The sequence below is a fragment of the Morus notabilis genome, unplaced genomic scaffold (assembly GCF_000414095.1).
Source record: "Morus notabilis unplaced genomic scaffold, ASM41409v2 Scaffold518, whole genome shotgun sequence".
In the NCBI taxonomy this organism is placed as follows: Eukaryota; Viridiplantae; Streptophyta; class Magnoliopsida; order Rosales; family Moraceae; genus Morus; species Morus notabilis.
Genome location: NW_010366577.1, coordinates 288914 through 360165, shown reverse-complemented (window position 1 = coordinate 360165; position 71252 = coordinate 288914). Strand labels below are relative to the sequence as shown.

General features: G+C 32.4%; 7 protein-coding genes across 7 annotated transcripts; 5 read left to right on the top strand and 2 right to left on the bottom strand.

The window, feature by feature from the left end:
* Positions 1–355: 355 nt before the first annotated feature.
* On the bottom strand, positions 356–3320 carry LOC21409710 (receptor protein kinase-like protein ZAR1). The gene is made up of 3 exons (XM_010110587.2): positions 3287–3320; positions 1699–3178; positions 356–1510 (listed from the first exon to the last, which is right to left on the bottom strand). The coding sequence occupies exons 2-3, from the start codon at positions 3161–3163 to the stop codon at positions 855–857; spliced, it is 2121 nt and encodes a 706-aa protein (XP_010108889.1). The 5' UTR covers positions 3164–3178; positions 3287–3320; the 3' UTR covers positions 356–854.
* Positions 3321–5320: 2000 nt separating this feature from the next.
* On the bottom strand, positions 5321–8030 carry LOC21409709 (protein PLASTID MOVEMENT IMPAIRED 2). The gene is made up of 3 exons (XM_010110586.2): positions 7972–8030; positions 7579–7710; positions 5321–7452 (listed from the first exon to the last, which is right to left on the bottom strand). The coding sequence occupies exons 2-3, from the start codon at positions 7702–7704 to the stop codon at positions 5677–5679; spliced, it is 1902 nt and encodes a 633-aa protein (XP_010108888.2). The 5' UTR covers positions 7705–7710; positions 7972–8030; the 3' UTR covers positions 5321–5676.
* Positions 8031–15921: 7891 nt separating this feature from the next.
* Positions 15922–29383, top strand: LOC21409707 (lisH domain and HEAT repeat-containing protein KIAA1468 homolog). Its single transcript, XM_024173812.1, has 20 exons — positions 15922–16128; positions 17250–17402; positions 17854–18032; positions 23272–23379; positions 24102–24272; positions 24352–24921; positions 25088–25162; positions 25277–25405; positions 25481–25555; positions 25653–25862; positions 26057–26209; positions 26304–26518; positions 26666–26783; positions 26926–27058; positions 27128–27329; positions 27407–27512; positions 27598–27738; positions 27833–27956; positions 28059–28175; positions 28839–29383. Exons 1-20 carry the CDS (start codon positions 15930–15932, stop codon positions 29216–29218), a joined length of 3558 nt encoding a protein of 1185 aa, XP_024029580.1. The 5' UTR covers positions 15922–15929; the 3' UTR covers positions 29219–29383.
* Positions 29384–31667: 2284 nt separating this feature from the next.
* On the top strand, positions 31668–33726 carry LOC21409706 (GDSL esterase/lipase 7). The gene is made up of 5 exons (XM_010110583.2): positions 31668–31851; positions 32410–32534; positions 32633–32875; positions 33001–33256; positions 33515–33726. Exons 1-5 carry the CDS (start codon positions 31668–31670, stop codon positions 33724–33726), a joined length of 1020 nt encoding a protein of 339 aa, XP_010108885.2.
* A 5712-nt stretch (positions 33727–39438) lies between these two features.
* LOC21409705 (L-Ala-D/L-amino acid epimerase) lies at positions 39439–45108 on the top strand. The gene is made up of 7 exons (XM_010110582.2): positions 39439–40072; positions 41737–41847; positions 41969–42185; positions 42309–42642; positions 42795–42856; positions 42964–43036; positions 44875–45108. Exons 1-7 carry the CDS (start codon positions 39557–39559, stop codon positions 44882–44884), a joined length of 1323 nt encoding a protein of 440 aa, XP_010108884.2. The 5' UTR covers positions 39439–39556; the 3' UTR covers positions 44885–45108.
* A 5588-nt stretch (positions 45109–50696) lies between these two features.
* On the top strand, positions 50697–51257 carry LOC21409704 (non-specific lipid-transfer protein 2). The gene has a single exon (XM_010110581.2). The coding sequence runs from the start codon at positions 50769–50771 to the stop codon at positions 51063–51065; it is 297 nt and encodes a 98-aa protein (XP_010108883.1). The 5' UTR covers positions 50697–50768; the 3' UTR covers positions 51066–51257.
* Positions 51258–67056: 15799 nt separating this feature from the next.
* Positions 67057–69090, top strand: LOC21409701 (putative glutamine amidotransferase GAT1_2.1). Its single transcript, XM_010110578.2, has 4 exons — positions 67057–67194; positions 67341–68080; positions 68251–68463; positions 68562–69090. The coding sequence occupies exons 1-4, from the start codon at positions 67104–67106 to the stop codon at positions 68814–68816; spliced, it is 1299 nt and encodes a 432-aa protein (XP_010108880.1). The 5' UTR covers positions 67057–67103; the 3' UTR covers positions 68817–69090.
* Positions 69091–71252: the final 2162 nt, after the last annotated feature.

Sequence of the window (71252 nt, the reverse complement as noted above, 5' to 3'; positions counted from 1 at the left end):
GCATCATTTAAATTTAAACAATTCAACGATGATCAAGCACCATATACATGGTTAGTTTTCATTCTTCTACGGCTTCATACCATTGGCGGTATTTTATCTCAAAGGTTGACTTACGATGCAAAATGTTCCAGGGTAGTATCGGTTGTGGTGATCTTTGGTTTTTCTTTATCCTATTTTACCTGCTTTGGTAGTAGGCAGCCACGTAGAACGCATCAGGCTAAATTCAACGCGTGGGACCGCTTGGCATTTGTCATTAAATTTCAGACAAATTTTGAAGCTTCAGTTTTGGCTCCTTTCCTCGTAACTTCTATATTAAGAATGAATTTTGGTCAACAGTTGTTGTTGGTCAGTTTTATTTCGTTGAAAAAATTATGATGACGAACAGGATGATGGTTACTTGTTTCAAGCGCCGGGAAGATGTGTATGCAATCAATGGTCTTAAAAACTGGTTTTGCTCATCTCCTGGTACAGGGCATAATGGCTCATCATTTTTTCAACAGCATTTCCTTATCCGTACGAAGAAAAACTTTGCAGTCTTTCGGGAAGGGGAAAAAAAAAAAAAGAAAAAACAAAACTTTATTTATTCCATCATAAGTGGACATTTATCCTACTGTGCCAGCTCTCTTATTTATTCAATTCACTAGGGAAAATGCAGTGATCAGCGGGAAAAAAAATAAATAAAAGAAAAGAAAAAGAACAGGGAATAGAAAAATTTCATGAGTACAAAAAACTAAGAAGTTGCCGAACTTGTGATGGAACTAAAAATCATTAGGTGCCTATTTGACACTTCCTTGTCTTCTTCAGTTCCTTGGAAGCATTTTCGCCTTATTGGAGTTGCCAATATGTGGATTAGATTAGCCCAGTCTGGCCAAAACCTCGCAAACGTACCTCATTGAAGGTCTCTTTTCAGGGCTTTTATGGACGCAGGCAAGAGCAACGTTAAGCACCGCAATTATTTCGTCTTGCATGTCCAAGTCATGAGCTAGGAAAGGGTCCAACACATCCAGTAGAGGCTTGCCTTCTTCAATGCTGAGATGGAACCATCGAACTATATCCATCTCCACGGAACCAACTTGTATCAGTGGAAACTTTCCGGAAATCATCTCCAGCATAATCACTCCAAACGAGTAAACATCCCATTTCTGTGATGGTTTTCTGGCACTCGACGCTTCCGGAGCTTTATAGTGAGATCCTACCGCTACCGCAGGCGAACTTACTGGCGTCGTCGCGAGTTCGTACGGCAGATTCTGCGGTGGTGTTTCGGATGTGTTTTGTTCAAAATGGAATAATGGGGATTCTCCAGATATGTTGGCGAGACGACATAGTCCCAAGTCGGAGATTTTTGGTTGCATGTTCTGTCCAAGCAGTATGTTGCTCGGCTTTAAGTTCCCGTGGACATATTTTTTCGGACTGCACTCGTGGAGGTGATTCAAACCGTTTGCTGTTCCTTTGATGATTCTCAGTCGAACAGGCCAAGAAAGTGGTGTGAAGAATACCATCCCAGCTTTCCCTAGTCATCAGTTTTTCCAACAAAAGGTTCAGTCCAATGGAAAATAGAAAACCAACCAATAAGAAACGTAAATTAGGAAGAATAGTTCTATTACTATCAGTACTTGAAAGAAATCAAAAGGTGAAACAAAACAAACTAACGTCTAAGAAAAGCAAATTAGATTGGCCGTGCAGGGATGTGAAAGTTACCATGAAGTGCTGTGGAAAGGTCACCATTAGCCAGATACTCATAAATGAGCAGTTTCTCTTCAACAGACCAACAATAAGCTCTAAGAGAAACAATATTTGGATGCTTGATCTTTCCAATGGCTTCCACTTCAGTTTGATAGTCCTTGAACCTTTGAGAACCTCCTTCACCCAATCTTCTCACTGCCAAGGTAAACCCATTTTCAAGAACAACTTTGTAGACAATTCCGAATCCACTTTTCCCGAGCAAAAAAGCCGATGCCGTTAGAAGTTGGTCGAGAGTGAAATCAATTTGCTGGTCCAACCTCACAAAGTTGTACTGCTCCATATTTTCTGAAGGAGTGTCCAACGCATCTTTTGCAAAGCAGAAAATGTCTTTCCTCACTATTGATGTCTGTTCAATGTTACATCCACCAATCATTTTACCTCCTTTTGAAGTATAAACCTTCTTGTAGGTATAGAAGAACAACCACCCAAAGAAGCAGGTTCCAAGAATGATCCCTGTGACTATAAGAACAACAAAACCCAAGTGGAAATGCTTCCTACCTTTAGCAGATTTTCGACCTACATTTATTGAGGGGTGATCAATCAAGGATTGAGAATTTATGTCGTCGGTGTTCGAAGAACACGGAAGTTTCAATGGTGGTCCACAAAGAAAAGGGTTGCCTATAAAAGCCGTTGGTCCTGCGCTAAGAAGATTATCTACTTGAGGAATTGGTCCACTGAGATTGTTGTAACTTAGATCAATGTAAACTGAGAGAGGAAGTTTTCCTAGGCTTTCGGGAATACGACCCGTAAACGAGTTGTGGGACATGTCGAGGGTCGCTTTTAAAGTTACCAAGTTGCCAAAGTCGAGAGGGATTGAACCAGTAAGTATGTTGGAGGAAAGATTGAGTTTCTGAAGAGTAGTCAGATTAGATCCTAAACCATTTGGAAGAGGACCAGAGAAGAAGTTTTTGTCAAGGGAAAGCGTTTTAAGTCTCTTACACTGAATTATAGAGGAAGGTATTGAACCATTGAATGAATTGTGAGAAAGATCCAAGTGCAACAGATGATTGAGCTTCCCTATTTGTGGTGGAAGAGGTCCAGATAAGGAATTCCCGGTGAGGTTCAAGCTTCTTAGCTCGGTTGCGTTGAAGAGATCCGATGGCAAGCTTCCAAAGAGAATGTTGCCTGGGAGATTCAAATGACGAATCGCGGAGAGCTTTCCGAGATCAGACGATAGAGTCCCGGAAAGTGCCCGGTTTGGAATGCTGAGGGAGGAAACTCTCTGTTGCTTGCATGCCACTCCAAGCCAAGAACACGGAGTTTCATCAGACGAGTTCCAGCTCGTAAAAAAGCTTTCTGGGAATTCTTTCAACGACCCTTTAAAGGAAAGTAACGCGAGCCCTTCTTCATTCAGAGAGTCCACAAAAGCAGGACAGTTCCAGAGAAGCAAAATCAAGCAGCAAAGTATTGAAAAAGCCATCCTTGAAAAGGTAGACTTAACGCAGAAAAAAAAAAAAAAAACAGAAAGAAGCAAAAGGGGATTTAAATAAAGTCTCCAAAAATAATTAAAGAGAAAACAAAGACAAACTAAAAAGAGACTCACCGAGCAAGTTTCTCTTTTGCAGGATCTTTACACGAAAAAAATAAAAAGAAAAAAATGCATGGATTTGTATTCTCTATTAAAATGCATGGATTTGTATGGTAATTAGTGGGCATATGTCTTTCTATCTATAACTCCAGAATGGACTCTTCTTTTTCATGATTTTGTGACCAGTCTGGTTTACAGAATTGGAGCAGCAGTAATAAGGATGTATGCCATGAGGTAATTCATTACAGTTGAATGGAAAGGTGGTCCTTCATATAAAATTATAGCGCGATTGGGGGCGATGTCTGGTATTGATTGGCGGTGAAAGAGCAAATGGAAAATTTTCTAACGACGGTTTGACTAATGTATTGTGTTGTGTGGTCCAACAATAATCATGTAAATGTGTTGCACTATAACTTGACTTGCTTTCTGATTATGTACGTAGGAGACGGGTGTCTAGACGTGTTGAATAATTTAGGCCCCGTTCGTTTCGCGGATTCGAGTTTTCAATTTGAGTTGAGATGTGACATTTTCTGAGAGTTTTTAACTGTAAAAACTTAAAATTGAAAACTCAAATCGGTGAAATGAACGAGATTAACTTTAAAATTAGCCCGAAAAATGATATGACACTAAATAATAATAATAATAATAATAAATAGAAAAAGCCCTTGTCACTTTGTTTTTTGGCTTTTGTCTAGTTATACAAAAATGCAAATTTAGGCGAGGAAAAGAAAGAGAGAGAGAAAAAGTTCCACAAAGACTCTTTAATGGTTGAAGCGATCAACATGACTCGTCATTAGTCTAAGGATTACTCGCTACAGCTATCTAGACGGTAATAATACGATTCCAACTTGCCATGTTTGCTACGGCCTCTGATAGTTTACCCTTGAGGAAGAAAATATTGATGATTACTCGTGATATATAATGCATACGTTTGGAAATGGTAACTGGAAAATTGATCTTTATATCTGCTTTTAGAAAGATGTATGAACAAAAAGGAGAATTTCGGGTAGGGTAAGACAAAAATCTATTGGTAGCTAGCCACGGTTTTAAACTGAACCATCATGTTTTCATGAAGTGCCGTTAAGCTATCATATATGATAATTTATATTAATTTGATATGATTTTGATGTGATCTATTATATATGATAATTTATATTAATTTAATATAATCCTGATGCGATCTAACGATTTAAATTGTATTTTTTTAATAATTTTGCTTTTAATTTTATACAGTGCCACAAAATTCTCCAAACAAAAAAGTGTAACTAGACAAACAAAACTTATAATTTTACATTCCTCTGCATCATCTTTTTGGAATTCAATATTTACGATTTACCACTAACATATTTTTAAAACGGGCAAGTGTGATCGGTTTCTTTATCATTGCTAAGCTTGATCACCTATTTTTCTATGTGACTGTGCATTCTTTATTACAAATTAACACAGCTTCTACCTTCGGTTATGGTGACACTAAGGGCTTGTTCTTTTAGAGTGTGACTTGAGTGTAGTTTTTGAGTTGAATTTGAGTTATAACTTAAGTTGAAGTTGTAACTTGAATAAAATTGAGTAAAGTTGAATAAAGTTGAAACTTAAAAGAACGTGAACTTAAATAAAACTGTAACTTAAATTTAAATTTTTTCTGAGTTTTGTTGTAAAAGAACAACTCCTAAATGTATTACGTAATTTATTGGCCATGTTTGTAGATAAAAAGCACTTGAGGAGAGTCAAGGGAGACAGTTTTTCTTTTTATGCATTTTCTTTCTCTTCCACGTTTCACTTTGTTGGCGATCACAAGATCTTTTAATAATCTTCTTTAACGAGTCAAATCATGCATACATCTTTTTTCTTTCAGGGGAAGTGCCAAGAAATAAGAAAGTTAACTTTTATCCATATATGCTTCGAAATGATTATTTCCAACCTCGTCTTTTTCCTGTTTCAAAACCATTGTCACATCTAAAAGGCAAAAGTGAAAAACAAGGTCCAACAAAGGAATCAAATTCCATGACTTCAGTTCATTGGTACTTTACAGATCAAGAGAAAAAGTACTAAAGTCTGTAATCTGTATAAACCTGATAGATAACACGTAGGAAAAATTCTTATAAACACTCACACACGCACACAAATGAAGTTGCATACTCTGAGTAGCTCAAAAGAACATATCACAAGTCACAACCAATGAGGCCTTTTTCATCAATAAGCAAAGCCAGAGGAGAATACTTTATCAAATGCTCAAAAATATTCAGCACACAATTATATACATCAATGTCTGACTCACCTCACAGCTTGTCAATCTGATTGAGGCCTGACTTATTCAACCTGTAGCTCTTTCAGCTCCCAACAATGGAAATATATAAGGGTTGGTTTGTTAACTTGGCCAAGGAGCAATGTAGAAGATGTACGGAAGCTCAAAAATTCTTGTCTGTCTTGCCCTTGAAGAACTTGGCAATCAAAGGCATTACCTGCGTTCTTTTCTTGACGGGGAAAGAATTCCGAGCCGCCGGTGAGGCAGACTTTCGGAACTTAGCTCGCCTAGATGGAGTTAAGTTTGCATTGCCATTGCCTCTTATGGACTTCTTATGCATTGCAAGTTGCAAGTTTTCTGGCGTCGCATTCTTTTCCCGTTTTGTTCTCCAACTTTGCAGCTCTCTCTCGACTGTCCTCTTCGCAGAAAATGACCTCTCCATTCTGTAGGCCTCTCTCTCTTCTTCCAACCTCATCTCTCTGATCTCTCTTTGAGCAAAGTCTATCTTCATCAAGATTTCCTTCTCATTGGCCTTAATAGCTTCAATCCATGCTTGAGCAGCTGCAACCTTTTTATCAGCAAGCTCTTCAGCTCCAACAGCGCGTCCTGTCAAGTACTCGTATTCGAAGTTCGAGATGGTAATTGAGGAACTATGCTTCAGCACAGAAGTTCTAGCTCCTACTGTATTCTCAATCCGAGATTTTAGATTTTTAAGAGCCAAAGCTTCTGATGACTTGGCTGCTTCAAGCTCTTGCATTGCAGCTTGCAATCTTTCCTCAGTTGAATCTATTTCTGACTCGGTTCTTCCAATTTCTTCCTTGATGGTTGCAGCCTCTTGACATACGAGCACCTTTTCTCTCCTTGCGGTTTTGGCTTCAGTCTTGAGCTGTTCAAGGGTGAGAGATAGATTGGACACTATTGATTTAGCCTTTTCCTCGGCAGCAGATACAGCTTCCAACTTGGCTTTTGCTCTAAGGAGCTTTGAATTTAGATTTTGTACAGCTAAATCTCCTTTCTTTTCTATTTCCTCCAATCGAGCTGTTTCCTTCTTCACATGTTTCCGCTCATTTCTTATGATATCCATTGAGGCCATGTACTGAAAACCTTCCGCTTTCAATGAAGCCAGTTCTTTCTTTGCTGCCTCTAATTCTTCAGTGACTGATTGCAAAGAAAGTGAAGAGTCCAATTCCTCACCTCCTCGAAAACTTGTTTCCAAGCGCTTCAAGTTGTCATTTCTCTGAATTCTCTTTTCCATTTCCTTAACCGATTGCAATTCATTCTGTAACATATCAACATCAGCAATTGTGATTGCCAACTTGGATTCAAGCTCTTTGGAGTGCTCAACCTCATCAACAATGTCATTAATTTTCCTCCTTGTTTGTTCAATTGCACTCGCAAATTGACTGGCTTCCTTTGCTCTCTCAGCTTCAATCTCTCCATACTCTTTCAATGCCTCAATCCGGGCCAACTCAACCAGCACTTGCTCCTCATTCACCTCCTCAGTCTCCTTCTTGACTGCCTCCAAAGAGCTCGAATGCGACCTGATTTTCGATCTCGATGCCTCAATTTGCTTCTCTGCCCGCGATTTCTCTTCCAAAACCGAAGCCATATCAAGTTTAAGCATACGCAATTCCTGCTTTACTGCTTCCAATTCCTTCATAACTTCTGAATACTTGTGAGTCTCCATATCCCCAAACGCCAATGCCCTTTTATCCTTCCTTGTTGATTTCCTCAAAGTAGTTTCAATCTCCTGCTTCTGTGCCTTAGCTTTGGAGTCAGATTCTCTGAGCAATGAAGAGAGATTTGTCACCGTCGTCTTCGCATCCAAGAGCTCAAATTCCGCTTGTGCTTTCAAAGAGTCGGCTTCCGCTCTTGTCTCTTTATATCTATCTATATCCCTCCTTGCCATATGTAGTTCTCTAGTTTTTGAATAAGACTTCTAATGAATTTTATCAAAAAAATACAGACAAAAAACAAAAATCAGAAGAAATTCAGATGGGTTTTCTCTTGCATAGTAAAAACAACAATGTTAAGAGGTTGGTAATTTAGTTGTCTAAAATCATACCTCAGAAACATCAATTTCTGGTTTCTTCAATGAAGACCTGCCGTTAAGAATCTTATCACCATACAGTCTAATGGCTGCTTTCACAGACCCAGTTCTTCTTCTGTCATCAAACTCTCCTCTATTCATTATGACCTGTTCAAGTTGAGACATACTTAACACAAACTTGTTCTCATTTTCTCCTTAAAGTTCCTAACTTTCTTTTAAGCTCAAATTGGAATCTGGGTTGTATTTAAAAAATAAAAAAAAAAAAAAATAAAAAAAACACTAAAAACTTCTTCAACCCAACAATTGCAAAGGAAAAAAAAAAAAAAAAAAAAAAAAAAAAAAAAAAAAAAAAACTAGTCTATGAATAACTAGGAAAATTTCACAGAATGGGATAAAGAGAGAACATACTCACAAATGTTTGTCCAAAAAGTACTGTGCTATAAGATAAAGAACATGAGATAAAAATGTGTTCTTCTATCCAAGTTAGAGATTTTGGTTAGTTTTAGAGGTTTGGTTGAGTGTAAAGGGAATATAGATAAAACGGCAAAGGGAGAGTACGTCCTGAATGATGATGATTGGCTGATATATTGGGAAAATCGCCAGCCATTTGATTTATGTATTTTTTGGCTCTTCACAGCCTTTAGATATTATTATTGTTTTCAAATGCTCCTTGGACCTTTCTCAACCCAAAAGCTCCGGTGCAAAATTTTCAATCACAACAAATTCACGTCATACCTATGCTGTTTATAGTAATGTACGTGTGTGTGTGTGTATATATATACGTATGTGTTTATTGGATAGACATATTTTTGTTAGTAATTAAGTATAATTGTTTTATTTTATGTTCATGTTTTGTATCGATGTGGTAATCCATTGGCTTCTATTTTTATTTTTATTTTTGTTTTCACACAAGAAGACCACTATTTTATTTCATTAAGCTTTTTACAATACTTTCTGTAATATTGTTTCATTGTAAATTACTTGTAGCAACGTTGAAGAAAAAAAAATATACAAAACCGAAAATTATTAACAACACTAATTGTTAATGTGGAGCCATAAGGTAGTAAGTGGGATAGACAAAAATTATAACTGTGCACTTAGCATATGATTAAAATTTATAATTATGGCTCCATTTAATAAAAAAATTATCTCTAAGTATTCAATAGTGTCGCCTCTGGAAAACCGTAAATACAACATGGGTGCTTGTTTTCTTCTTCTTCTCTTTTGATTTCTTTTTAGGAAAAATTTCATTTTAGTATCATGTGTAATAGGTATTTTTTATAATATCAATTAGGTATTTCGACGTTTTAGAAAATATTCTTTTTAGTACCATGTGGCAGTTTTTGGGCATAAAATGACAAATTTTCCCTTATTCATAATTTTTCATTTTGTAGATTAGCTTGCAATTACATTGTAATTTCGTTTATTAGCTTGTAATAATTTGTCATTCCATTGATTAGCTTGTAATTACAAGCTAATTAACCCAATAAGAAATTATTAATAAGGGAAAATTTGTCATTTTATGTCCTAAAAAACTGCCTCAAGATACTAAAAAATATTTTCTAAAACGTTAAGGTACCTACTTGATATTATAAAAAACATAAGATACCAAATATATATTTAAGATATAACATAAGGTACCAAAAAGAAATTTTCTCTTTTCTTTTTTGAATCAACAATGCTAGTTGTAGGCCTGTGTCAAAATGAAATAAATCAAGATTAAACTAACTACCAAAAATCATACAATGTAATTTTAAGTTCTTAAAGAAAAATGCCTGTCACAAAATTTTGGTAGTTTTAATCTCTAATATTGAAATTAACCAACAATATATTAAATTTAATGTAGAAGATCACATAATAACTGAAAATTTTTACACATAGCGCGTGAGTGTGTGTCCACTAAGATTCAAATTTGGGTGGTTTCATTTTTGGTGTAAAGTGAGAATCATAGGCACCACATCATATGAAAAGAAAAACAAGAAGAATAAAAAGATTTTGAACATGATATAAATATTTATGTTAAAATTTCAAATATCAAGCGATTCACATATAATTATTTAGATTAAATTTCAGAAATCATTAATCAACTTGAATGTCAAGAACTAAAAAGAAAATTTAGGAGTAATATGTTAAAATTGAAAATACATGGATCAAGGTAGCATTGTGCTCATACTTATAAATTAATTGTTTTAATAACCCTTTAGTTAATTTATATAAAAAGTAATATATCCACTAATTATACAAAAACCATAGATGATATAATTAAAGCTGCGATTCTAACTATGTGCAGGAACGACAAGTTATCCCACAAAATCTAGACCACTAACTAGCTAGCCTGTATATTTTCTAGGTCATGAGTATTATAATTGGGATTCTTTATGATAGAACCCCAAAAAAGTGCTCTACCTGTGGAGTACTGCTTTTTTATTGTTAAATTATTTTTTCAACAGTCACATCTGTAATAAGAATAATTTTATATGATATATTATAAATTTTTAATACGAATCTATATATAGATTTAACAATTAAAAAATTAATCTAACAGTTAAAAAAAAAATGAAACACTTTTTAGAGTTCCACCATAAAGAATCCCATTATAATTTATATGTGCACAGAGGAAACACAATATAGTGAATATCATGAAAAATTGAAGAGATGCGAATAGGTGAATATCATGAAAAATAAAAGAGGTGCGAACAAATAATTAGAGATTTTTTATTGTGGAACCTCAAAAAGTGTTCTACTAGTGGAATACTGTTTTTTTAACTATTAAATTAGTTGTTTAATGATCAAATTTATACAGATTTGTATTAAAAATTTACGGCGCACCACATAAAATTATTCTTGTCATAAATCTGGCTATTAAAAAATATCAAACTTCCCCAATGAAGAATCCCTTTAATTTAAGAAATAAAATTATTCTTGTCATAAATCTGGCTATTAAAAAATATCAAACTTCCACAATGAAGAATCCCTTTAATTTAAGAAATAGACAACGTTGAGCTTGCGAAGAAACCCAAATGAAAACAAGACAAAAAACAGGTAAAATGACATGCTTGGCAGCTGTGAAAGATGATGTGTTTTTGTCGTCGGAGGAAATAATGTTGTCACAGAAAACGAAGGCTGAAGAACAGCCACGAATATAAATGCCGAACCACATTCGCAACAAATTTTTAGATGAATGGTCCCTATTAATTAAGATTTTACCTTTTTTCTTTTTATTTAAAGACAACTAGAATCAGCACCGGAAATAACTAATAACTACTACCTATAATTGTTATCTTGTTTACACCATGATTATAATGCTCATCAAGCTTAACCATCACTGTTATTGATCAGTTGGCTATTATTGTAATGGCCGTTTTATTGTGTGGCGGAGCTAGTAATTTTTTTTTCTTTTTTTTTTTTTTTGTCGGGGGAGACGGGAATTAAAGTAAAATTTTTATTAAAACAATGATATAATTATTTTAAATAAGTTTTATTCAATTTTTAAAATTTACGGTTCTTAATTGCCTATATAATATTGTGATTGATTTTTAGATTATTTGGCATTTTAAAATCAAAATACGAGTATGTCAAAACTCAAACGTTAAAATTTGGAATATTATAACCGAAATTTTTCTAAAAATTTTGATATAGATATTACAAATTGAAAATTTCAGGGAGGGGATAAGAATAAAATTGTAAACAAAAAAAAAAAGGAAGAATAAATACTTATGAGATTAGAATCTTAGGTCAGTTTAGTTCGTTGATTTAAGTTTTTAATTCGAGTTGAGATGTGACTTTATATTAGAGCTTTTTACTATAGTAAAAAATTAGATGTGACTGTTTCTAAGAGCCTTTTACTGTAGTAAAACTCAAATCGGTGAAATAAATAGAGCCTAAAGGAATTACTTGCGTCAGCGAAGATAGATGCCGTCAGTGGGCCCAACAAGGCTTCGTCATTAGTCTATAATTTGATAAGGCATGCCATGAGCAGTGATGGAACTTCGGGCCGGTGGGCCGCCCGAAGCCCGAAAAAATTTGGGCTTCGGGCGGGCAGGCCCATATGCCGGCCCGTCCAAGGTGGATATTCGGGCTCGGGCAACCTGAATTTTGAGGCCACGCCGGAGCTCGCCGTTGTGTAGTTACTTTCGACCGCCGTCCGCCAGAGTTTTTTTTTAAAATTTTTCCAGCCAAGCCCAAATGCCTGACCTGCCCGAGCCCGAAAATCATGAAAAAACGGTCAGAAAAGCGACCGTTGGCTGCTGACCTGAAAACCCGAGATGCCCGAATTGCCCGAAAACCCGTCTAACGGCTAGTTTTGGCCCGACCCCTAAATTAGCCGTTGCAGCCCAAATGTTTTGAAAAAAAATCAATTTTTTAACCCAAAATTTTTTTTATAAATACCCCCCATCCCCCACACATTTTTCTCACTCAAACTCTCTCAATCCCTCTCAATTTCTCTCAATCTTTCTCAATTTCTCTCAATCTCTCTCAATCTCTCAAATCTCTATTACAATTTTTCTAAAAACTATCACATTATCCTAAAGCTCTCTTTCTCTCAAATCGCTATTATTTTTTTTTATAATGGATCCTTTTGGTTATAGTGGTATTCCCGTTGATGCTCAACACAACGTGGAAGAAGGGCAATTTCCCACTAATGAATTTGTTACGCAAGAATCTACTAATCCGAGCCCTGGTGGACATACTGGAGGTCGTGGTCGCAATGGTGGTGGGCGTAGAGAAATGGCGAGTGCTAGTGCGACTGCGTCTGCAAGTGTTGCAACCTCTAGGAGGAAATGCAAGCGCACCTCGACAGTTTGGGATCACTTCAACATAATTGAGGAGATCGACAATGAAGGTAAGACTAAACATATAGCTCAGTGTAAATATTGTTTATCTAAATTACAAGGTGACACTATTCACGGCACCGCACACTTGAGAAGACACTCCAAAAAGTGTCTTCAAAAGCTTAGCCAATCTGGCGGACCTGAACTTCGTTAAACACAATTATCTTTTGATCGCGCAACTGGTGGTCTAACCACTTGGAAATATGATCCGCAAGTAGATCGTATGAAAGTTGCACGAATGATAGCTGCTTTAGATCAACCACTTAGTTTTATAGAGCATCATAATTGGCAACAATATATTAAGGTTGTACATAATCCTAATGCACAGTTTATTTCAAAAACTACTCTTATAAAAAAATTTATTAAAATTATTTAAAAAAGAAAAAGAAGCATTAATAAACCTTTTACACTCGACTAGCGGGTGCGTTGCGTTAACGGTAGATATTTGGTCCGCTGTTGTCAATAAAGATTATTTAGTTGTAACCAGACATTAGTTTAAATGATTTGATTTAGATAAGAAAATATTATGTTTTAAATGTGTTCTAGGATCACATAATGCGGATTTAATATATAATATCATTTTAAATGTAATTGATGAATTTAGATTAAGAGATAAAGTAATGGCTATAACATTAGATAATGCTAGTGCCAATACAAAAGCAATTGAGTTCTTTGAAAATGATTTAAGTTTATTCGGTGACGGTACTATTTTCCACCAACGTTGTGCATGTTACGTAATTAATTTAATTGTTAAATCCGGTTTAAAAGAAATGAGTAATCACATTAAAAGAATTAGAGATAGTCTTGCATGGATTCAAGGTAGTAACCAAAGACAAGAAGATTGGTTTAGCTTCTTACAAGCATTAAATATACCTCATAGAGCATTAGCGTTAGATATGCCTATAAGATGAAACTCAACTTACATAATGCTTCAACAATGCATCCCCTATAAGGATGCTATAACAAACTATATGTGTACAAAAGTAGGAGTAGGACATATAGACGTATATGATTGACAAATTGCTGAAGTTTTGTGTCAATTTTTAGGTAGGTTTCATGAAGTGACTCTAAAACTTAGTGGAACATATTACCCAACATCACCTTTAGCTTTAGAAAAACTTTTACTAGTTAGTATTTTATTTAGTGAATATAGGGAAGACCCAATCTTAGCAGTTTCTATCCATTCTATGGAAAAGAAATTTATAAAATATTGGTCTAAGTTGCCTTTGTTGTATGGTTTAAGTACTATTTTTGATCATAGATTAAAATTAAAAGGTTTAGAAAGTGGTTTAGAAAACTTAGGTGAATTTTTAGGCATCAATTGTAAGGACTAATATCCAATAATAAAGGATAAAATATATTTGATCTATAGTAAATATGATATTAGGTTTAGAGTACCTCATAAAGTACAAGAAACGCAACAACAAGACGAAAACCTGCATTCATTACAATACCATAAAATATAATTATGAGATTATTTGTTACAATATGATTATTATATTATATTATATTACACGTTTAAATTTTAGATTAAGAAGATTGTAAATTTTAAATTTCGTTAAAAATATTATGAAAGTTTCATTAATTATACTATACTAATTTTCACACAATTTAAAAACTAAAATTATTTTTAAACTACTTCTGATTTTAACTATAAATTCTTCAAAAATTTTTTAAAAAATCCTTTTAAGGAGATTTAATAAATAATAAAATCAATTTTTATTACAAGTAAAAGTAAATTTTATGAGAAAAAATAATATCAAACTAAGCCATTATTTATCCCATTCATAAATTTTTGATGCCACTTTTTTTTTTTTTTTCAGTTTCCTCTCTCCTCTTTCTCGTCTCTCAAAGCCAAACCCTAACCCCAATGTCATGCAACCGCCATAGCCACCGGCGCTGCCACTAGAGGGATGTCGCCGGAGAAGAAGAAGACGCCACAATAGAGAGTGCTATAGCAGCACCACAGATCGAGTAGATCCGAGAAGGAAATCGTACAAAGGAGAATTAGAGTGGCCACATCCTTGGCTTTGGCCCGAGTGACGGTGATGTGAAAATCCCCGAGCAGAGAGAGCGTGGGGGAAGAGAGATTGTACTGTCTCGCCGTCGTTCTTCGTAGCTTCAGAAATGGCAGCCGCCGACAAAGCCAAGAATATGTTTGGACAGAGAAAGGAAAAGAGGAAGACAGCGAGAGAGCAAATCTATTTTTTTATGCTCTGTTTGTCAAAGAAAGAGAGAGAAAATTTGTAAAAAAGGAAAAAGAAAAAAATCTGTTATAAATTTTTATTAGAGAAAAAAAAATTCTTTGAATTATGAAAAATATTATGTAGATTATGAAAATTAATTTATAGGATATGAAAATATGAAAAATAACTTATAAATTATTTGAAATAAAATAAATTTAACGACAAAAATAAAATAACATTACATTATTAATGACATTTTTGGTTTTTTTTTTCTTTTTTTCAATAAATCAATGACAAGCTGTTACAAAAATAATAGTTTAATGGGCATGCGTTTATAATGTTACGTACTTATGTCATTATTTTATTAGCAGACCATTTTCAACTTAAGTTAATTGTATATTTAGTATTAAAAAGTGTGATATAATATGTTATTTTTATTTTTATTTAAATGTAGAATGCTAAATTTATTTTGTCTCATAATGATTAAGATTTAAATATTGTAAAAGTAAATTTTTATTTTTAAAATAATTAAAAAATATAAAAATTATAATAATTATATGAAAAAATAAACATTTTAACCAATAATAATCAAATGTTAAATTTCTCATATGTTATAATTAGTGAAAAATTTGTTATAAAATATAACATATGAAAAATTTATCACAATAAATAATATTATTAGAGGTATTTTTTATAATTAAATACTAAATTTACAATTTACATATCAATTATAGTATTATATTGAGATAATCTAAATATAAGAGTATTTCTAATTGAGGCGAATTGAATCATTCTTAAAAGTTAAGAGGATATTTGGTAGAGGGATTCGTTCCCTGATTCGAATCATGATTCGTGGTTCGCTACAATATTTTTTCTCATAAAAAATTCATATAAATAAAAAATAATTCGAATCACATGATTTGAATTCTCTAACCAAACGTTCTCTAAAATTGAGTGCATATTAAAATGTAGGACAAATATCATCGGACATTCGTGAGGTTAATCCACAAAATCAAGAAAACGAAAAGAAAAAAGACAAAAAATGGTTCAAAGGTCAACTTTGTCTTCGATTACTGTGCAACAAACTGGCGCTGATTGAATGCATCGGTGCGTGCGTGGGAGTTTGGGAGAGTCTATTCAACGCCCTAAACAGTCATACAGATCGACGGCTAATTACGCGTGAGAACATGGTTAATAATATACATGCGCTGCAGCGAAACTCCCAGGGTCTCTCTACGACATTTCTGCTATATTCAGAAACTGAGATCTAACAGAGAATCAACACCGCTAGCTTCTTCTTCTTCTTCTTCTTTGTCAATGGCGTCTAGGAGAACGGAAGACGGTGGCGATGGACGTGGAGAGGTCGTCGCTGTGCAATTGCGTGGTGAACTTCCTTCTAGAAGAGAACTACTTGTTGACGGCATTCGAGCTTCTCCACGAGCTCCTCGACGATGGCCGAGACGATCAGGCCATTCGCCTCAAGGAGTTCTTCTCAAATCCTTCTCAATTCCCTCCCGATCAGATCTCTCGCTTCAACTCTCTCCGAGGTTCTCTCAACTTTCTTTCATTTTTCTCTCCGATATGTTATGTTATGTTATATATATGTTACTTGTGTTTCTACATTTTTTTTTCAAAATTTTCTGTGTTTGACTTGGCTAAAACGAACATAGGACTTAGAGTTTTGTGTTTTCCAATCTGTTTCATTGGCATTTAAAGTGGCATCTGAATGAAGAACAATCTTTACTTTCTTCTTTTAGGGAAACGGAAATGGAAATAGTGTACCATTTACTGTCGAATTGAGAAATTATTTTCGGTGTTTCATGTCAGAGAATGAAGAATTTGCGAACATTTCGGTTTTTTTGACTTATTGATTAAAATTCTATAATATATGGCTTGTAAACCAAAAAAAAAAAGGGAAAAAAATTGCAATGGACTTCAATTTTTGATTATACGAAAATTGGCATTGCACGTATAATGTCAAGATCTTATGTAAAAAAAAAATCATTATACTTTTGAAGTCTTCGGATCAGTCACGAAGTGTTTGTGCTAAATCATGTGACGTTTATAAGTTCAGTGAGATACTAAAAGCTTTTACCTGCTTAGTTTCTGAAAGCAGCCGAAAAACTTGTGATCTTTGACCTGTTTAAATACCAATAAAATGTAAACAAGAAACATTTGATCAGAGTTTTTGAGCAAGCGCTGGATTTTTGATAAATCCGCAGAGGACTAAATGACCAACTTTTTTTTCTTAATACCCAGCCACTAAATTATTTAAGGCTATGGTATGACTCCTCTGCAACTGCTGTAGATTGCAAATTATAGTGGAGGTACTTATAATAAGGTTTCAAAGATTTGATTTTACATATAACAGTCATAAATAGGTGTTTTATGTTTCATATTGAATTACAATATCTGATGTGGTTTAACTTTCACATTTGAATTCGGGATTTAAGGTGAGAGGGGTGATGTCATTGATTTTTATTCCAGTTTTCTCTTAGTAATTAGTTTCTTGATATTTAGTAGCTGGAGTTTGAACTCCGTGCCTCTAAATCCTTGTTGATTCACTTCTAATATTCTATATGAACGATTAATCCCATTCTTATGTTTTACTATCAATTAAATTCATAATTCCTGATCATTTTGTGCGCTGTTGATTCTTGTAAAGCAGTTGCTGACCCACAGAGTTTGCTAGAGGAGAAAGAAGGACTAGAGGAAAAATTAGCACTCAGTGAGTATGAGCTCCGCTTAGCACAAGAAGACATCTTGAAACTTAGGACCGAGTTACAGAAGAAAAATGAATCCCCTATCAATGACTTAAGAGGTGAGTTACCAAATCTAGGAGGTACTTTAAATGCGTTCATTCTTTTTTGTTTTTGGCGAGACACTCCTGCTGTATTCGATTTAATATAATATCAGATGGCCAGTTGCATAATTTTCCACAAGGTGATGATGGTCATCTTGAGTGTTCATCATTATAGTTTATCTGCAGGTGAATTTATAGTAAGTTTATTTGTGAAATGATAGAAAAACCACAAACTTTAGATGGCTGTATGGAAGAGTGTTGCCATATCTGTCTCCTCGTCATACTGGAATCTAGTTTTCATAGGTAAAACACCTCATAGAGTGCAGCGGCTAAGACCAAAGTGAATTCTAGTTAAATTGAAAACTGTTTGCACGATTGCCCCTCAAAATAGTTACACTTGTAGTTTATAATTTGTATGCATTGGTCGTTGATATCTCTTGTAAATTTCTTCCATCATTGCTGCATTCAGGGGAACCTGTAGATGTCTCCATAAATTGCGGTCCAGAATTTATGCGGCAGAAGAGAGATGCTCCCTTTTCTGATTTAGGCCCGTTGAAGGAGAATGAACGTCAGGATCTTAACTGTGCTGTGAAAGAATATTTACTTATAGCAGGTTACCGGCTAACTGCAATGACATTTTATGAAGAGGTATGTAACATTGAGTGTTTTTACCGGCTCCTAGATTTTTTGGTCATGTGCTTATGGTGATGAAAACTTTGTTTTTTTTTTTAAAATAGAGGAGGTTGTTTATTTTTCTTTCTACTTGCTTATATCTATCCATCCACCACTAGGAGCTATTCTAGCACACAGATTTTGTTAAAATCAACACCGCCTAGAGTTGAACCCCAACACCAAATGTTGGCCCATGAAGCCTAGGGGTGGCAATTCGTGTTGACGGGTCGTGTTCGTGTCGTGTTGATCCCCTTAGTTGACACGAATACGACCCGTTTATTAATCACGTCGAAATACGAAATTCAAACATGACTTGTATGTTGGCGGGTTGACACGACACGACACGACTAACCCGTTTATTAAACAGGTCGTAAACGTGTCGTGTCAACCCGTTGATTACCTGCCAACACGTTTATAAAATAAGTGATTAATAGGTCGTGTTAACCTATTTTTGAACCTATTTTTGAACCTATTTCTGAATCTATTTCTAAACCTATTTATGAAATGGGTAATAAATGGATCGTGTCGACCTATTTCTGAGCCTACTTTGAACCTGTTTATAAAATGGGTGATAAAACATGTTTCTCAACCTGTTTAACATGTTGTAGAGACATTACATAATCTAAGTTCAAAATTAAAACAAACACATAAAAGTCTCTCACAAATTAGAAAACAAACGCATAAAAGTCTCACAAATTAGAAAACAAACGCATAAAAGTCTCTCACAACTTAGAAAACAAACACATAAAAGTCTCACAAATTAGAAAACGAACATACATGATTAATAATTAAACATTTAAATAATTTGTTGCAGTGGGGGGACTCCAAGTACATCATTAGGTTCAGCAAAATTTGAAGATATCTTGTGTAAGATCCTCCACCTTTTCATTGAAATCTATACAAAAACAAAAATATATAGATACAAGGTAGTTCAAAATCAATATAAGAAATATAAATAAATTAAAATAATTTGAAACCACCTTTGTCACCATATAACCAATCTCTGGTACAAACAAGTGTTTTAACTGTCTGCGGTTTAAGTGAGCTACGAAATGGATCAAGAATTGTACCACCAACACTAAATGTAGCTTCAGAAGCAACTGTTGAAACATGGACAACCAATATATCACAAGCCATAGAAGCTAGTGCCGGATATCGAAATTGGTTTGATTTCCAAAAGGAAAGGATATCAAGCTCCATGTTCCTAGCCAGTCATGCTTATTTCCATAAGCTTTTGTAAATGCAATGATAGGTTTTCCAATTACTCTTTAGCACGGCCCTTGTTTTTTTTTTTAGTTTCTACTTTTTACATTTCTTTTTGAGATTATATAAATCATTTGATATTATGTTAGTTTTTCTACTATAATTTCTACATACATGATGCAAATGTATATTGCTAAAAATCAAGAACATGTCGATTAGTTCTAGGCTTAGGAAAAGGCAACTCAAATTTGTTTAGTCTAATATGCTTCTGTAAGAGAAAGCTTTTAGGGGCGTGTTCTAGATTGCTCAAGGGACAGTATAATTTTTTTTTAGGCAGTTGCAATAAACAAAAAATAGAAATACTTGTTCCCAAGTATGTGAAAACTGATATACACAACCATTAATCAAATATACACAACCATTAATCAAATTGATATTCCCAAATACGGTATATTTCCAACAATAAACAAATATACACAACCATTAATCAAAGTATGTACAAAAACAAAAAATAAAAATGGAGGCCGAAATAGTCAAATAGAAATACCTGTTTCCGAAGAAGAATAAGCAAAAACAATTGTTCCCAAGTATGTGAAAACTGAAATCCACGATGAGAAAAGTTATGGAAAAGAAAAAAAAAGTAAGTAAACTGAAATCCAATGGGAAGAAATGAACGGGGATGGGTTTTACCTTAATCTTTGCTTGCAGTGGAGAAACACCGTGACCGTGTTTTGTGTGACGAGTGGAGAGGAAAGAAGAAGAAGAAGAAGAAGAAGAAAAAGAAGCGAGAAGCGGCGGTAGTCCGGTGGATTGAGATCAGGTAGTGGTCCGGTGGACTGAGATCAGGCGGTGGAGAGTTGAGAGTGGAAGTCACATAGAAGAAAAAAGGAGAGATAGAGACTAGAGAGATGTTAAGCCCAAGCCCCTACAGACTTATGTTAAACGTAGGGTTAGGGGGCAGATTAGTCTTTTGATATTTTATGGATTTAGGGCTTTAGTATAAAGAGGGTATTAGCAAGTTAATTATGTTTTTGTTGAGTTTTATCAAGTTATTAGGAATAATTAGGAGTTTTGGAGAGATTGACCTACCTCTTGAATTGTAGGTCAGGATTTGTCTTTCAGTTGATTTGATTAATAATAATAGACCCTAATTCAGCCCAAATCCCAATTGATTCTTCTCTGAAACCTATCAAGAGAAGAAAGGTTTGAATTGTTGAGGCGGCTGGCTGAGATTAGAGATAGAGAGGCATAATAAATAGTGAAACATTTTTAACCTAGGTAATAAACGGGTAACAAACGGGTTGTATAATCGTGTTACCCAAATATGACACGTTTAATAAACGAGTTATGGCGGGTCAATTGCGGGTTGACGGGTCAACTTAAAAATGACGCGTTATTTAATCGCGTTTCGCGGGTTCGACCTGATTTTGACCCGAACTTATTTATGATAAACCCAAACCCACTAATTTCGTGCGGATTTCGAGTCGTATCGTCGTATCGCTACCCGGATTGTCAGTCCTAATGAAGCCTACTACCAATACTTGCTCATTAAATTTTGTATCACATATGCATTAGAATAAGTTTTGAAGGAAACTTCTGTGTGTTTAGACTCGGTTTTGGAGTAGTTTAATGGTGTAGTAAAAGACAACCAATAGTTTCACTATCAACAACGGAAGTGGAGACAGAGCGGCAGCTACGGCGGCTCAAGAAAGCACATGGTTGATCTAATTGATGGAAGATTTGCACTAGCCTATTGATTTTGTAATTCCACTTTACTGCAACAATCATTTGGCGGTACGTTTGGCGGAATATCTAGCTTTTCACGCGAGGACAAAGCATGTGGAGGTGCATTTACCATTTAATTAGAGAAAAGGTGTTGCAAGAAGAGATAGAGATGCATCATGTCAAGACAGATGCCTCATTCATTTCACTGATTTGAGTTTTCAGTTTTAGGTTTCTAGAGTTAAAAGTTCTCAGAAAATGTCACATCTAATTTTTTATGCTACAGTTAAAAGCTCTCAGAAAATGTCACATCTAACTTTTTCTGTTATAGTTAAAAACTCTCAGAAAATGTCACATCTCAATTCGAATTAAAAACTCGAAACCGCAAAGCGAATGAGGCCTAAAGGATTGAGCACTGTCAAGTTCAAAAAGTTTCAAAATCAACTCAATATGTCAAGTAAAAAAAGATCGGAAGTTGGTGATGGGAGGGAGTGTTAAAATCAACACCGCTTAGAGTTGAAGTCCAACATCAAATGTTGGCCCATAAAGCCCACTACCAATACTTGCTCATCAAGTTTTGTGTCACATATATATTAGAATAAGTTTTGAAGGAACTTCCATGAAGTTTCCAAATGCAAATCTAGCCGATCTAACCGTTGCTCAAAAAGTATTCATTGCAACTTGTCAAACATCTAAGCAATGGTTTTAATATAAATAGGTGCCTTCACTTGTTCATACACGGCAAATGAGAGAAGCCAAAGTGAGGCATAAGTTTTGTAGTGTGAGAGAGAGTGCTGGTAAGAAAAAAAAGGAAAATTTCTTTTTGGTGTAATATTTTGAGTGTTCTCTCTAGTGTGTAATTTAGGATCTTGATGTATAAATACTTTTAATTTAATAATAGTAGTTTCATTATCCCAGTGTTTTGTTCAACAGTCGATACCAGATTGTTGAATAATAAAACTATTTCATTAAATTAGGAGAACTTTATATATTAAAATCCTGAATTACAAGCAAAAGGGAGCACTCAAAATATTACACAATAAAACAAGCTTTTTTTTTTTTTTTTTTTTAATAATTTATAATACTTTCTCTCACACTTACGCACACACTCCACTACTTAATTTGCTTCACTTTGCCGTCTTGGCTGTGTTCAACCAAGGGAACCGAAGCCTCCTATTTAAAGTAGAAGTCATTGCTTTGATGAATGGCATGTGGCCTTTAAGCAGCGGTGAGATTGCACCGTGGAAACTTAATGGAATTTTCCTTAAAAGCTTATTAAAATATATACTTGAATACAAGACTTAATCGGCAAATTTTGATAGTGGGCTTCGTGGGCCAAACATTGGATGTTGGGCTTTATTCTCCAAGCGGTGTTGATTTTAACTTATGTGGATCTTCAGCATTCTCTTGCCAAATGGGAGGTCCATCTGATTTGTCAACTGTACGCTGTCAATTAAAAATGTTCTTATAGTGGAAAACAATAAACACTGTTCATGGCCTGCAATGATTTTCTGCCAGCTACAGTAATCACATTGACTGATGGAAAAGATTTAAACGAGTAGGAGAAGAGAGAGTTTAATGATATTACAGACACACCGACACATGCGTACGTGTAGACATAAGACAATACACATATCCTTATGTTTGTTTACCATTTTGAATTTACTATGAGGACGTTTGGTTGATGGATTCAGAATCATGATTCAGAATCATTCTCGATTTACATGTGTTTTTTGTGAGAGAAAATATTGTAGCGAGCCACGAACCATGATTCGAATTATGGCATGAATCCTTAAACCAAACGCACTCTATGTTTCTTGGAGTTTGATTGTTTTCTTTTTTTTTTTTTCTTTTGTGCTTTTTGTTTTTGTATTTCAGTATAGTATAGTGTGTAAGTAGTTTAGAAACCATGAGACAGGCTCACACACACACACACACACACACACATAAATGGGTTATATGGAAGGATCCGTTTCCAGTCATCAATACATTTGGTATACGATACAAATCATTTAACATCCAATTTTGCAAAATTTGACATTGTATAGCATTCTTCCCTTGTTTAATGTTCCTTCCCAGTAGTTGATGGTAATAAGAGTGGGGATTATAACTGTTTCATCGATTCCTTCTTACACTGACCTATTTGTAGCCTCATTCATTTAGAAACTTCTCCGTTTCTGGTAAATGTGTATGGCATTATCACATTGTCCATATTGCAAATCTTAGCTATTAAAATTGCTGACTCTAATTGCAAAAACGTTACCATAACTTGTCACTGTTTTCATTGCAGGTAGCAGATCAGGACTTAGATGTTTGGAAGAATATACCTGCATGTGTACCAGATGCCTTGCGCCATTATTATTATCAATATCTTGCATCCACTTCAGAGGCTGCTGAGGTATATCCTGAAATACATGACACGGGAAATCTGTTCGTTATATTGTTCTCCTAGGTGCCAAACCATTCATTTAAAAATTGATATCACTTTGGCGTGTTGCATCTTTGTCCTTTCAAGTTTTACAGAACCTTTTGTATGATTTATGCCTGTTATTCTTTAGAAATGGAGTATTAGTCCTTTAGAATGATTAGAATATGGGTCTTAACTTCTATAAATGCTTATTTATGAATAAAAGGATGTCATCTTGTTTCCTTTACTACTATAGCTTCACATTGAGAACATGCTGTGTGGAGTTGTCATGCAGATATTGTACGTTACAAACAAATATAACAAGTATACTGGTTTTGACCTTCGAGTTCTGACATACAATTAATTTTTTATCATTGTGATTTAATGTATTTGACGACATTACACATTAAATTCTTAAATTATGGAAATTCACTGTCTAAAAGCTAAGATATCATAAACTAGTGGAAGTTCATTTATTTACTTTATTAAATAATTTCAATATGCAGCCTTAGAAATTGTAAATCTATCGTTTGTGTTCGTTTCAGAAATAGTATGTTTATTCACACAGTACTTGTCAAATATATCTTTTAAGCACTTTTTGGATGATTAATATATGAGGAATTATTCTTCAAGAGTTGTTCCTATCTTTGTCCTTTGGCCCTTTTTTTTGGGTACTGTACAGCACATAGGAAAACTTTCCTTCTCTTCTGCAGGAGAAAATTGCTATGCTTCAAGAAAAGGAGTCCTTACAGAAGGAAAATGAGAGGTTGAATCATGAAAAATCACGCTTGCTGAAAAACAAAGATTTAGCTGATGGTCAAATAAGTGCGTTAACTAAAGCTTTAGAAGCTCATCAGAAGGACCTTAAAGACAAAGAGAACTTGGTAACCATTTGATTATGCATCTTTAGCTACTATCAAAGTGAAACTCACATGTAAGGTAATAGCCAATCTGTCATTTCAGGTTCAAAATCTCAAGCAGTCCTTGGAGCTCCAGAGAAAGGATCTCAATGATTGCAGATCTGAAATCACTGCACTGAAGATGCAAATTGAAGGGTTTCAGTCTGGACGACTTTTAACAGCTACTGATGCTGATCCTCCCCAATCTGATTCCATAGAAAGGTACAAGGAAGAGATCAAATCCCTGCAGATGGAAATAGAAGCCTTAAAATTGAGGAATGCAAATGCTCCAGATTCTTTGGTTTCCATATCTTCTGATAAAGAGTATGCTCAAGCATCGGAAAAAATAGTTGAGATACATGAAGATAAAACTTCAACTGCTCCTCCAGTTGGTACAGCTCCGAGAGTTACAGATGGCGAAGATGCTCAATCCCTGATTACCCAAATTTCTGATGATAGCAAAGATAAATCTGAGGAACTTCCACAAGGGGCACCAGTGAATCCTTCTAATGACACTTGTTCCTTGGAGAACAGTGGGAATGTCTCCAAACTTAATGGCGAACTGCCATCAGAAGATGGCAAGCTACTTCTAAAGTCGGACAATCTCAGTGTTGAAGCTGCTTCTGAGACAACGGCAAGTTCACTACTCTCTGTGATGCATCAAAGCCTTAGACAACTATATCAGAAATAGCTTTTACTTTTAAGAATTCTGAAAGCTTTAAAACCTTCCACCATTGCTCTTTGTTAAATTATTGGGAAGGTTACTATACTCATATTAAAATATGTTTACACTGTGGCAGGGTCCAGGGACCATTCAGATTCTAGCTGCGGCCTTGCCAAAGATTGTTCCTTACGTCCTGATCAATCATCGGGAGGTTGCCTTTGACTTTTGCCACCCATTCTCTTATACACGCAAGCATACACAAATTTATACTACAAGACTTTTAGTGAAAGGTTTCCTATTCTAAAGAGGTTTTATTTACTTTCAGGAGCTTCTTCCCCTGATCATGTGTGCAATTGAGCGCCATCCGGAGAGCAGCACCCGGGATTCTTTGACCCACACATTATTTAACCTAATAAAACGTCCGGATGAGCAACAAAGACGAATAATTATGGATGTAAGAATAAAACATTTATGTTGTGATATATATACATTTTTGACATGATGTTGAACCTTTTAACCTTTCTTTCAGGCATGTGTTAGCCTTGCTAAGAATGTAGGGGAGATGAGAACAGAAACAGAGCTGCTGCCCCAATGTTGGGAACAAGTAAGTTTGAGACTTGTCTTGTAAGCTCTTCTTGTTCCATTCATTCATCATCTTTTCCAAAGTGGGCCTCAATTTTTTTCTTTCTTATTTAATGCAGATAAATCACATGTATGAGGAGCGTCGGTTGCTGGTTGCTCAGTCATGTGGACAGCTTGCAGAATTTGTTCGACCAGAAATCCGTGATTCTCTTATTTTATCTATTATTCAACAACTAATTGAAGATTCTGCAACCGTTGTTCGTGAGGCTGCTGCATGTAATCTTGCTATGCTGCTGCCGCTCTTTCCAAATATGGACAAATATTTCAAGGTCAGCCTCACTAAATATGCTTCGAGGCTCTCATGGAGAAGAATTCTGACTTGACAGAGTAAGCTCTAGAACAGGTTGATGACACATGGTCTAGGGAATGGAGCCTTTTCCACATAAAATGATGACTTAAAGAAGAAAGAATAGAAATCCACAAAAAAAAAAGTTTCTCCAATACTTTGTTTTGTTTTTCATAGGTTGAGGAGTTGATGTTCCAATTGGTCTGTGATCCCTCTGGAGCTGTGGTGGATACTACACTCAAACAATTAGTTCCTGCGGTAGTTAAGTGGGGAAACCAATTAGAGCATGTTTTAATGGTACTTCTCTCACACGTGTTGAGCTCTGTTCAGGTATGCTTAATTCTAACTTACTTTCCTATTTTTCACTTTCTTCCATTTCCTTCATTCTATAATTTCTCTGTTATTGTATTTTATTATATTGCAGCACTGCCCACCCCTATCAGGGGTTGAAGGATCTGTGGAGTCGTATCTTCATGTTTTAGGCGAAAGAGAACGTTGGAATGTTGATGTTTTACTTAGACTGCTGGCAGGATTGCTTCCTTCTGTGCATGAGAAAGCAATTGAAACATGCCCTTTTCCTTCCATTCCTGAAACAAGTGCAACTAAATTTTCTACCCCATTGCTTGAATTGTATGCAGGGTAAGCTATGTACTAATTTTTATTTTGCTGTTCCTCTTTTGTTCCTCGGCAAGATATAACCTTCTTCCCTGAGATTACTATTTTATCAAAATTGATAGCTTGTGCCCTGGTGCCATAAGTGCTTATGATTAATTCCATATTTGGCAGGGGACATGTACAATGGCCTGCATTTGAGTGGATGCATGTAAATTGCTTACCCAATTTGATACAGTTTTCCTGCTTGTTACCTCCTAAAGAAGATAATTTGCGAAATCGAACTGCTAAGGTCTCTGTCTGTGTTCCTCGGCCTTTTTTTTTTTTTTTTTTTCCTTCTTCTTCTTCTTCCTACTTTCATATTGGGTCCATCACAGATCCTTGTTGAAAAATTTTTCTTCTAGTTTATTCTAATTTAGATAGGGATGGTGCAGATCTTGTTGGCTATATCAGAACTTTTTGGGGATCCTTATTCGACACATGTTATGCTGCCTGTGTTCTTATTGGCTGTTGGTGATGATGGTGATTTGACATTTTTCCCATCTGCGGTCCAGTCTAAAATCAGAGGTACTAAATTCTAAGATTGGCATATTGTTTTATATCGTGGTTCATATCTAATTGCTTCTTGAATATCAGGTTTGACTCCAAGGACGGCTGTAGCCAAAAGACTGGCCACCATGTGTGTCCTACCTCTTCTCTTGGCAGGTGTCCTTGGAGCTCCAAATAAGCGTGAAAACTTAGCAGCATACTTGAAAAGTCTGTTAGTTCAAGGTGCTGCGAAGGAACCTCAGTCAACAAAGTGCTCTGCTGAGATCGTTGACGCTGTCCGCTTCCTTTGGTTTGTAACTTAACGAAACGTGTGAACTTCTTGTTTGCAATTCATCGTTTGACCAATAGGCTTATCTTACAATGCAGCACATTTGAAGAACATCACACTATAATATTTGATATCCTATGGGAAATGGTTGTAAGCTCCAATGTAAATATGAAGATCAGTGCTGCCAGTCTGTTGAAAGTCATTGTGAGTTGTAGTCAAGCTTCTTTGGTCTCTATTTTAGTTGTCTGATAGTGGATTTAACATATCGTTGACTTCATTTGCCTAACAGGTTCCCTATGTAGATGCAAAAGTTGCATCCACACGCATTTTGCCTGCCCTAGTTACTCTGGGCTCTGACCCAAACCTTAATGTAAAATATGCAAGCATAGACGCCTTTGGACCTGTTGCCCAGCATTTTAAAATTGACGTGGTACTGATTATTTTTTTGGCTTTGAATCATAAAATAAATGTCTGAATGAAAAGAGTTCCTACATATCTGGCTGAGTGGTTCTGATACATTCCAGATTGTTGATAAGATATGTGTTCAAATGGATGCTTTTCTTGAAGATGGATCCCATGAAGCTACCATCGCTGTAGTTCGAGCTTTGTTGATAGCTGTTCCTCATACAACGGATAGACTTAGAGATTATATCCTCAACATTTTACATGATGTATATTTTTACTTCAATAGTCATTGCTCCTCGTATCAAGTGACTAGTTTACTTTGTTATTTTCCTTAATCTACTTCACATCTTTTGTCTAAGATTTTCCAATTTACTGCTACTCCAATTACTGCTAGTAATCTGATGCGACAGCGTGAAAGAGCCAATGCATTTTGTGAAGCAATACGTGCTCTAGATGCTACAGGTTTGCTTTTTATGTAACTTTTGTCATCTAATTTTCTTTTCTCTAGCCTGGTTTCTCTATCCCCCACCACTAAAATAAAAATGCTTAACTTCAATTTGGCATTGTTGAATGATAGAATAACATTATATTGGTACATACTATTTTGTGTATTAGAGAAAAGCATGTGAGTTTATTGATTTCTAGTTCCGTAACTTATACTTTTCATTTATAGAACACTTTTATGAATTGTGGGTTGTTTGTACTATTATTTTGTGTGAACAAAAAAAGTTCTTTCGCTCCAAATTCAAGTTGTTTGGAGTTCTGAAATGAAAAATGAACATAGAACTAGGCAAAACACTTGTAGGTTGTACAATTCTCAGTACTCTCTCCTTTTTTTTTTTTTTGGGAGAAAGACTGGAATTTTTAATACACAGACAAGTGAAACTTCTAATCTGATCTTGATATTCTGCAACAAACGCAACAGATCACACATTGTAACAAAGGCTCCATAAGAATTCCCACCTCAGGCCAAACTTGAGTTTTTCTTTACGCAACCTATATTTGTGATTGACGTTATATTTCTGGAAAATTCTGACGACATTCTCATTTGCTCATCTTTGTTTTCTGTTTCAATTTTTTGAATTTCAATGTCTTTGATGCCAAGTCTCATTCTGCTTCTCGCAGATCTCTCAGCAGCTAGTGTCCGGGACTTCCTTCTACCTGCCATACAGAATCTGTTGAAGGACTCGGAAGCTTTGGATCCAGCACACAAGGAAGCCCTTGAAATTATAATGAAGGAGAGATCTGGTGGAACCTTCGAAACCATCAGTAAGGTTATGGGTGCTCATATTGGGATTGCATCATCTATGACCAGTTTCTTTGGCGAAGGTGGGCTCTTAGGCAAGAAAGAAAGTGCAGAGCAACCGTCAGGGACGGACGAATCCCCAAAGCCCGTTCCACCTTTACCGGCAGAGGATACCAGATTCAGGAGAATCATGAGAGGCAATTTTACAGACATGCTACGAGGCAAAGTAAAGGACCCAGAGGAAACTCAGAACCAGTGAAGTTTGAGTTCCAGCCGATAGTAGCACGGCTAGAGTACGCTTCTCATCCGTTTCTTCATGCGTGAATATCATTCTTGTTTACCATGTTTGAGGTTGTCATCCACTAACGGTATGCCATTTTTTCATTTTTTTTTCTTTGTTTTTAGTTTTTGTATGGGATAGGGAAAAAGGTATTAAAAAAAAGGAAGAATGGAATAAAAATCTACTTGATTTTCTTTTTTTCTTTGTTCTGGTTTAATGGCTTATAATCAATTGAATTGGTTGCATTATTCCGATCTTCAGCATATATGTACCGCGTTGAGACTGTCTTTGGCAGTGTTATCCCGAACCGTATCCTCGATAGGGCTGTTTATGGGTTGAGTTGGTGCGGGCTAAGACTTTTTCTTCTCCCGCCTTAAAGGGTACGGGTTGCACATATTTAGTCTCAACGGTGTTAAAAAAATTTTACAACCCAATGATGTTTCTCATGAACGACCATTCTGACCATTCTGACCATCAGAGATTTTTTAAGTACACAGCACATAAAGTTTTTGTTTGGAGCATCGCAAAAATTATATTGTACTGAAATATCTATTTATATAGATAGATATATTATATAATTAATATATATATATATATAATATAAACTTTTTCTATGGTCTTTCTAGTGATAGGTCTCTCTGATGTAACATATAGATATAAAAAACGTAACATGATGTCATTAAACGTAACATTGACATTGGAGATGTGTAATATGATCTTTAGATGACTAAATTTCTTAGTGTTATACCTCTTCAACAACAATGTTATGTTCAATAAAATCAGTGGTACTTTTTTTTTCCTATCTACATATATATAAAATAGGATTTTTTTACGGTCTTTTTAGTGGAAGGTCTCTCTGACGTAACATGTAGATATAAAAAATGTAACATGACGTCATTAAACGTAACATTGACATTGGAGAGATGTAACATGGTCTTTGAATGATTAAATTTCTTAGTGTTATACTTCTTCAACATCAATGTTACGTTCAATAGAACCAGTGTTACTTTTTTTTTTTCTATCTACATATTACATTTGAGGGACGTCCTACAGAAAGACCGAAAAAAAGCCTTATATATAAATAAATATATAGGTGAAGTCTTAAATTCAACATCCGTACAATTAGAAAATATAACTTTTTCTTTTATTCTCTTGTAATATCGTTCATATGTGTATGACATTCGGCTTGTTTAAGTATAATACTCAATGTTACGTGTGTTGATTTATATTATCTCAATATTACATTTCAACGAACTGAGTTTACAGAAAAAGTTGCAATTGCCGGCTCAAGACATTCCCTATGTGTATATATATAGACGAATTTTTAATAGTTACGTTTTTATCGGTAGTCACTTTTAAATATAGAAATTTAATAACGTGACGTGATAAAAATATAATTATTAGTTCTCATTAACTTTTTTCAGTTAACTACTAAAACAATAATGGCTAGTAAATATTGGAGTAACCAATATAATGCATAATATACAATAATATACTATTGTATATATACAAATAGAATTTGGATGAATTCTTTGGATCATATAAACTAGTGTGTGCATAATAATACGATATACGAATCGATATTATAATACAATCTTATCCTGGGTGCACTAGAAGATGTATATGATTGGTTCCTTTTTACTAATTTATCTTCAGAAATAATGCTAAAACTGGCGTTAATCTATTTTTTCGGCATAATTTTTAGCATTAAAGTTATCCAAACAGTCTACAAAACAACTGATTGCTTTTGTCTATAGTTTGGTGAGTAATGGAGAAAAAAAAAAAAAAAAACAGTTATTCATTGGTTGATACTACACAAAAATATAATATAGACGTGCTGGAATGCGGCTATATCTCCATATATGTAATAGGTAGTTAGGATACAGGAGGGAGCAGAAACTGTCCGTTGTACACACGTTATTAATATGTATCTTTCCGGATTGTTTGTTTGGTGAAGTAACGACCAATATATCAGAGAAATCATGTAATATCTTACCACATAAGTAATTAAAATTACAAAAACTGATAAATTTACCTAACAGTTGCGTTGCTAAACTTAAGTAATGTGGTTCGGCTTGTACCAGAAAACATTGCTTTTCATGCTGGTTTCACAGCTAATGGCAAGTCGCTCTTTCAATGTACTATTTTAGTGTCTTCTCAAACCTATTTCGGTTTTCTTGTTGCCAATAATTTAAAAAAAAAAAAAAAAAGTTCTTCGTCCTGTATAAAAAGCCTTACAAGTTATAACAAATTCACACAACAAAAGAAACACAAAAATTTTGATAATTGATCAAAACACGACGCACACGACACGTGATACGAATTGCCACCCCTACACAAAATAGCAGGTGAAAGAGAAATTGATTGAAAGAAAGGAATGGCTAAATCCTCAACGTCATTTGTCTTTGTTTGCTTCATTTTCTTGATTATGGGGAAATCTGAAGCTCAATTAGCACCGGCTTTGTATGTGTTTGGAGACTCAACGGTTGATGCAGGAAATAACAATGCTATCAACACATATGCAAAATCAAATTATGCTCCTTATGGTGTAGATTTTCCTGGTGGAGTCACAGGCAGGCCTACAAATGGTCGTAACGCGGCTGATTTCATTGGTAAGTTAGAACATCCTTTTCTGCAAAAAAGAAAAGAAAGAAAACAATTAGCACGTTTATTTCCGGGTTTTAACCACAGCTCGAAGCTTCTTGTCACGATTTTTCCCTCACAGGAAAAAAATTCAATTTCTGTTCAAACTTTGAGTTCCAAACCTATGAACCATACAGGCTAAATGTATATAGCAATCACATATATATAGATATATATATATATATATATAATAATGCATGTTATTGAGAGAAGACACTATTAAACTTACACTAGAAAAAATGATACGACTTGCATAAATTTAAGTGGCTTTTGTAGCTAGAAATTAAACACCTTAAAGCAGTACCTCTTTGTTAATGTCAAATTATATATATCCGACAGACATTACACAAATTTGGCATAATCTAATGAAAATTTGTTTGGTAATTTATTTTTACTGCATCCACATATATATCGAACTTCCCCACTTTTTCAATCCTGAAAAAGAACGAATCATCGACCTTGTCTTTCTGCAAATTAAAGATACACTTAATAGTTATTATCTATCTAATTTTGCGATTCAAATGCAGCTTTATCACTTGGATTAAAAGCTCCACCTGCATTCAGACTTGTCAACACTAGCACTTTGTCTGATAGATGTGAAGGTTTTAACTACGCGTCTTCTTCAGCTGGAATTCTTCCAGAATCAGGATTTGTAAGATAAATTCTGAAATGCATTTTGTATAAACTTCTCCAAGTTTCATTGATTATTTTCGTGTTATTCTAATTCGATATCTATCATGCATATTGCAGAAAGGTACATTGAGTTTGGGAGAACAAGTTGATTTGTTTAGGAAGACTGTTGAAGAATATCTGCCATTGTATTTTAAAAGCAAGGACGATCTCTCCATGCACGTATCAAAATCCATTTTTCTTCTTGTAGTGGGCGTCAATGACTATGCCCTAAATTTTCTAAAGAAAAAGAATAGTGGTCAGCCATTTGACGATGAAGCAGCTGCTGAACTTCTTAGAGAGAAATTCCAAAACCACTTAACAGTAAGTAATTTCTCTCTTAAGATGATATAATTTACTCTTAAAAAGAAACACAGAATATATATATATATATATATATAACAGCATTGCATTAAAGGTATTAGCACATGTCGTGCATGTTTTTGCAGGAGTTGTATAACTTGGGAGCCAGAAAATTTGTGGTATTCGACATTGAAGCAATTGGTTGCTTGCCCATTTATGTAAATCAACAAAAACCACCGACTTCAAAATGTGTGGACGACTTAAATTCAATGGTGCTTAAATTCAATGAAAAACTCCCGTTGAAGCTTCAAGATCTAGCCGTTACACTTTCTGGCTCAGCGTTCATTGTTGGAAAGAATTATGAACATATTTTGAATTTGGTGGAGAATCCGAATAACTATGGTGAGATGCTCTAAATCCATACAACAATCTATAATTATATGTAGGAACTAGTACAAAACCAACAATCTTATAATATAATTTTGTTTATTCTTTAATCTCATATTAAAGTTTCTAAGGTACACGCTCTTAAACCATGATTAGTTGTGTGTGTGTGTGTGTACATATATGCATGGATGAAGAAAACACCCAATGGGACGTGCAATGGCACAACAACCTGATTAGTCATGTAAAAATAATGTTTAAAAAAATGTTTTGCAGGGTTTAAAGATGCATCAAATCCATGTTGTGCACTTACACCCTATGGGACATGCGATGGCAAAAGACCGCCTTGTGAGGACAGAAACTCACGTGTCTTCTTTGATGCATTTCACCCTACTGAAGCTGCTTACAAGATTATTGCTCAAAACTGCTTCAGTGGTTCCGGTGTATGCGTTCCAATGAATGTCCTAGAGCTTGCTAGATTATCATAAGAGCTTCTTGTTATTTTATTCTTTCCATTTTTAAGTTTTAATTTGAATAAAAATTCATCAATGTAGTATGTTAGATATCTTTATAGTTGAGTTAATATATATATATATATATATATATTTTTCTTTTTCCGTTTTCTTTCGGTTTTTTACTTTTCTAGTTTGTATTGAACAAATAATTAAAAAATAATTGTTTTTATTGACACCCCCTCTTTACTCTCTACACACTCTTTTAATTTAAAATTTTCTATGACAAAAAGTCTCTGACATAAAATGATAACCCCTTCCTCTTTACTCTCCACATGCCCTTTTAACCTAAAATTTCCTATTATAAAAAGATCCTCATATAAAATGATAAAAATGATAAATTATAATAGACTTAATTACCTAATTAAATTTTATTATAAAAATAATAATATTTTTTTGTCCTCACACACTCACATACCATATATAGCTAAATTATAAACGCTTGCTATTTTAAAAGCTATTACAAAACCCTAATTTTAAGGTTTCAATCACTATTCTAAAAAGTTACATGGAGGTATGTTAAATTTTTTTTTTTTTTTTTTGTATTTGTTGTATGATGAATATTGTTCTTTTGTTTTTCTTTCAGTGTTTATATATTTGTATCAATCATTTCGTTTATTTTTTTTTAATAAAGCTGCATTGATTTTTTTTTTTCGTTTTGTTCTTTTTCCTGCTTATACTCATTTCTGTTTTTTATTGTTTTGCCAAATTTGTCATTTTTAACATACCTCAATTGATATTTTTTTTCCATTTTTTGTGTGCTTTTTTATTTTTTTTGAGTAATGTTACTTTCTATTTCATTTTTTCTGAAATGTCCTTTTTTTTTAAAAAAAAATGTTATACGAAATTTTCTTATGTGTGAAAAAAGGTTTTACGCCTAAAGCTCCAACAAAAAAAATAGAGACAAATATAGAAATGATAATATTAAAGTAACGAATTAAAATGAAATAGTAGGCGTGAAAAGAAAAATGAAGTGGTTAAAAATTAATAATCTTATGGAAATAGTTTGGGTTAATTCTGGAATAATAAGGATGTTTAAAAAATAAATTTAATCATTTTAAAATTATATGAGGTGTAAAGAATAATGAGTGTAAATAAGACTGCCCTTACGTAAATGATAATTGTAATATTATTTTAACTTAAAATTTTTGAATTAATTCACACGTCCTAGAAAAGAAAACTCCTTGATCCCATCAGGCCGAATGTCCGAATTAAATGTATAATCTCCCTATGACTTAATTAATTTATTAGGCTACATTTATCCTTATGAGCCATGAATATGTTCTACAAGATAGTTATATGAGAAAAGAAAAAACATACAAACAAACTCAACCACTGCACAATAGAAAATTTCCCTTTCAAAAAAAAAAAAAAAAGAACGAAAAAGATTGCAAGTTGCAAAATATCTATTATTGCCTCGTTCACTTCGCGGATTCGAGTTTTCAATTTGAGTTGAGATGTGATATTTTTGAGAGCTTTTTACTGTAATAGAAATTTTAATGTAATATTTTCTAAGAGCTTTTTACTGTAGAAATTTAAAACTGAAAATTCGAATCGGTTTATGTTCTATATATTATCGTGCAGGACAATACAAATTACTCCTGTTTCCTATGCTTGGTACAGATAAAGATTTTTCATTCGTGATGATCCTTTAAACATTTTCCACGGATGCTTCCATGAAGCAAAGATGCATTTGTGTTCTAAAATAAAATAAAATAAACTATTTGCAAATAAAATAAACTATTTTGTGTTGTGGCGTCCTTTCTGGTTTGAGTGAGACGCATAACAACTAACTTACGTTTAACCTTTGCATGTAAAAGTCACGTGTTTCTTTAATTCTTTTAGGAATGGTGGGCCAAACCTCTCCAAAATTACATAAAAAAAAAAAGAAAAAAAAAACACTCTTCGACATTATTGTATTTTGGTTTCTTTAAAAGATGTGAAATTGGGTCTCAAATCTCCTGCCCCTTGGTCCCCCCGGAGAGACGCTAAAGGCTTCTCTTTATCTTAGGATCATGGTATATGATGGAGAATATTATTTAGCGCATTATTTTTAGACATGACCTTTAGAGTGTGTTTGGTACGAGGGAAGGAATGATAGAGGGATGGATTAAGAGCCGAAAGTGAAATTTAACCTTGTTTGGTAGGATGGAAAGAGGGGAGGAGGGGAAAGAGCAAGGGGTTGTAAATCTCTTGGGGCCCACAAATTCTTATCCTTCCAAAAATGAGCGGATTAGAAAGGGTTGAAGAAAAAAATGACTACTATTTTCAAATTGACCTATGTCAATTTAAGAATTTCCTAAATTTTTGGGGTTATAATTTTTGAGAAGGCTTTTGCCTTCTACTAGATGTAAGTATTTTTGCAAGTGTATAACGTTGATACACATTTTAAGAATTTCCTAAATTTTTGGGGTTATAATTTTTGAGAAGGCTTTTGCCTTCTATATACTAGATGTAAGTATTTTTGCAAGTGTAAGTATTTTTACAAGTGTATAACGTTGATACACATTTATATATTTACATTATATAGACACAAATAAAATATGTCTACATATGTGTGTACATTTGTATTATAAAGCAAATCAATTTTAAATACAATAAAAATAAAAGATTTCAAGTAAATATAATTACTTTCAATAAAAGGGTAAATACGTAACTTTATCAATAAAATCAAATCTTTCCCTTCTTGTTTCCTTCTAATACCAAACAATAGAAAGGAAAGTCATTATCTTTCCTTCTTATCATACCAAACAACTTTGAGGAAACTCGCAATCCTTCCCTCCCTTCTCACTTTCCCTCCCCTCATATCCTATCTATCCCTCCATCAATCCATCCCTTCTACCAAGCGGACCCTTAGTATATGTTATAGATTCTGCCATATTGAAATATGATATATAGTTTTATAAATAGGTGAATTTTGTTTTAGGATATGAAAAAAATCAAAAAACGACCTCATCAATGAGATACACTTCTAAGCCAACAAAATCAAATGAGATTAAATAATAGTATTATAGTTCAAGGGACTTTCTTTTGTAGACATCTTTATCGATAGTGTTAATTTCTAACTGTTAAATCTGATTAAAATCACATCAGACTAAAAAAAATATGTAAAATAGATAATTTTTAATGTAAAATTGACGGTTAATGAATTTAATTTTTCTAGTCCAACCTGAGATACTCTCATAGTTCAATATATAGTTAGTAAAAATTTAATGATTTAATACTATGCTAAGTATATAATTTTGTTTTTCGTTGTCTTGTTAGAATTCTCCTTAAATGCACTAATCACTGCCATTGTATTTTACAATTTTAATACTTTTGAAAAGTAGTAATTATAGAGAAATAATGATTTGTTATACACGGGGTTTTTAGAATATTTACTCCTTAAATTTGTCGTGATTTAGCAAATTGTACCTTCAAACTTTTAATTTTGATAAGTTATTTTCTCAATTTGTAAAGTGGTTGCAATTTACCCCATTTTGATGACTATTGTGTTAAATTAATGTCGAAAAAATAAATTAAGCCAAAAATTTAAACATTTCAATTCAAATGTAACACAAAATTTTCAATATCTCAACTTTTAATCCTTAAATCTAATAAAAAATTTGAACAAATTTAGTTAAATGGGGGCACATTGTAACAAATTTACAAGTTTGGGGGATATTTTGTTAAAATTAAAAGTTTATAAGACAATTTTCTAAACTACAATAAGTTTGGGGGCAATTGTGCTAAAAAACCGTTATACGCGTTTAAGAAAAATATAAGCATTATTTCTCTTTTAAAATCAACAAATAATAGGTATAAAGTTGGATAAACTTATTTGAAATGCTCGGTGATAGAGTATGAAATTTCTTTCGGTAGCCTGTGAGAGAGTTTGAAATTTCTTTCGGTGGGGCTATTATATATAAAGTAATTTAGAAACTTTTTTACTCAATAAGAATATAATATCTAATTTTTGTTTTTGGAATGTGAGTATAATATCTATCTGAATTATATATTGGGAGAAGAATGTCCAAACAATGAAACTTGATGAGTTAATGGGTTCTTTACGAACTTTTGAGATGAATTTGGATGAAAACAAGGAACGAAAGAAGGAGAAAAGTATTGTCTTTCAAACCAAAGTTGATTCTGATGATGAAGAAGACTTGGCCTAGTCCATAACAAGATTGTCGAAGAAATTCAACAAGGTGATGAAGAAGGTCAATAGGAAGAATAAGAATTCAAGAAATGACAACTCCAACAACTTTCAAAAGAGTAAATCTGCAGCAAATAACACAGAATTGAAGACAAAGAATAGATGTATTCAATGCCGAGAGTGCGACGAATATGGACATATTCAATCCGAATGCGCCAATACCCTCAAGAAGAAGAAGAAGAAGAAGTTGTTTAATGTTACGTGGAGTGATGAAGACTCTGAAGGCAGTCAGGAGGATGAAGACCATGTGAGTAACTGTGTTGCTTTCAATGTTTATACTGATCAAGGTGTTTCTGCAGACAGTGTTACAAAAGGTGTCGCAGATAGTGTTGCAACACTGCTTGTAACAGATTCAGTGAACAGTGAAAACGAAGGAGATTTTTCAGATTCTGAAAGTAACAATGATGGTGAGGAGTTGACTACTGATGTCATACAAGAATCTTATAAGACCATGTTCAGCAAATGGGTTAAAGTGTGTGAAATAAATAAGTCTCCACGGGAGCGCGTCGATGATCTTATCAAAGATAATGATGTATTGAAGAGAGCTGCTGATAATTATGAATTGCTTGCTGTAGAGAGAGAAAAGAAATTGAAGGAAACAAGGGCTGAACTGGAGAGCACTCAGAAAAATTTGAAGATGATGAATTCTGGCACTACCAATGACGGAGTCTTTGAGTGTGTAAGACCGATTGGTGTTTGTAATCTCTTTATCTTAGTAGATTGTTCATTGTCTGGACGTGGCCCCACAGAGTAAGTGTGCGCACCGAACTGCGATACTATTTTCGTGTGCCTTTATTGTTTCTGTATTATTATTTTTCTGCATAACTTCTCTGTATAGTTATTTACTGAATACAAAGTCTGAAATACTTTACATATCTCCAGTGTCACAACCAATGTTGTAACATCACTTATGACACCGACTGAAAAACGGACCTAACAATAAGAAATATATTTTCACCCACCAACAGTAGTACAATTAGCACGTTTTTGTAATAGGTTCTGTGCAGATTATTTATACCTTGACGGCAGTATTATAATCGACTAATTCCAACTCACACTCCACACATTATGACATTAATGGATCTCTCCAATAATGCAGCCTTGTTCAGCAGCATATTTAAGTACAGCTAGTCCCTACTCAATTTTTTTTTGAAAAAAAATATTATTTTTAAAAATTTTAAAATTTTATATTTATATTTTTACTAAAATAATATAATTCTCATTAAAATAAATATATATTTTTTATATATTTTATTAAAATAATTTGTTAAAAAAATTTTAATGTACACTCCTACTAAAGTTTAAGTGAAAGGTTGGTTGTTGCATTCTCTCATTCACTTTGTAGATTTGAATTTTCAATTTAAATTGAGATATGACATTTTTTTAAAATTTTTTACTGTAACAGAAAAAATTAAATGTTATATTTTATGAGAATTTTTTATTATAAAAATTTAAAATTAAAAACTCGTGAAATGAACGAAACCTTAATTCTCTCTCATCTTCTTCAGGCTTTTCTCTGAAACTCAACCCACAATACGGCAAAAACTAACATAACACCCCAACAACGACTCCCCACAAAATCAAGAAAAATATCACCATCGACGAGAAAACATGAGCTTTGCTAACTGTTCAAAAATGGCACCACTCGGTTCTGCTCTCTGTCCATCAACTTCTCTCTTCTTCTGTAAAACCAAACACCAAGTTTTCAAAATCAGCTCACAACCCAGAAAGCGCATTCTCGAGATTTGCGTGAATTCCAGCTTCTCAAGCAAAAACAGTAAACTCAGAGCAGTTTCTGAAGTCTCTGCCAAAGAAGCAACGAGCTTTGGGTTCAAAAACTTGACAGAGACTTTCTGGGTGGATGTGCAGAGAGCAGAGGAGAGACCTTTAAGGGTCAAAGTAGTCAATAATAATGATCCATTTTCCAGAAACGTGGAAAACGTGGCAATTAGAGTTGAGCTGAGCAATGGTTGCGTCGGTTGGGGCGAGGCGGCGGCGGAAAACTTAGCGGCGGCTCTGGCTAAGGCCAAGGAGGCGTGTGAGTTTCTGCGGCGGAGCCCGGCCATGACTTTGAATTCGGTGTTTGAAGAGATTGGCGGGATTCTTCCTGGACAGGAATTTGCTTCTGTGAGTCTGCCACACTGCCACTGATAACGATGTTGTCTTGTCTTGTCTTGTTTTGCTTTTATTATTATTACCTTAGCTTTTGATAATTTTTGTGGTTTCTGATAATGATAAAATACCTTAGAAATCTCCTCTATTTTTTTAAAAAAATGCTGATTTTTTTTTTAATCGCCGAAGTTCATTTGTTTTACTTTTCTTATCAGTCAAAATTCACCTAATATCATGTTTAGCTAAGATTAAATTTGCGAACAAGACACAATTGTGAATTACTCTTAATAATAAAAAAAAAAACGAGTGTTATCCGATAGAGAAATCTAAGGGCTGCAACTTTAATCTTCAGTTGTCTGGCATTTGAGAGTAATCAATTTTGATTTTTTTTTTTTTTTTTTTTTTGGAAAAGTTTTATATTTTTTTCCCTCATGCTAGACACAGTTTCTTTTATACATCGTAAAAAAAAGAGTCTTTTTATATAGTTAATTTTAACTAAATGTGACAGGTGAATTTTATGCGTTCAGAAAAACGTAGGGTATACTCTTGAGCATTTATGAAAACAAAGTTAATTATTGCGTTTCGATAAAACTCGGGGAGTTTTGTTATCATCCCTTTTTTTTTAATTACTGTTTTTAGGCTCTATTTATTTCGCCGATTCGAGTTTAGAATTCGAGTTTTGCTACAGTAAAAAGCTCTTAAAAATAATCACATCTAATTTTTTTGCTACAGTAAAAAGCTCTCACATAAAATCATATCTCAACTCGAATTAAAAACTCAAATCAACGAACTGAACGTGCATGAACTAAAGCCAGACTTCTGTAACATATTAGGAACAAATTGTAGAATTAATTTCTTAAAATGAAACGTGGAAGTGAAAATAAATGATGTGTTTGTCTCTTTCTTTAGAGTGCTAACTACTTAGATACTATTTTTCTTTCATGAGTCACGACCATAGTACTATGAAGTTTTAAATTCGAAAATTAAACAATTTTCATAATACTACCTGTTTTGATCACGTTAGTTAAATTGTTTCAAAGTTCATACAGAAAGATTCCACCTGACTAACGACATCCCTGTTTTTGTTTTGTTTAGATTTTCTTTGCTTTGATTTCCGTTTTACTTTTATGTCCTTTAACAAGTTTTCTGTATAGTGGATATTGCAAGTACTAGTAAAGAAAGGAATTGCTAAAACTTTTTGTATTTTGTATTTTGCATTTTTATTTGTTTTGCTTACTTCTGTTTCTCACTTGATTATACCCCGTTTAGTTCACTATTTTGAATTTTATTGATTTGAACTTTTTAATTTAAACAGAAAAATTTAAACTGTTTCGTTTAAATTATAATTTAAATTAACGTTTACATGTATAGTTAAAATTTTTATTTAAACATAAGATAAAATTCGAATTTGTGTTTGGTAAGTGTGAAAAACAGAAAGAGCAAGCACTTTTTAGTGTTCAAAAATAGTTTGAACGGTTGAACTTAAGGGAGAACTAGACTCTAAATTAGATTGTTTAACTCAGTTCAAACGATCAATACAATTCAAAGTACATGCTAATTAAACGCTAATTTAAACTATACTCACTGTTCAAACTGAATTCAACTTAACTAAATTAGTGAAATAAACTGGGGCCTATAATGTTTTGCCGTCTTTCTTCACTGACTCATGTGTTTTGAAGGTCAGGGCAGGAGTGGAAATGGCACTGATTGATGCTGTTGCTAACAGCATTGATGTGCCTCTTTGGAGATTATTTGGCGGTGTTTCAAATAGCCTAACAACTGCCATAACAGTTAAGTGTCTGACATTCTAAAATTAAAAGGAAGTTAATCCGGTCTCATTGAATGTTAGTGTTTCAAACTTCACTTTGTTGTTCACAAGGGTTTGAGCTTCTGGCTTTGTCCAATCTACAGATTCCAATTACGTCGCCAGCTGAAGCTTCTGCAATGGCCTCAAAGTACTGCGCAAAAGGATTCGATACTATGAGGTTTAACTTAAGATTGAATCTAATTGAAGAGTTGAAAGTCATTAAAGCGGTACAGGTCGCTCAACCTCATTGCTTATTTATCTTGGACGCAAACGAAAAGTACACTTTGGAAGAAGCTCTTATAGTTCTCGAGAAGTTAGATGGTATGATACAAGCGGAAAACTCTACCCATAACAAAATATTATCAGCAAAAAATTGCCATTGTCTTTTGGTCTAAGCTTTATTTATAATCCTCATCAGAACCTTATATTGTTCTTTGCACGCAGAGATGGGTATAAAGCCGATTCTCTTTGAGCAACCAGTACACAGAGATGACTGGAATGGTCTTGCTAACGTTCGTGGCATTGCTAGAGAAAAATACGGAATACATGTTTCTGCAGACGAAAGCTGCCAGACTTTGATTGACGTTCAGAAAGTTGTCCAAGACGATATTGTGGATTTTGTCAACGTGAAACTGGCTAGATTTGGAGTTCTGGGCAGCCTCCAAGTAGTTGAGATTGCAAGAAAATCAGGGCTGAGTCTTATAATTGATAGCATGGTTGAGACTAGACTTGCCAGTGGCTTTGCTGGCCATTTGGCTTGTGGGCTTGGCTGCTTCAAGTAAACTATCCTTGTTGTGTCTTAATTTTTTGTGGATGTTCTAGCTAGTTGTGTTATTGATTCTGATTAAGCCATCTTTCAACCTCTTTTAATTTTCAATGGAACTTTCATGAATAGAGGTATAAAATGAGGTTTTTCACTCGATTTTGCAGGTACGTGAATCTAGATGCGCCTTTTATGCTTTCAGACGATCCGGTTTTTGGTGGTTATGAAGGTACAGATTGAGTGAATCCTGGAATTTTTGAGGGAGTCATATAATGCTATTGGTTGCAGTTTTCAGGGTGTCTAAATTCGATTTTGCTCCAACCTTTTTGTCTCTAGTTTCTGGACCGGTTTACAAGTTCACTAATGCGAGAGGCCAAGGTGGTTTCCTTAAGCAGGACGCTGTTGCCCAGTGAGTTACCACTACTTTTCCCTGGCTGTTCAAAATCTAGCTAGCTTTTTTGCTTTCTGCATAAATTTTGTGATCCAAGTTCAATATACATATTTTTGAACTTGATTCTACGATATACTACTCTAACCAAGTTTTACAAAGTAGTATAAAAAACTATACTTGTAGTTTGCGAATTTGTTTTGACATATAAGTTAAACTCTTGAGGCTTGTTCTTTTAGATCAAAATTCAAAAAAAGTTTAAACTTAAGTTACAACTTTATTTAAGTTCATGTTTTTTTTGTAAAATTTAAGTTTAAACTCGAGTTTTAACTTGAATTTGGGGCTAAGATCTGAACTCAAGTTTCTTCTTTAACTCAAGTTAATGAATAATATTTTTTTTATTCTTAAAAACACCAAAACTTTTTCGTTTTAATTCTGATTGAGATGATTTTCTTTTCTATGCGTTCACAATGAAGAGACGAATAAAACTTCATCCATATACTCTATTAAAATTTTCCATCACTATTGAGTTTTTATTAAAATACTATCTAAATACAAATTCAAGTTTTGACCCACCAAAACACAAACTCAAATAGATTCTCAATTCAAACCATAACTCAAATGTGCATATCCAAACATAAACTCAAGTTACAACTTTAACTCAAATTCAACTCAATCATAATTCAAAAATGCAACCGAACAAGCTCTTAGGCTATGATCTCCCAACAAAATTTTTGAGTTGGAATTTATCAGTGGTCATTTGACTCTTCTTGTTCATCATGCCTAGTTTGGCACTCTTCTGTACGTATGTTGACGGATGATGTCAGTCTCAGTCGGAAAATAGGAACATTGATGATTCTCTTTGGACCATTTGTCTTAATGTTTACCTAAATCAACTTGCAATATTGCACTAATAGATTGGCTTATTTTGCCCACTTTTGTTGATGAGATATTGCAAGTTTAGATATGCACTAGCGGGTTAATAGCTCAATTAGTTCTTGAACTTTGAGCATGGTAATATTTTGATCTCTGAATTTTTAATTTAAATATATTTAGTTCTTAAATATTAAATTTTTTGACAGTTTTGATCATTAACAGTAAAATTGACGAACGATTTTTGAAATTTAATAAAAATAAACATGTATTTACCGCGTGGTAATTTAAAATTTTATGAAAAGAGTTGTGTAATTGAAAAAATTTTCTCCTTATTATTATTAAAACCTATTAAAAACTATAATATTTTGCGCATACCACAACTTTTTTATGCAAAATTTTCTGTCATTATAATGACATGATTATCCAGGTAAAATTTCAGAAATTGTTTGTCAATTTTACGATTAGGTACCAAAACTCTCAAAGAAATGAAAGTTTAATGACTAAAGATGCTTAAATTAAAAATTTGAAGATCAAAATGTAATTATGCTTAAATTAAGTTCGGATTGCCATTTAGTAGAGACAAGTTTTGACTTTAAGCTTCATTGGGGGTTTTTTTTTTGGAAAATAATAGAAAATAGGCCAATATAAAAAGCTTAAAAAAGTATATAAGCCAATTTTTAGTTATATAAATTAATAGGCCATAACTTGTCAAGTTGTGGTTCATAACCAGATAAGTTATGGATAAATTTGTCAAGTTATGGTTCATAGCCAAACAAGTTACGGATAAAAACCGTGATTTATGGACAATAACTTGTCAAGTTATGGTTCATAACCAGACAAGTTATGGACGAAAACAGTAATTTGACCTATATATTAACTTATGTAAACTATTGACCTATTAATTTTAATTCATCTCAAATCTTAGCTTATTTTCCTCTTTCTCCCCCTTTTTTTTTTCCCTAACAAAATGATACTCTTTGCAGAAAATTGTAAAGGAGCTTATGGGGAGCTCGTTTAAACTTTTGGGTTTCAGATGTAAATGTTTTCTGGACTAAAGCAGGTATATCAGTAACATTTCTCAGCCTCCAGGCCCAGGGGAATCTCTTTAGCCCCTTCCCTTGTCAAGAATATTTATGTAAACTGGACATAACAAACTTCCATGCCGTTATTTGCCCCACATAAAATTTAAAAAAAAAAAAAAAAAGAGTGAATCTCGTTTTTAGTCCTCAAGCTACATGCTAAATCTCATTATGGTCCTCAATTTCCAAAATGTTCCCTGATCCATTTGACTGTTAAAATCTTTAAAAAAAAAAAAGTACTAGAGGACTATATATATACGGTTTAGTAGGAATTAATTTTATCATTTTTACATATTAGGGCACGATTGTTAAGAAAGAAACTGTGTTTTTTTTTTTTTCTTTAAAATTTTATCAATTGGATGAAACGAAATGAGTAATTTAGGATAATTATGTGGATATAAGGGACCCGTTACAGGATGTTTTAAAAATCAGGGGATGAAATCAAATTTGACATATAGTTCAGGGATTAAAAATTAGGCTAATACGAAAAATGTATTCACCCAGTATTCGAGCTGCGAAAAGATCACGCTTCAAAATTTAGTTCATAGCAGTCTTGAAGAGGTTATTACTTAAAGGACTGTGGGTAAACTCCTTTTAGTGTAATACTTAGAGCATAAAAAATACAATGCTATAATTGATGTATCAATTATAAATTTAATATTTGAGTGTAAAAAAAAAAACACTCTAATATAATAGTATTTGTTGTACTAAATTTCTTATACGCTATACTTTATAATAAATTTCTCACTAAGTATAGTATATAAAAAATTTAATGTTTGATTGTTATTAATTGAAATGTTTACTTTTTCATGTAATCATTATAATTTTTAAATTTTATAATTATTTTAAAAATAAATGTTTACTCGTACAACTTTCAAAGCTTAATCATTTCAAAAAAAAAAGTGAATTTATCATTTTAAATAATATTATGCACTGGAGTAAAAATACAAATAACATATCATATCATACATTTTAATGTTAAATATATTAGTGTTTGTATTGGAAATGATTTTAGTGGTAATGTTCAAGTATTTTGTAGTAGGTAGCATCCATTACATTTTGAGAAAGTTGTTTCCCTTTGTGTAATCTTATTAGTGCAGAAAGGTGAACAGCAAGGCCAAGAATTACAAAATTAAAGTTCAATGGGTTTATCATTTTGACTTTTTGGCTGGTTTATTGTTTGCCAATTATTCAAAGTCCTAAAGACTAAACCAATAGATTAATCCACGGGAAATAATTTTTTATAGATTAGGAAATTATAGTGTGTATGGTGGAATGTAGCCGAAAAATGTATTTAATTTTAGCCAAAGTCTAATGCTTGTAGTTGGTGGAAACGGAATAATCAGATTGCCATGAATAGATTTCAGAACTTGAAGGATTATGCGTTTTACCTGATTGTTATTACGACAGTGGGAAAATAAAAAATAAAATGCTAAAAATGAAGTTCTCGAGTGGGTAGGCCATTCCATTCATTATCTGGTCCTACGTTGAATTTGCACGTTTACATCCACGCCAATCCAATCCACAATGCATTGAAATTAGATCCAGTTCAATCAGTAAAGAAGTTTGGAGCTCTATGCCTATCTTAGGTAACGTTTGGTAAGTAGATTCGTATTCTAATTTAAATTATGGTTCGTTATAGTGTTTTCTCTCAAAAAAATACACGTAAATTAAAAATGATTCTAATCCATGAACTAAACGTCTCCTTAATTTTATATTATAACAGGATTTGTTTCTACAGCTCATTATATATATATATATATATATATATATATATAGTATGATTCGTTGAGCTTTTCAGAGAATTTATTCTAAATTAGCTAAATATAATAAGTAAAGAGTGGTTAGTCATTTATTTTATTATTGTTTTATTATTTCAAAATACAATAAATGTAAATGTTTTTTTAAAATTAAATAAAGTTATTCGTATTTTAAATTTAATAAATATTAAAACAATCTATATTTAGTTAAAATAAAGAGCATGATTAGAATGACTTATTAAAAAATTGATAGTTAAAATAGTTTTCTAATAATTTTAATTAAGATTTAACTAAAATTTAAAGAGTTTCGTTAGAGATACTCTAATGACATGTTTTTTTTTTATGAGTTTAAGTAAGTAATTTTAATTTTAAATTTTAATTTTATAAAATAATCTATTAACAAGAATTTTATTTATTTAATATTTTTATGAAAGAACAGAATTAAAATTATGAACTTATCATTTTACCGAGCATCATTTTATTAGACACTGACAACTGACCATTCTGGTTTTGTGGAGGCGCCAATAAATATCTCATGTTATTAATTATTGGCATGTGGCCCCCGATTAAAATGTTTAGCTGGACAAATTATCTAGCATTCAAAAATTAAGACCTCATTCATCTTATCGATTTGAGTTTTTAGTTTTAGATTTTTACAGTAAAATTTTTTTAAAAAATGTCACATTTAATTTTTTTTATTATAGTAAAAAATTCTTAAAAAATATCACATTTAAACTCAAATTGAAAACTCAAATCTGTAAAATGAACGATTAACTGACTAGCTAATGTCACATCAACATATTTATTGTTAGCAAAATCAAGCTGTCCAACTAGCTGGCGGTTCGACGGTCAATTACAAGGACGAGGTCTCGATTACTTGTTGCCCCTAAGTATATCTGTTTTTCGCCTTATCAATGTGAACCATTTGATTTTGTGTATATCAAATCCGTATCTTGAATTGGTTAATGCTCAATTTTGATAATAGTAAAAAATAATGAAAAATATATGTATTCAAGAGGAAAAAAGAAAGACGAAAAGAAGAGGGAAAAAATTTAAAAAATCTTCAAAAAAAAGTAAATATTAATCTTGAGTAAGCAGAGGGTTTGTTCGGTTGTGTTTTTGAGTTATAGTAATTTGTATATAGATATTAAGTTGAATTTAAATTATAATTTGAGTTAAAGTTATAATTTGAATTTGTATTTGAATGTGCACATTTGAGTTATGATTTGAATTGAAAATCTATTTGAGTTTGTGTTTGAGTGTGTTAAAATTTGAATTTATATTTAGATAGTATTTTAATAAAAACTCAATGGTGATGAAAATTTTTAATAGGGTATATGTGTGGGGTTTTATTCGTCTTTTCGTTGTGAACAAATAGAAAAAAAATAATCTCAATCAGAATTAAAATAAAAAAATTATGACGTTTTTAAGAATAAAAAAAAATTATTCATTAACTTGAGTTTAATTTTAGCCCTAAATTCAAATTAAAACTCGAGTTAAAACTCATATTGAAACTCAAATTTTATAAAAGAATATAAACTTAAAAATAATTGTAATTTGAGTTTAATTTTTTTAAAAAAATTTTATTCTAAAGGAACAAACTCAGAGTAAAAATGAAACTCATAAGTGATTGCATTGCAAGAGAGAGATGTTTTGGCTTGAATTTTTCCGAAAAATACTACCTATTTTATAGAATTGCTGAATTAGGACACGTTTCATGCATTTTGCTGAGACACCAATCAAATTATGTAGGTCTCGTTAATTTTACTGATTTGAGTTTTCAGTTTTAGGTTTTTACAGTAAAAAATTCTCAGAAAATGTCACATTTAATTTTTTCTATTACAGTGAAAAATTTTTAAAAAATGTCACATCTCAACTCAAATTAAAAATTTAAATATGTGAAGTGAAAGAAAGAGTCAAATTCTTTGGGGAAAAAAAAAATTGCCGGTTGTAAAATAGAGTTCATATAATGATTCCTTCACTGTAACGTGTGAGTAGAGAGGCCGAAAGACATGTGAACGTGGCTTCATTAGCCAAATGACAAAAATGCAAAAGTTGAAAAAGAAGGCACGTGATTTTCTACTTTTCGGTGTTGACTGTTTATGGGCTGAACAGTGATCACATGAACACATCGAAACTTACCAGAGATTCTGCCGCATAACCTGGGCGCTTTCCTTTCTAATGGCTCCAAAATGTCATTAATCCTAAACATGAAATGTAACTGCACACTTGTTGAAATCATTGCATAAAAGATATTCGAGTCTTGTATTTTCATGTTTCTTCAATAGAGCTTCTATGATAAGACTAGAAAGTTTCGTTCATGGGAGTTTTTTTTTTTTTTTTTTTTTTAAGATTAAATGACTGAATTATTAGTAATTTTTTATTTTTAACGGTTAAATTTATATTATAAATTGTTTATTTTATATATTTTTTTAATTTATTATAATTTTAATTTGATCCAGCGTTTATCAATAAGACTGCTCTATTAAAAAAAACTCCATTCTTTCTCTCAAATAATAATAATATATCAATTAAAATATCAAGTCAGATTAATTAAAAAATTGTTTGATCTAAGATATTTTAATTATCATCTCATGTTGTTATTGAAGGAACGTCTGAAGAAAGGACAAAAAAAAAAGGAGGAAGAAAGAAAATGTGAATCAAATATGCATAATGGTACCCTTAAAAATAAAAAAAATAAAAAAAATCTGCGTAATGGTACCTTAAAAAAATCTTCATAATGGCCATTTTTATACATACCCAAATTGTGGACCATTAATTAAGACTAAAAGCTCATACCAGAGCATTTCTTACATAAGATTCTAATATTGGGGTAAAAACACTAAACAGTACTGAAAATTTAGCCTTGTGCTGCTGTGCCGTTGTGCCAAAAAAAAAAAATCATAATTTGGCCTTTTTTTTGTTTGGTAACGTGGAAGAGTTAACCATGATTAGGTTCACATTTGTGGGCCATAAAATTCCCTTGAGGGAAGAAGTTAAATTATGCTAAACCCAGTAATATGCACAAATAAGTATTGACATTATGAGCACCGGCTTTCTTTGGGATAAATCTAGGGGCCGTTTCGCTTATTTAAATTTTTAATTTGAATTAAAATGTGACTTTATGTGAAATTTTTTTACTATAATAAAAAAATTAAATGTGATTATTTTTAAAAATTTTTTACTATAACAAAACTCAAATTCTAAACTAGAATAAGTGAAATAAAGGGAATCCTAATTTGTTCGGCACACAATTGTTGAAGAAGTGAAAGTTAAAAAGCGACTCTAAACTGCAAGATCATGACCAAGAAAATTAATATTAATTTGTCATAATAATGATTTCCACTTAATGGGTGTGCTTGGTCATCAATTCCTTCTCGTTTGGTTTACATTCCTTATCACTTAAAAGATTGTATCATGTGACCCAACTAATTCAACATAAGTGTATCATGTGGTACTGTAACGTATATAATAGTGGTAGCTATTTATCATCACGATGTTTATTGAATATATCTCGCACTAAATAATGTTATTATAGGATTTAGCACTATCCTAAAATGCTAAAACCATAAATAGACGCACCGCAGTATTTCTCAAGTGGAATCTACTTTTTCCACAATCGACTAAAATTCCACAAAAAAATAAAAAATAAAAAAGAGTAACTGGATATTTATTTTTTGTATTTATTTTTAATTTTAAATTATAATTTATAATTTCTTTTATAATACTTTTTTTTTAAAAAATACAAAAAAATAAAAAAAAATTTAAATCATAATTTTAAATCTATAAACTAAACGTCCGTCAGCGTTTATTAACAGTTTCGGTAGTAAGTATTTGTCAGTTTTCCTCGAATTAATTTGCTTTTCTTTCAGCTGAAACTTCCAATTTTCACCGGAGGCAATTGATCCCAAGTCTCATCTATAAATGCCACACAAACCACCCTGGTTAAATGCACCACAACATTTCAACACTACTCGTCTCTCTCTCTCTCTCTCTCTCCACTCATCCTCGTCTTATTTTTCCCAAATCAGAGTTGAAATGAAGAAGTTTTCCTGCTTAGCACTCTTAGCCTTGGTGGTGGCCGTGGCGACGGTGTTTCTTTCTAAAGCGCCAGTGGCAGAGGCTGCGACCTGTAGCGCCGTGGCGCTAAGCCCGTGCTTGTCGGCGATCACCGGGGGAACGGCGCCGTCGAGCGTGTGCTGCAGCAGGCTCAGAGAGCAGAGGCCATGCCTTTGTGGGTACCTGAAGGATCCCAACCTCCGCCAGTATGTCAACTCTCCTAACGCCAAAAAAGTTGCCTCCGTCTGTGGTGTTTCCTACCCCAAGTGTAGTTGATTGCCTGCAGAAATCAGAATATATATTAGTAAGAAATAACTATTTATGAATAAAATCCAGTCTAAAATATTTGTATGCCTAGTGCAAATTAGTGAAATGATAATGGATGGCTTACGTTCCGGTTCCTACAATATCACGATGATACATGTATAAACAACAGTTTGTATTGCAATTAACACGGTTCATTTTGCTGATTCGAGTTTATAATTTAAATTTTTTTACAGTAAAAAATTTTTATAAATAATTATATTTAATTTTTTATTATAATAAAAAATTATCACATAAAATTACATCTTAATTCAAATAAAAAATTTAAATTAACAAACTAAATAGACTCTAATAATTATGTTCTTTTATTTTCTTTCAAAGAGTGATTAATTGCAGGGTTTTTTTGTTTTTCCTTTTTTTTTTTTTTTTTTTGAAAGAGAGATGAATTTTTAACTCAAAAACATGAGACGAAATCCAAGATACAATAATGATGAAACTATGCGAAAAAGGCAAAGCCTCAAAAGAATACCAAGAAACACTTTTAGCTGAAGCAGTACAAAGAAAGAGCAGTAAAAAATGGGCCGCCTTAATTTCTTAAACAAAAAAAAAAAACAGCTGTAATCAATCTTAGACAGGGAAACGCCCAAGGAGTGAGGCTAGGCCCAAGAGTTCTAGTTGTAACCAAAAAAAAAAAAAAAAAAAAAGGTACGGTACTATCTTGACAGCGCCACCAATGTGGAAGCAGAGAATCTTTGGCAAAAGCAGATTAGCAGTTGTCTGCAACGCCTTGTAGAAAGCTCTCCAAATTAAAATTTAGCGTGTTATATAAATATTTAAGCCTTTAATTTTTAATTTTTTTAAGAATTTTTAATTATAAAAAAAATTAAATGTGATATTTTTAAAAAAATTTTAATTATAGAAATTTAAAATTAAAATTTTAAATCGATAAAATAAATAAAATTTTAGTCTTGAAAAATTATAAACAATGGGTTAGGGAGGTGGAGGAAGGGACCGAATAGATACCACTCAAATTTCATTCGGAGAAAACACACAAAGATTCCTCGGAACACCCACCCTTTCATTTCTGTTCCCCGAAGAACGACTCTTTTATAATTGCCCAACTTGTCAAGGTCAACACCCCAATACAATAGAGAAATTGTAATAAATAGGCCAAGTTTTAAAACTTTTAGAAGGAAATAACTGATTTACCAGCCATTAGAAATTAATTAATTAATTAGGCCATTGTTTAGTTTTAAATATCAAATTTGTCAATTTTACCATTTCTGTCTATTTCGTTTGTTTTGTTTTTCCCCACAAATCCTCTCTCTCTACGTTCGTCTCTCCCTTTCTCCCGTACTCCCTCTCTCTTTCTTTCTCTGTCCACCGACGACCCCTCTCTCTTTCTTCGTTGTTCTCCGACGCACTTCCTCTCTCATCGTCGACGTCGATAGACGACCTTCAAGACGGAGGCTCCTCGCTAGCAAAATCGCGCGGAGGAGACGCGAGCTTCGCCGCTCGCCATCGCGGAGCCGTTACGAAGAAACTTCCATGGCTGTCGCGAAGAATCTCTGGCACGACCTCCAAGGTTACAGCGCTGCTCAATATGGTTACGCCGGCGACGATTTCCTGGGATTTTCGATGGGAAGAGAGAGAGAGAGAGGGAGATGAAGGGGAAACGTAGAAGGAGAGTATTAAGGGCATTTTCGAAATTTTAAGGATTGTTTTTTTACATTTTTCAGTTAAAGTGATTTGAGTAATGATTTTGAGTTGAGTTTAAATTATAATTTGAGTTGATGTTATAATTTGAGTTTGTGTTTGAATGTGTATATTTGAGTTATGATTTGAATTAAAAATATTTTTAAGTTTGCATTTGGGTAGGTTAAAGCTTAAATTTATATTTAAATAGTATTTTAATAAAAACTCAATAATGATGAAAAATTTTAATAGAGTATATAGGTAGAGTTTTATTCATTTTTTCGTTATAAATGCATAGAAAAAAATCATCTCAATTAGAATTTAAACGAAAAGGTTATGATATTTTTAAGAATAGAAAAAATAATGTTCATTAACTTGAGTTCGAGTTTATGAACTCGAGTTGAAGGGAAAATTTCCCATTAGTTCGCTAATTTGAGTTTTTAATTCGAGTTGAGATGTGATGTTGTGTGAGAGCTTTTTACTGTAACAAAAAAGTTAGATTTGACTATTTTTGAGAGCTTTTTACTGTAGCAAAACTCGAATTCTAAACTCGAATAAGCGAAAAGAACATGGCCTTAAACTCAAGTTTAACCCTAAATTCGAATTCAAACTCAAATTTTATAAAAAAAAATATGAACTTAAATAAAATTGTAACTCAAATTTAAATTTTTTTTTAGTTTTATTGCAAAAAATAACCCTGTTCTTCTTTGTACATTTGAATTTACACTTTAAAGACTGTTTACTAACAATTTCAAAATTTTGTCTTATTAATTTTTATTACTTTCTTAATTATGCTTATTTTCCTCCTCTCCCGACAATATCTGTATCACCAAAATTGGGTAATCTATAGGCTTGCGATCGGTAATCTATTAGATGACATCCAATTTTTGATATCAAAGATGACGTCAAAGATATTAAATTTGGTCAAATCTATGATGTAAGTGGTGATGAATAATTTGATAGTGGTCCAATTTTTGACGAGAGTGATGTAGAAAATGATGACCAAAAAATGAATTTTGGTCTAATCTTAAATGAATTTAATGAGAAAAAAAATCATGTATAGGTCATTAGCGCAATCACCGTTAAAAATGTACAAGGGCTCGTGTTAACAAGGTCAACAAATTATTTATTTTAGAGATGAGTCATTCAGAGTTCATGAAGATTGTTCTCTTTTCATACCACTTGAAGCTGCTTCGAATTCAAGGACGAATTCTTTCCACCCACAAGAATGATGCAATGATATAATTAGAAGTACTTTTAAAATAGTGGTAATTATTATGTGAATTTAAATTATTATTAGATATTATTTGAATTTAAAATTGCATTGATTAGATTGAGATTATTAACGTTTAGGTTTTGGAATTTTAGGAAGGTAGTTATCCTTATAATATTTATTTTAGTTATTTTGAATTTAAAATAAGATTACGTTATTAATTTAAGGTTAGTTTTCTTTATTTGATTTTTGAATTGTCTATTTAAAGAAGATTGTAACATTACTATTTTTAGTTGATTGATTAATAAAATTTCGGATTGTTATATTTCTTTACTTGCTTTTCGACATTAGTGGACGTTTAGTTCATGAATTTAAAATTATGATTCAGAACTATTTTCGATTTACGTGTATTTTTTATGAGAAAAAAATATTATAGTGAGCCACGAACCATGATCCGAACCATAACACGAATCCACTAACCAAACACATAATAATTCTTTGAATCAACGAAATATCCGCACTCTCAATTTTTTTGATATTCTTCGCGAATCAACGGACAATAAATTTTATCTTACCTTCTTCTACGTCACATATATATAGGCCAAGAATCATATAGTAAGGAGGCCAAAAGTCATATGTTTCAATAATAAAGTACTATTAATGGAGTGTTAGTTACGAGGTTATGGAATACCAAATACCGATGGTAATAACGAGGAGATAATGAAATTCATGAGGGGTGATAGGAATGTGAACATTCACACTATTGAATCAATTTATTCATCATTTTTTTGTCTGTTTTTTAGGAATATATCTTAGGCATTGTGTTACTACTCACATACATACATATATCCATACATATATACATACAAACACATTGTTTTCCTCTCCTTTTATATAGTGTTTTGTCTTTTATCTCCTTCCTCCGTCTTTTACCTAAACATTGCATCATATGATCATTTTTCTTCTCATTTTTAAACCGTTCATTTTTGAGGTTATCAAAAAGTCAAAAAGTCATACCTTATATTTTGAATTGTATAAAATTTGTATCCACATTTCACATTCAGGATAAATCCGTACCCTTTTTTTTTTGTCAAAGGTTTATTTTACTTATAAAATTGACTTAAATGTCGTTTACATTTTTAATATTTCTTTTTCTTATTCTTTTTTTTTTTTGTTTTAGAGGCGTTTAAGTTCTTTTTTTTTTTAATTTTTTGAACTTCATCAACAGAAAAAAGAGTATAAATTAAGTATAAATTTGAAATCTGAATATATAAATTTTACACGCCAACATACAATATATGATCTTTTAATAACCTAAAAAATGAAGAGCATAATTTTGAAAAAAAGAAACCTATATAATCTATATCTTCCCTCTCTTTAGGATATTTACTAAAAAAAAAAAAAAGGAAAAGAAAATATACAAACAAAAATGCGTGCATTGTGTTTAAATACATAATTTTTTTTTTCTTACGCCCATGTGCACACGCCACACGATCTTCTTTGACATAAGATCTATTTTGTGAAATTTTGACACAGTACACCAAATTTTGCATAAAAATATCATTGCATTGGAGGGAAGTTTTTCTACTAAAATGCCAAAATAGCATTGTAAAGTTAATTTGGCATTATTGTAAAGTTAATTTGCATTGTACTGAAGTTGTTTTTATATTGACTTGCAAAAATCTAAATGATCAAATTGTAGTATTAAGAATCTTTTTGTAATTATCTTTTGTTTTGGAAACGTGGAAAAGTAAGCCATTAGCAAGATCTTATTACAAGGCAATAAATTCCTGCAAGGGGAAATACGTACAATTAGGGTCATCTTTGTTTTATAATTTGTAACATCTATATCTATATTGTTTGAGACTTGTCATGCAAATTTGCATAGATGTATGATTAGAGGATATTGTTGGTTGATGAGAGACTTTACACCGAATGGGAAACCAAAAACGAAAAAAAATATATATTGTGATTAATTTGAAATCTAATATTGTTAATTGCTTTCGCAAGCAATTATCCAAAGAAGGGAAAATCAACAACGACTTTAATCCCCAAGATCATGACCGAAGGAAATGTCAATTCTGATGACAATCAGCCCCGCTCCAACGCTTTCAAATAATTATATCTGATAATTAGGGTTTTTTTTTTTTTTTTTTTTTTTTTTTTTTTTAATTGGGGTTTTTTTTTTTTTTTTTTTTTTTTTTTTTTTTTTTTCAAGTCCAGAATGGAGTCGGCAAAGTTGTGATGAAAGGACTATGCACTGATGAGGTGCTTAATTAGGAGATTGTATGCTAACAATATTGAATGCAGCCGAATAAGGATGAAACTGCTCATATTGAACTACTAGATAATTAATTTTATGGGGAGTTTCATCGGTAGTCCGCCCCTACCGGTAGTCTCAATTTTTGACCGTTAAATTTAGTCAAAATCACATCAGATTAAAAAAGTATGTCTGAACAGATAAATTCTGATACAAATCTGACGGCTGAAAAATAAGAGACTACTAATAGTCTATTTTTACAAGAACTATAGAAAAAGTCTCAATTTTATGTGATGAAAACATTAAAAAGAATCGAGAACAGTCCTTATAAAGGACAAAATCAAATACACCATATCATCATATAAAATTTTAAGCTCATTAATTCACTCCCTTTGGTCCTGAATTAGGGCTTTTTACACACATAAAAACGTTTTTATTAATTAGATTAAAAATATGTAACGAAATATTTAGAATATTATACAAATAGTAAAGACTAATATCATTAAATAATTAATACGATATTTTGTAGTATAAAAATAAATTATTTAAATAACTATTTTATCATTTTTGTTATTTTTTTCTTTTATATCCCCTTGCATGGGTTAGATAACAACGGTTTGAAAAGAGAAAATGACACAAATACTTCTTGAAGTGTATGAGTTTAGACTTTTACACATCACTCTTAGTTAGTATTCTTTTATGTCAAGTAACTATATTAGTTAAAAAGGTATTAATAAAAAGTAAAAGGTAAAAATCCAGACTCATACACTCTAAGAGTAAATTCAACAATTTTCTCGTTGGAAAAACACCAACAAGCCTAGCTGTGCCACTTGGTTTGTAGCCCACCCCACCCAGCCAATTCTAACTCTTAAGCAACTCCAACACACACATAGTGAGTGTGGTTTTAATAGTTACTATAATATTTATTCATTAATAGATATCATTATTTTAACTATAATTGTAATAAATTAGGTAATTGATTAAAAAAAAATTATAGCAATTAATCAAATCGAATTCTTATTACCCTATAACATCAAATTTCTATATATTATAATAACCACCGAAAACCCGTGTTACTTTTCTTAGGAAACAAAAACAAATTACATGCTGCTAAATAGCACCACGACGATTGCTTTTAAAAAAACTTCTCATACAAAATAATCTTATTACTAAATAAGCAACATCTTAAAGCGGTAACTACATAGACTGAGATGGCACGATAGTATGAAAACTCCAAAGTAAAAACTTTCTTTAATTCCAAAAATCATAATTTTTGTTCCAAAATAATGAAAACTTTGTGCATTATAGCACGGGTTAAGTTCAGTACTAGCATACATCTCTCTCTCTCTAGAACTCTTCTCTTTTGTCTAAAATAGAATTAATTGATATATGAAGAAGCTGTCCTGCATGGAGCTCTTCGCTGTAGCGGTGGTGCTCGTGGCAGCGGTGCTGATCTCCGAACCGCCGGTGTGGGAAGCCGGGACATGCAATGCCTTGGATTTGATATCATGCCAGCAGGCGTTCAGCCAGGGCAGCACGCCGCCGTCGGCAACGTGCTGCAACAAGCTTAAAGTGCAGGTGCCATGCTTTTGTGAGTACGCCAAGAATCCCAACCTCCGCAAGTACTTTGACTCTCCCAATGCTGACAAAGTTTCCTCCGCTTGTGGCGTTCCCCGCCGCCCCAGCTGCAAATGATTGCCTTCATAATAAGAAGATCGTCTAAAATGATCGTATTATGAATAAAAACCTGTTCAGCCTTTCTATCCCAAGAATAAATCATTACTACTACTTCTACTGCTAATAATAATAAAGGATAGTACTGGTCATCAGGTAGTATATTCTTTATTCCGTAATTTTCGTATACTTTCCTAGAAGCAAAATATATATAATAAATACTGAAAAGATAGAGTATTGCTATTAGTTAGTTTTCGATGATAATGATTCCAATCATTAAGATGTTTAAAGGACATGAGTTGAAGAAGGTAATAATATAAAAAGAAAAAAATAATGAACATGTAATATATACTTTTATGAAATTAATTTACATTTTATTCATATACTAATAATCTTGTCAATTTACATTTGTTGATGTACGCACTATTTAATTTTATGAACAATTAATTTTCAAGTGTGAGCTTGTTAGTTAGGAATTAATTTATTTGCTAATTTACATTTTATTGTAAATTGTATTTGAAAATTAGTAATGTATAATTGAACAAAATCAGAGAATTGTGAGGCCAAATAACATACGTGATATGAGCCACCTGTGGAAAATACTGATGGAGAAAATCTCACGCAAGTATACACATAGCCTCAAGTAATAAAGTGTTGGAAATGATGTCATGAAAGCTTGAAATGTAATTAAGAATTTTATTATTTAATTAATAAAGCATAAATTTTCATTATTTATGTGCATGTATTTTTATGAATATCATAAAATTATGTAATTATTTATGTAACCTTAAATAAGGTATATAAGTGTTATATACTAGAGGATAATATTTAAGGATAATAATCGAAATAAATCTGTAATGAATTTAATTAAAATTTAGAATCTTTAATTAAAACATTATTAATATATGTCATTCCCATTAAGAATGGAACGAGCTTATCTGCATCGTTGATATGGAGAGATTTTAAATGAGTGTATTTTACATAATGAGATTATGTAGGATCGGGACACAGACACAATATGAATTTTTAATAATTTTTTCTAAGTATAGAATTTAATTAATTTAGAATCTTTAATTAAAACATTATTAATATATGTCATTCCCATTAAGAATGGAACGAGCTTATCTGCATCGTTGATATGGAGAGATTTTAAATGAGTGTATTTTACATAATGAGATTATGTAGGATCGGGACACAGACACAATATGAATTTTTAATAATTTTTTCTAAGTATAGAAATTCTAATTGAGTCTACCGATAGTCATATATAAAATGATCTTAATCCTGAGTTATTAGCAGACTCATATTTATAGACTCATATTTATAGATTTGTGTCTTTTAACTTACTCGGTAAAGATCTCGACACACTCAGATATTTTCCTTGTATCTTGGAGACATGCAGAAATAGGTAGTCGGGAATGCTAATATTACGAGATGAAATCCATTCCTTCTTGAGAAAGAAGCATATAAATAATTCTCTTGAGGGTTGATTCGGTACTTGGATTAGTAGAAGCTCCGATTCATGAATGAATTTTATGAATCACAATCCATTAGAAAATCAATTGTACAAAAGAATAAAGATGTAATTAGAGAGGTTAACGGATTTCACCTAGCTCTAATTATGAATTATTTATGAAGGATCGATCTATATGAAGTGACTATATCAAATGGATGTTTCATAGATGTAATTAATTGTCTATAATATCGAGAGTGTAATTCTAAGTTTATAGTAGATTAACTTTTGGAATTAATAAGATTAATTAAATTAATTATTAATTTTATTAGAGCTTAATGGGTCCATGAGTCCCCGCGTCAACCTGTTAATTCTACAAGACACTAAAGGTAAAACATAAAATTTAGAATTGTAGAATTCTAAATTATATCACTCAGAAATAATTAATTAAGAATTAATTATATATTAAATAATGTGATTACTTAATTTAATTTTAGAAAGCAAAATGTGGTGGGACTACATAGGCCAGATGCCCAGTTATTGGGTGTAGGGGACATGTGGCACAAGATGAATCCCATTGGGATTCACTTACTTGCTCTCTAAGTTATCATTTTACTCGTTTGACAAGTTGTCTAATTGAAATTCAAATTTAAGGAAAGTTTGCTTCTAATTAGAATTTGAATTTGAATCAAAATTGAAAACTGTATAAAAGAAGAATATTTTCTCCTTCTCCTACTTGTATTTTGCCCCAACCACAGGGAGAAATCCCTGAGGTATGGCCGGCCATAATATATAAGGAAGGGGAGAGTTTTTTGCTTCCAAAATTAAATATGAAACTATATTTTAAATGGGATTTAAAAGAAAAAAAAAGAAATAACCAATTGTCTAAAGCTTCGCCTTCAAGTTAAAGCAAATGAGTCATCCTTGTATTCTATAAATAACAGACAATAAAAAATTAGACAACACAATTTTTCTCGTTCTCCTATGTGATAGGTGTGTAACATATCAGTTATGGGCGTGTAACATTCTGTCAAACAACGTGTAACATGCGAGTGATAACTTTTTCACTCCATTCTTTGTGGCTGGCGTGTAACTTGGCTATTGTAGACATGTAATCGGCAGTTGGTTAGCATGTAACCTTGCTGCAGTGGGCGTGTAACATTGAGTAGAAAAAGAGAAGAAAAGTTCTTCCATTCCCAGTTTCACATCGTACATGTGTTAATGTTTGTAGAAGACTTGTGAGACGAGTGATAACGTTTATTATATTTTCAGGTTTGCCCACACACAATCTCTGTTGAATTCAAGAATTGACGAGGAAGATTCTTGGTAGTCTGTGGAGCCGGAACACTTGGATTGTTTGTGGTCAAAGACTAGAGTTTTCATCCTAATCGGTCAGTATGTATAATTCTTGAACTAAATTAATTAGATTAATTTATTCATTATAAATTAATATATTCTATAGCGTTCACAAAAGTTTTGAGAAAGTTTTTGTTTGGACCCGATCCGACTTTTCTCGCTTCTGCACCTCAAATTCAATTTAGAAACCAACATATAATTTATGAGTAGTGTGTCGACCACACGAGAATTGTGCTAATTTAAATTAGGTACCAAAATTCTTAACTTTATGGATTATAGGAACCCCCAATAAAAGAGTAAGGTTAAATAAATAAAAGAAATTAAAATAAGTAAGCAATAAAAAAATAACGTTTTAGGGTACCTATATTCACTAAACTAATCCGAAGTGAAATCCCTAAATGAACTAATTAAACCATTCTCTTTTGTTGTAGTCATGTTTCTCAAACCTATTTGTTAATCGCTCTAAAGCACTAACAAATTTCTCCAACAAGCAGGTTTCTCACATCCTTGTGAAGATCTCAACTTATCGAAACTCATTACAACAATGAAACTCGAAATAGACTATACATGCTTGTAGGTATATCCATATCCTACAAGTACTCATGGTATTTCAATCATGGACTAAATCAATCTTCACTTCTCAACAAAATGGAAATAAATCAATAATCAATTCAAAATAAGAAAAATCACATAATCATAACTTGTCTGAATTAAACCCTAAACAAAACAAATAACTCCATTAATAAAAGCAGTAATAAGAAGAAAATTTACGTGGAAAATAATCATTTTACTACTCATAAATTAAACATTTATATGAAAAACTATTATTTATTTCAAATAATTTTAAAATCTGTTATTTACTCAATTCAAATAAATTACAGGCCCGCGACTTTTCAGTAGCATTAACAACATCTACATGTAGACGAGGCCTTATAAACACATGTCAAGCTCATATACCAATTTGCAAACAACCTATACATAAACATACAAATAGTTGAATTTTAGTCCCACTAAATTGATAGACCTAAAGTTTTCGAATGACAAAACATATAGGTGATTTTACTGGTCTCAAGTTTCAAAATAAATAAGGCTTAGTGGGAGTGCCTCAACTTTAAGGATAGTGACACTATGATCCTTTAATTTTTAATTTTGACATATTAATTTATAAACTTTTAATTTTTGACAGTTAGTCTTTAACACTAAAATTGATGAACGATTTCTAAAATTTAACAAATAAAATCACGTCCTTATTATATAATAACTGAAAATTTTACATAAATAGTTACAATATATGCAAAATGTTATAGTTTTTAACATGATATAGTAGTAATAAAGTGAATTTGCATATAAATTAACTCTTTCCATAAAATTTTAAGTTCTCACGTGATGGACCCATGATTATTGTTGTTATATTTCAGAAATCGTTTAATGTCAGGGACCAATTAAATATTTAAAAAAATGAAAGTTTAGTGACCTATAATAAAATAACATTAAAAATGCAGCGACTAAAATGTCAGTATATTTAAAATTAACGGACTATTTATGTCAATTAATCTATTATTTCATAATATTATATAACTAGTCCTAACCAAGTTGGTTTGGACAAATAAATTATGCTGCTAAAATAAAATGAATAATGAACAGCCAGCTAGGGCTTATTAGCGCATCCACATCAAGATAGACATCACAACCTCTCTTCATTTTCATTTGGGATATTGTTATCGTTATTACTTGTATGTCCTAATCTAGCCAAGATAGTACTTTAGATTATCCGTAGAGTTTAATTAATTATCTATTTTTCAATAGTGGGGAATAATATTGAATGCACGTAGGATAAGTTCAGCCCTAGTAGATTGGAAGGTCCACGAAGCCCCAGAGTGCGGCCACTTCATGTGTTTGGCAAGTTTTGCATGCTCCTACGATCATATATATATATATATATATATATATTTCTAATTTATTTACATTTTCTTTTAAAATATTCAACCAAATTAATGTGGCGGGGGTAACCCACTATACTTGTGCTTTCGGTCCTCGTGCATGAACCTAATTGGCGAAATATTCGTTTTGTTCGCTAGTCTAAAGGTGAGTCTCTCGCTAATTAGGACTTCAAATTAGAATAAGTCCTAATGACGATTTGTATGTGTATCACTTGAATGTCATTACCCAATTTCAGTTTAGAGAATCATTTTATTATAGATTTCTGCTCCGTTGATCAAATAAGGCCAGGATTTATTATTATTATTATTATTACTACTATTATTATTATTACTAACGTTGCCAACGTGTGCAGCAATATCTTTTAGGAGCACGTTCCTTATCTTCATATCAGAAAAGCATACCAACCTGAATTTCGTCAACGAATTCTCAAAAAAAATAAAAATAAAAAAATAATAATAATAATTCTTGTAAATGAAAGTTATAATCAAGTACTTATGTGTGTATATGGACCTGTGGTATATGCATTTTTATATATGTTATATATTTATCACTAATATTGTTTCTCTTTAAAGAAATCGAATTTATATGTATATTTTCTCAAACTTTCATTTCGTGAATATATATATTTTCCATGTTTCGAATAAAAATATTGGTCTTGTCATCCGTTAGTACGAACAAAGAGTTCTAAAGCTTGTAGCATTTCTTTCATATTTTGAGCCAGAGAGCAAATCCTATTGACCTATTGTTTTAATTAGTATAATTAGACCTTTCGAAGTTAGTTTCCCTTACTGTAATGTACAAAATAACAACTTCCATGACGTTATTATACAGTTTGAATGTTTTTGTTTCTTTAAGAAGCCTTTTATTTTTGTTGCTGAATAAGAAAATGTTTTTTAGGATACAACGTTATTATCATCAGAGGGTTCAAAGTTTGATAATCCGCACGTATTCCTACTATTCCAATGGACTATACAACGTTATAATTGTGTTTGTGAATGAAAATAATAGTCAATTTTTTTAGTAAAATTGAAATAGATTCTTTCTGTTTTATCGATGTTTTCCTGAGGTTATGCTATATTTGAAGGGATGGGACATGGTAGGCCCAATAATTTTTTTTTCAGTAAATAAAGATAATAATAATAATAATAATAATAATAATAATAATAATAATAATTGTTATTATTATTATTATTATTATTATTATTATTATTATTATTATTATTATTATTATAATAATAAATAATATTGACGCACTGTAAAAGAAAAGTTGGAATTAGGTACAAATCAATTCTGTAGCAATATGTCAAGATTTGTGGCTGTATGGTAGTCGTTGCCAACATATGTGAGCATTTCTTTCGAAGGACATTTTCAATGTTTTTGAAGCATTCAAACTCGGAGTCTTGTATGGAATGCTTATCAAGTACATACGGTATACCTGTCCTGTATGGTAGTCACAATAATTATAGTGCATTAAGAGAGACTGATAGGTTTTTTTTTTTTTTTTTTTTTTTTTTTTTTTTTTTTTTTTTCTTCTTCCAATAGTAGTTTGACAATCGCATTCTACTGTATCCTATAGATTTATTGTAGTATTACATCTTCTGAAAAAGAAAAAGAAAAAAAAAAGAAGAAAGAAATGCAGTATTACACCAAATACCATGTTAGACATAAGAAACACGCATGACTTTTGGTCAAAATAAGCACCCCCTTAATTATTTTTCTTTTGATTTAATATATTTGGAATATGGGCTTGTTATGAGATGGGTATCTAGTAGGAGACAATTTAGTGGGGATGTGCAAGCTTCTCCCAATACAAGTGGTTTTCTCTGTTTTGTGATTAAAATAATTTAATTATATATATATATATATATATATTAACTACGAGTATACTTAAAAGTCAAAATTTAGAGATAATAATAAGTTTTTTTTTTTTTTTAACTAAAAATTTTGTGAAAGGAAATTTTTTTTAGAAAAAAAATTGACACGAAAATTACAATAAAAAATTTCAGGGATGAAAATTGAAAAAAAAAATGTAAAGCAAACGTAAATTTAACCCCTAGCTAGTTAGGGCACAGGCTTAATTTGGCCCCGCCTTAATCATTTGTTTGTAACACCAAAATGATTGCATCTTTACAGAAATGCCACAAATTCAAGGCTTAAATTGACTTATGCTGTGAGAAAAAATATATATACATGCACAGGCTTAATTTGGCCCCGCCTTAATCAGTTGTTTGTAACACCAAAATGATTGCATCTTTACAGAAATGCCACAAATTCAAGGCTTAAATTGACTTATGCTGTGAGAAAAAATATATATACATTTATGAAGAATGTCATGTAAATGTCATCACACTGTATTTGGTATTCTTAATCTCAGGTATTTGCCGTGATACCATCCAATTTCCTTCGTGATTCCGGTCGACACCCAGCGAGACATAGGTGGGCTATGGCCGTGACGCTGGTAGGTAACTATTAGCATCTATTATGATATCGATCAACATCCACCTTGATACAGTACAAGCTCCAATTTGAGAAGACACATTATTTCACCGATTCGAGTTTTCAACTATAGATTTTTACAGTTAAAAGCTCTCAGAAAATGTTACGTCTAATTTTTTTTGTTACAGTTAAAAACTCTCAGAAAATGTCACATCTCAACTCAAATTAAAAACTCAAATACGCAAAACGAACGAGACCTGTGGCTTAATGCCAAGGCCGAGCTCATACGGTTGACAGAGATCTCACCAATGAGGTGGCAAACTCCAGCTAAGTAGAGATGATGACGACCAAGAGGTTGTAAGGGCAATACTCCATACGCGAGAGAGAAACAAGAGAAGGGAGTTTCTTGGAAGTAAGAGGAGAGAGAGACAACCCTAACTTATTTTGTTGCTATTGTAGTATATGTTAGGTCCGTTTTTCAGTCAGTATCACAAAGAGTATTATAACACTTGTTGTAACACTAATAATAAATACGTACAGATTTTTTTTATCTCATGACAACGGTCGATCCACCCTCAAAAAGAGTGTCAACCCTCTTAATTATTCCAAAATCCGTGTTAATTATAGACGAATTCATTTGCATATGCTTACCTTAATTTTAATATTTTAATTTCACATTTATAGTATATTTGTTTCACGGATATGAACTATAGTTTAAATATTTTCATTACAGTGTCTCTAAACAAAATGAATTTCTCTTCAAATCGCGAAGGCCACTAGAAACTTACTACTTTTTGTTTAGAGACTATAGACAACAAACATTGAAAATAATTTCTCTTCTGATCAGTTGTCATAACTAGAAAATTCTGGCCATATTTGGAAAGTTCCAAGTGGCTCCTAACTGCCACGTCACGACATATGTAAATCCAATCCCAAAACACACATAATACCCACCTCAGATTCTCCTATGCGTTGACCCGTACTGGATGAACCTGCCCACGTTGAACGCTGGCCAAAAAGTCCCTTCTTCCCCGCCGGGATCTCTATCCAATAATAAATTTCTATGAGTGAGTTCGAAATTTAGTTTAAAATGATTTTATTTTTTTTTATATAAAAATAGATATGAAAATATTTTTAGTCTCAGATAAAAATTATTTTTAAAAATACATTTAGTAGTTTTTTTAAGAGATTATTTTCAGTATAAAAAAAATCCATTAATATCTCTCTTTACTCGAGAAAGGAGAAAACATAAAACAAAAAATAAAAAATGACTAAAAGTCGTTTTTCATTTCTATCTCATTTTACACTAAATCAAAAAATCATTTTCATTTTCATTTTTTATCTTTAATTATACCAAACACCATTTCTCTTCCGTTTTTCATTTTTTTAATCAAAAAACGTGAAAAATAAAAATGAAAACAACTCCAGCCCATGTGTTTATTTCCATGAATATGCTAATAAGTACATACGGAAGTTATTATTGTGAATAAAAAAGGCTGTGTGGTTATATGCTATTGTTTTGGGAGCCTTTTTTTATTATAATTTCTTGAAACTTTTTTTCAATTATAATTTGAATAGAGTTTAGATAATGATTGAGAAAATTATGATTTAATTACAAAATCAATTACGTCGTAAGATAAAATATCTTATTGATTGGTATAGTAAACCTCGTGCATATCAATGGGTTTAAAATAACATCGTGATTATTCTCAAAAAAAAAAAAAAAAAAAAAAAAAAAAGCATCGTGTCGTGTTTTTTTGGTAGACCACTGACCATACGCGGCGCCTGGAAACCACACAAGTGTGACTGAGTGAGCACCTACTCTTCTTTACCCTTTTTTCTTTCTTTCTTGCTTTAGACGGAAAACATATTTTAATTTCTACTCGTTGTACCAATTTTGACGTGTCTCTTCCACAAGCTTCTCTATAAATACAGAAAGCAAAGGCAAGACTAAAGCAATAATATTACGAGAAAAACTAATAAGCATATCAAGCAATTAATACATAAATCACATAATAAGCCATGGCTAATTCCGATCTTTCAGTCATTCTTCCTCGAGTCCTGATCGTCTCCCGGCGCAGCCTCCGCAAGAACAAGTTTGTAGATTTCGTTGGTATGTTTTTTCGTATTTTCTGAATCGATATTGTTGTTAATATTTAATTTATGATTGAAAAAAAAAATATATATATATATATATATATATAATATAGATATGTTTATAGCAAAATTGTTGACGTATCTCTGGTGAAAATATTCCAGGTGAATATCATCTTGATCTCATAGTCAGTTACGGCGCAGTACCAGTAATTGTTCCTCGAGTTTCGGGCGTTCATACGTTGTTGAGAAGCTTCGAGCCCATCCATGGCGTCCTTCTCTGCGAAGGCGAAGACATCGACCCGTCTCTCTACGAAGAATCCGCCGAGGCCTCGGGTCTTTCTCCGCAAGAGGTGGAAGAAATCAGGAGGCTTCACTCGAGCGACACCGCCATAGACAGAGAAAAGGACTCAATCGAGTTGAGTCTCGCAAAGCTTTGCCTTGAAAGGAACATACCATATTTGGGAATCTGTAGGGGCTCTCAAGTCCTAAACGTGGCTTGTGGTGGGACCCTTTATCAGGACATAGACAAGGAGATCTCTGAGAAGCGTCCTAAGGAAAGTGAAAGAGTTGTGCATATTGATTACGACAACTATGATGGACACAGACATGTTGTTAAGGTTATGGAAAATACACCTTTAAATGAGTGGTTTAAGGATTCCTTGGAAGAAGGGAAAATGGAGATTTCGGTTAATAGTTATCACCACCAAGGGGTTAAGAAATTGGCTCAAAGGTTTGTCCCTATGGCTTATGCACCGGATGGTTTGATTGAAGGGTTCTATGACCCAGATGCTTATAATCCTGAAGAGGGCAAGTTTATTATGGGACTCCAATTTCATCCTGAAAGAATGAGGAAGCCGGATTCCGATGAATTCGATTATCCCGGATGCCCCTCTGCATATCAGGTATGTTAATTTTGTATGAATTACTCTTTCCTTTCGCATTTGAAATGTAGTATTAAATTTTATGCAATGTCAGTGTTAGAGAACAGAACTGATAAACTGACATGGCATCATAACAGAAAATTCTAAGTGTCCTTCAAATTCTCGAGATTAATTAATATTTTTTTGAACAGGAATTTGTGAAGGCGGTGATTGCTTATCAAAAGAAGTTGAATAGCTCTACATCAATTCCGAACGCCGCATTAAAGCTTGACGTTCGAGAAATGGAGAAGAAGAGAAAAGTTATTGTTAGAAGTTTCTCACTTGCTAGGAACCTTTACGCCACAGGGCATGACATGGATCCAATCAAAGAATCTGAACTTGAAGCTGGAGCTGAATTCCTTGAGGTAGTTTATGATCTTCTTGATGAATAAGTATGAATTACTTCATACATATGCACTATCCAAATAGATTCTTGGACTAATTTTTCGCGGTTTGTTTACAGTCGAATACAGCATTGAGTTTACAACAAGAGAATAGATTGAAGCAAATGGGTGCAACGGTGAGAAATGCAAATTCCTACCTCAAGAAATTAAAGTTGGATGAGCAAAGGCAAAGCATGGCAAGATACGTGATGGCGAAAATGTCGGTAGAGCAGTTGTCAGATCTCATGTCTTTCTACCACATGATGGGCCAAATCTGCTCTGAAGTGTTGGAAAGAAAGCTAAATGACCTTGTCAATAATGGCCTTGGTTCTTAAGTTTGGGTGTTAAAACGGAGTACATTATACCGTCGTTTTCACTCACATGAATCTTGATGTGTTGTGTGTACATGTTGGCTGTCTTAATCCCTGTTTTTCTTTTTCTTTTTAGTTATTTATTTTACATTTTCATGCATCTTCTGCAATGAAAACATGTATCTCTTATTTCAAAAAAAAAAAAAAAAAAAAAAAAAAGATGCATCTCTTTCCGTCTTTTTCGTCAAGTTAAAAAATTAAGATGAATAGATGATGTGTCATATTTTATTTTATTTTATTTTATTCTTTCTATGCCTCATCAGTTGTATTATTCACAAACGTTTATGTCGCTTGATTACGTTTACGCAAGCCTACCATGTTTTCTTTATGGTTCCTATTATGAAAGCAATCATAAAAATATCGACAACTTTGTCCAACACTTTTCCGAATATATTCAGTAATTGGGACCCTTTATATAAGCACAGGGTGCAAAAATATGTATTAAAAAAAAATAGTTTGTCATGATTTTACACATATCTATTATTTATGTCATTTTAAATAATTAAGTGTTATCATGATTTTTTTTTCACTTTTTTAATTGAATGGCAATTGTTTATTTTTTAATGGAGTTGTATAAATAATATTTTTTTCACAATTTTATCTGAAGTTATATGCCGATATTTATATGAACATATCCATAAAATATTCGCATATGTAGGAAACAAAACAAATAAAATTATTTTGAAAAAAAAATTCCAAATTTACATGTCTTCTACTCTTTCATGAGGTATCAATAACAATTGTCAAATTATTCAAGCATTTTATATGGGAAGAAAGAAGTAACAGCATTTTTACAGTGAAGAGCAGACTTTGAAAATATTGAAGTTTTCAAGAGAGACAATAGTTCAAGCATTTTTTATATAAGGAGAAAGAAGTAATTAGCATTTTTATAGTAAAGAGCAGACTAATTTAAAAATATTTGAAGTAAACAATAAATAAATTATTTATCTTGTAATTAAATTTGCTATTTATTATTATTTATTTCAATATTTTAAAATCTTATTATTTATATATTTCAGTTTCGTAACAATCTTATCTTATTTACTATAATATTTGAATATTTTGTGTAGACTAGGATTAGGTTGGGTTGCAAACATATTGGCTGTGTTTCGAGTTGTTTTGTTTTTGTTTTTCAAGAAAGAAAAAATGAAAATAGGAGACAAACGGTGTTCGGCACAATTAAAGATAAAAAATAAAAATAAAAATGATTTTTTAATTTAGTATAAAATATGAGAGAAAAGAAAAATGATTTTTAATCATTTTTCATTTTTTGTTTTCATATTCTCCTCTCTCGAGTAGAGAGAGAGACATTAATGAATTTTTTTATACTAAAAATAATCTTTTAATAAAACTACCAAACACATTTTTTAAAATGATTTCTGTCTAAAATTGAAAATGATTTCATTTCCATTTTCATATAAAAAATAAAATCATACAAGTACTAATGGACTATACAAGTACTAATGGATATGATTTCTTTTTTTTTTTAATTGAATAACAATTGTTTATTTTTTAATAGAGTTGTATAAATAATGTTTTTTTCACAATTTTATCTGAGGTTATACGCCGATATTTATATGAACATATCCATAAAATATTCGCATATGTAGGAAACAAAAAAAAATAAAATTGTTTTGAAAAAAAAAAACTTCCAAATTTACATGTCTTCTACTTTTTCGTCAGGATAGCAATAACAATTGTCAATGTCAAATTATTCAAGCATTTATATGGGAAAGAAGTAAACAGCATTTTTACAGTGAAGAGCAGACTTTGAAAATATTGAAGTTTTCATGAGAGATAATAGTTCAAGCATTTTTTATATGGGGAGAAAGAAGTAATTAGCATTTTTATAGTAAATAGCAGACTAATTTAAAAATATTTGAAGTAAACTTTAAATGAATTATTTATCTTATAATTAAATATGCTATTTATTATTATTTATTTTAATATTTTAAAATCTTATTATTTATATATTTCAGTTTCGTAACAATCTTATCTTATTTACTATAATATTTGAATATTTTGTGTAGACTAGGATTAGGTTGGGTTGCAAACATATTGGCTGTGTTTCGAGTTGTTTTTATTTTTGTTTTTTACGTTTTTTGAGAAAGAAAAAATGAAAACGGGAGAAAAACGGCGTTTGGTATAATTAAAGACAAGAAACAGAAATGAAAACGTTTTTTTAGTTTAGTGTAAAATGTGAGAGAAATAAAAAATGATTTTTAGTCGTTTTTCATTTTTTGTTTTCATCTTCTCCACTCTCGAGTAGAGAGAGAGAGACATTAATAAATTTTTTATACTGAAAAAAATCTTTTAATAAAAAAATGTTTCGAGTTGTTTTTGTTTTTGTTTTTTACGTTTTTTGAGAAAGAAAAAATGAAAACGGGAGAAAAACGGCGT

Excerpts from the sequence above, each read along its gene's own strand:
- LOC21409701 (XM_010110578.2), top strand. The coding sequence starts at position 67,104 with ATGGCTAATTCCGATCTTTCAGTCATTCTTCCTCGAGTCCTGATCGTC. Across the intron at positions 67,195-67,340 it reads CAAGTTTGTAGATTTCGTTG|GTGAATATCATCTTGATCTC; the intron begins GTATGTTTTTTC and ends AAAATATTCCAG. Across the intron at positions 68,464-68,561 it reads CTGGAGCTGAATTCCTTGAG|TCGAATACAGCATTGAGTTT; the intron begins GTAGTTTATGAT and ends GTTTGTTTACAG.
- LOC21409709 (XM_010110586.2), bottom strand. The coding sequence starts at position 7,704 with ATGAATAGAGGAGAGTTTGATGACAGAAGAAGAACTGGGTCTGTGAAA. Across the intron at positions 7,453-7,578 it reads CAGAAATTGATGTTTCTGAG|AAGTCTTATTCAAAAACTAG; the intron begins GTATGATTTTAG and ends AAAATTCATTAG.
- LOC21409704 (XM_010110581.2), top strand. The coding sequence starts at position 50,769 with ATGAAGAAGTTTTCCTGCTTAGCACTCTTAGCCTTGGTGGTGGCCGTG.
- LOC21409705 (XM_010110582.2), top strand. The coding sequence starts at position 39,557 with ATGAGCTTTGCTAACTGTTCAAAAATGGCACCACTCGGTTCTGCTCTC. Across the intron at positions 41,848-41,968 it reads GCCTAACAACTGCCATAACA|ATTCCAATTACGTCGCCAGC; the intron begins GTTAAGTGTCTG and ends TCCAATCTACAG. Across the intron at positions 42,857-42,963 it reads GGTTTTTGGTGGTTATGAAG|TTTCTGGACCGGTTTACAAG; the intron begins GTACAGATTGAG and ends TTTTGTCTCTAG.
- LOC21409706 (XM_010110583.2), top strand. The coding sequence starts at position 31,668 with ATGGGGAAATCTGAAGCTCAATTAGCACCGGCTTTGTATGTGTTTGGA. Across the intron at positions 32,535-32,632 it reads TTCTTCCAGAATCAGGATTT|AAAGGTACATTGAGTTTGGG; the intron begins GTAAGATAAATT and ends TGCATATTGCAG. Across the intron at positions 32,876-33,000 it reads AATTCCAAAACCACTTAACA|GAGTTGTATAACTTGGGAGC; the intron begins GTAAGTAATTTC and ends ATGTTTTTGCAG.
- LOC21409710 (XM_010110587.2), bottom strand. The coding sequence starts at position 3,163 with ATGGCTTTTTCAATACTTTGCTGCTTGATTTTGCTTCTCTGGAACTGT. Across the intron at positions 1,511-1,698 it reads CCTTTCCACAGCACTTCATG|GGAAAGCTGGGATGGTATTC; the intron begins GTAACTTTCACA and ends ACTGATGACTAG.
- LOC21409707 (XM_024173812.1), top strand. The coding sequence starts at position 15,930 with ATGGACGTGGAGAGGTCGTCGCTGTGCAATTGCGTGGTGAACTTCCTT. Across the intron at positions 26,784-26,925 it reads TGCGAAATCGAACTGCTAAG|ATCTTGTTGGCTATATCAGA; the intron begins GTCTCTGTCTGT and ends GGGATGGTGCAG. Across the intron at positions 27,330-27,406 it reads GACGCTGTCCGCTTCCTTTG|CACATTTGAAGAACATCACA; the intron begins GTTTGTAACTTA and ends CTTACAATGCAG.